This window comes from Bos grunniens, chromosome 24 (assembly GCF_055505025.1).
Source record: "Bos grunniens cultivar Pamir isolate PY7600 chromosome 24, Bosgru_T2T1.0, whole genome shotgun sequence".
NCBI lineage: Eukaryota > Metazoa > Chordata > Mammalia > Artiodactyla > Bovidae > Bos > Bos grunniens.
Genome location: NC_141188.1, coordinates 53,014,125 through 53,086,213, shown reverse-complemented (window position 1 = coordinate 53,086,213; position 72,089 = coordinate 53,014,125). Strand labels below are relative to the sequence as shown.

Below are 72,089 nucleotides of genomic sequence, written 5' to 3'. Positions count from 1 at the left end.
TCATTGTAAACTAGCTTAAACTGATTTAATCCATCTCTGAATGTTCAGACAATACAACTATCTGCAAGAATGGCTGTGTTACAAACAAAAAAATCTTTGCCTTTTGGCATATTTTGGAAGCCTCACCAAATTATAGAAAAATCATTTTTTCCTTCTACTATCTTTGTCTCCAGCGGGGGCAGGGGTGGGGGTCGGGGAATGCCTTCATAATATATTACTGAGTTAGTACCAAAATATTTCTGCTTTCAAAAAGTAAGTCCTGATCCATCAGGGGTTCCAAGTTGGTAAAACGTATTAGATGAGAAAGCTCACTGAGGTTCTTTTAATTCACATGTCTGTAAGTCCAACCAAACTCTTTCTCTCTCTCTCAACAGTGGGCAGACCTCTTTTCCCTTAGAGCACTTTAACAATATCCTCTCAGCCCCTTCCTTTTCTGCTTTCTCTCCAAGGACATCAAAGCATGTCTTTTCAGACACTGAATATGCACCATAATTGCATATAATGATAATTCTTCAGTTTGTGTAATTGATGATTTCACATGTAGTGTCACAGGATCATGTTAAAGAGAACAAGTCATTCACTTTTTACTCATCCTGGATTTTCACTGGTTCATGAAAATCTTATTACAAACCCTCCACACATAAACCCCAACATTTCTGTTTGACTTCCCACCCAGCTGGGGTTATTCACACCTAACAACTTCCCCCCACTCTAGTTAAAAGAAAAAAAAGAAAAGGCTGGTGGTCATGCTTCCCCTTGCTTTTACTGCCTAACCAACCCATGTGGCTCTACATGCCATGATGTGCTACTTCCTCCTGGTAACTGTGAGTAACCAACTCTTCTTTCAAGACATTTGTCTTTGCTTCTGTCATCTCATCATACTCGATTGAAGCAAACCCCAAGTACATTTGAAGACACTGAGACCTCTGCTTCCTTCTGCCCTGGGAGCTCTCTTTTCTATCCATCTCAAATACTGTCCATCACTGTTTTGCTTGTATCTTTAATGACAGGGGAGCTATCTGTTCACATGATGATAAGAGCGTAGCTTTCTCTTGCTATCTGTTGCTCCTCTCTATCACTGCTTTCCCTGGATTTCATGCACTAACACATCGATCCAAGAGTCAAAAAATTCTCTTCCATAAACTCCCACAGAATTTCTTTTCCCTGAATAACAGGATCATTTTAGTATTATCATAGATTTCCCTTCTTCCCTGGGTACAAAACTGCCTCCAAGAGAGATGAGCCAATAACAATTTCTGTTCTGCCTAATTTTAGGACAATTCACTGCTCTGTCCCAACATTCAAGACTAGTTGCTTATTTTGACCCACCACACCCAACAACTTTTTCCATTTTGGTGGCCTTTTCCTATGGAGAGGTTCATTTGTCCTTACTCCTATGCAGTCTAGCTTTTGCAGCTACTACCCACTCATGTCCATCAAATGTTAATGTCAAAGCCCAATTGTCAGTAAGGTTTAAGTTCTCTTTTAAGGAGAATCCTAGAATTTTACAAATAAGTGAACTATATTAGATTTGACTAGGAATTAGATTTGACTAACTTCACATATCAGCATACCCTAGTTTCAGCTTTCACCCACCTGGAACTTAAACATCATATTCATTCACTGTGCACAATACTTTTAATAGACTCATGCTATAATTTTACTAAATTATCATTACAACAGAGATCTGCACCAGTATTAATGACATGAGATCAAATTATTCTATTAAAATGGGGAAAGTGTCTGTCATTTCTGTAGATGGGTAGGCTATAAACAGCAGGGCTTAAGGCTGGAGGTGAGTTTTTCATCTCTTTTTCTAGTTAAAAGTCATGTCTTTAGAATCAACTAGAAGTTTTAAGATGTGAATAGATAGCTATAGAGATGGCATCAAAGAAAAGGGTATGTGAGTTTTTTGCATTTTTTTTTTTCTTTTAGATCATGACTTATGACACCAAAAAGAAAAGCTCCTGGCAAGGAATAGAATTTATCTCATGGGGCCTGAGAAGAATAGGTTTGCTAGGAGTCTTGCCAACATGATAAAGAGAGATTTCAATTGAAACTTGAGAAAATAAGGGGAAAATGCCCAGATTACACTATAAAATCCTGTCCTTAGAGGTTATAAGGTGTGAAGAAGTGGGGGGTGGGGGGGAGAAACAGTGGAGGAGATGCCAAGTAATTCAAAACAGGATATAACAGAGAAGAGGCTCAAACAGTAAATCTGACAACTTCAGAGTACCTGTACCAATGAAAGAAGTGTGGCTAATAAACAAAATGAACTTGAGACACTTAACTCAGAGAAATTCATAGAAGTTCATGAATGTCACTGGGACTTGGCAGAATTATTGGCAAATGACTGTTGAAGGACAACACACCCTACTGGAAGGGGGGAAAAATACCTCATAGAGGGGACAGGGGCAGCTCTGCATTTCAAGACTGCCTAAAACTAAATGGAAGTCCAGGAAGCTGGGTGGAAAGCATACTGTCAAGCATCGAGATGAAGATGCAAGAAAGCCAAATAGATAAGGTACTGAACAGTGCCAGCCAGAGACAGGAGTCAACCGTGGCATGAGGGCATCATGGGGCTCTGGAGACCCAACTCTAAGTAACTAGCTATGTATTCTTTCATGAGGTTCAACAGGTCACAGGAGGTTTCCCAACCAGGATGAAGAAACAGAACCATGAAGAGAGGAACATACGATACACCCAGGATATAAAAGTTTCTAAACTCCCCATTGTGAAAATATGTAAACGATGTTCTCAGGGACTAGTCATAATAGGAAAAAGGAGGGTGTTCACAGACGCTGAAACATGAAGGCACATAGTAGAAAGAAGGTGAAATCAAAAGATTTTGAAATCAACGGATTTTAAGAGGGAAATAAGAGTGCCTTCCCTCCTCCTCGATTTTGCCTGGATTGCCTGGAATGTGTCCTGGATCCCATCCCAAGGCAACCTAACCTGGCTTTGGCCCTCCACTTGGGAGTAAAATTACCAACAGTTCATTACATTCTACTACAAAGAGGAAGAAGAAAGGATCACTTTAAAACACAGTGGTTTCCACTTCTTCCAGCATGTGGGCTGGCTGGCTGCGTGGCAGGTGCTGGGTACAGAGGAAGATGCAGCTGTGGAGGAAAGCGCCAGAGCAGACCCAGGCCACGTGGACCACCGGACGGACTGTTTTCAGACTGAGGCTGACCACTGAGCAAAGCTACAGAGCTGGAGAATAAGCAAGTAGAATGTAAACAGTTTCACAAAATAACAGGAACGGCTTTTCTTCTTGTCAAAAATGGGCTCTTTAGAGACTGTACTGAATTTAGGAAGTAATTTTTTCTGCTCTTCATCATGGATTTAGACTGCACAGTTGGTCAGAATTCTTGTTTGGGTTGTCATGTGTGTGTGTCTGTGTGCATTATTCAAAGACTTCTCTCGAAAGACCGGGACATGGTGAGGTTAGAGGATGGCAGGAAGAAGCAGCCGTATACTGAGTTCACACTGTTGTTGTTCAGTTGTTCAGTCTTATCTGACTTTCTGTGACCCATGGACTTCAGCACATCAGGCTTCCCTGTCCCAGAGCTTGCTCACACTCATGTCCATTGAGTCAGTGATGCCTTCCAACCATCTCATCCTCTGTCATCCCCTTCTCTGCCTGCCTTCAATCTTTCTCAGCATCAGGGTCTTTTCTAAAAATTCAGCTCTTTGCATCAGGTGGCCAAAGCATTGGAGCTTCAGCTTCAGCATCAGTCCTTCTAATGAATGTTCAGGATTGATTTCCTTTAGGATTGACTAGTTGGATCTCCTTGAAATCCAAGGGACTTTCAAGAGTCTTCTCCAACACTACAGTTCAAAAACAACAAGTCTTCAGGTTTCAGCCTTTTTATGGCCCAACTCTCACATCCATACATGACTACTGGAAAAATCATAGCTATGACTAGACGGACCTTTTTAAATATGCTATCTAGGTTTGTTACAGCTTTTTTTCCAAGGAGCTAGTGTCATTCAATTTCATGGCTGCAGTAACCATCTGCAGCAATTTTGGAGCCCAAGAAAATAGTCTGTCACTGTTTTCATTGTTTCCCAATCTATTTTCCATGGTGGGACTGGACAACATGATCTTAGTTTTTTGAATGTTGAGTTTTAAGCCAGCATTTTCACTCTCCTCTTTCACCTTCATCAAGAGGCTTTTTAGTTCCTCTTCACTTTCTGCCGTAAGGATGATATTATCTGCATATCTGAGGTTACTGATATTTCTCCCAACAATCTTGATTCTAGCTTATGCTTCATCCAGCCCAGCATTTTGCATGATGTACACTGCATATAAGTTAAATAAGCAGGGTGACAATATACAACCTTGATGTACTCCTTTCCCAATCTTGAACCAGCCCATTGTTCCGTGTCCAGTTCTAACTGAACTCACACTGGGAGGGGTATTAATATTTCTGCAAAGGAGACTAGACCTCAAACTCCAGGCCTACTAAAGGTGGGGGGGGGGGGCTCCCAACTAGGTGATTATACTAGACTCTAGATATATAGCAGTGAACTGCTATATCCACAGAGCAGTGGGAGGAAGGAATGAACAGAGGACCAAATCTAAAGCACAGAAGGGTGTGATATTAACACTGCTAAGCGTGAAGAAGGGGTTTGTGCTTTGAGGAGCACTGAGATCAGAAACTGAAGCTACCCAGGAAGAATGACTACCAGAGCCAGAAAAAAATAGACAGGATGCCCAATTCATTCTGAATTCCCGATGAATACTGCCTTTTTATGTATACCTGTATTTTGTGAGGTATTAGGTCGGCCAAAAAGTTCTAGGTTTTTATGTGAGATACTATGGAACTTTTTGGCCAACCCAATATTTGGGAGTTACCTATACTAAAAATTGTTATTTATCTGAAATTCAAATTTAACTGGACATTCTGCATTTTATTTGGCAACCCTACCATGAGGAAACTCCTACTTTTTTTTTTTTTTTTTTTCTCTTTGACTCTGAAAATAGCCCTACATAATACCTGTCTGCAGTCTGTTCCGGGTGCCACTTGCTGGGGTCCAGCCCCAGTGGATCCAGGGAAATTGGAAGGAGAGACAGCATCGGCAAATACACTGGCTTTAATTAAATATTAATTAGAGATATAAAGAGTAATAGAATAAGGATAGCTCAGTGAGAAAATTTAGTGGAGGAAAGAGGCTGAGTAGCTTGGTTTATGTGGAAAACCAATAAAACTTCAAGCCAAAAAGTTTGCACCACTTACATAGGCTACAGGCATCCTTCAGTTCTCCAGTGGGAGAGGAGACACTGAGGCCTCCCCGGTCGGATCTTAAAAGCCCAGGCAAAATTAGTAAGCTTGGCAGGCCTCTGTGCTCCAGATGGAAACTCAGCCAGAGGCTGAGAGAAAGAATGACATGAAGAGACCAGTATTTCGAGAAACTGATCCCATTTTTTATTTTTCCAGGGTCTGTTTTTATACACTGAGATGTTGTACAAAAGTCACGCTGGGTCAGCAGTCCTGACTTTTATTAAAGTCAGGTGCTTCATACAAATGTATACAGAGGTCTTAGGGGTGTTACATCATCTTCTGGCCAGGGTTCCTGCTGACAATTTATGACCCTCTCCTTGTGACAGTGGTCAGTCAACCAGAACACTTATTTCTCCAGGGGTGATTATTCTTAAAACAGATGCCACCTTCCAAAGGTACCAGATAAAGTTACATTCCTATAGGGTGAGGGTGTAGTGGGTTTTAATTAAGGAAAGAATTTGCTTAGCCTAAGGTCTAACGTGATTAATATCAAAGGTTAATACTTATTTCTTCTATATATTCATTAATGTGTATAAGGGCAGGGGATGTGGAGACTTAACAGCAAACATTGGCTCAACAAATGAAAAACCCTTCACCAATACAATTTCTAATCAGCCCACTATACTATACTAATAGTTTTCTAACATCTCTAAAGAACCTATTTTTAGAAGGTTTAAAGCATCTCGTGCCTCTCACGGTTGGGAGGCTGTGAGCAATCACATGTGGCCGGACAAGCCTGTCAGGCAGGCTAGAGAACCTTCAGAGGAGTTTGTAGGTTGAAACACTCCTGTCACACGCAGGAATTATTATTAACTGGAGCTCTAAGTTAACTCCTTCTCCGAAAGAGGTGGTGGGGGACAGCCCCCCGTAAAGTCAGAGGTGTAGGTGGGAGCACAAAGTAGTAAAGCAGGCAGGCTCTGGTTATGGGGGTAGATGCTCAAGGATTTCCAGGGGGACTCCTGATGCTTGATCCCGCCTTTGCGTATGCCGAGCCTCCTTCCTCATGACCTTTGCCACGTGCGGAGTGCCTCATGCTGGCTCCCAGCACCACCATTATATTCAGTTTGCTCATGGTTCGCTCACACTGTTGATGAAGTGTAATCCACAGAGCAACTGCCTCCGGTGTCGTTGACGATAAGTGAAGGATTAAAGGATGGGCACAGGAGACCCTTGGGGGTGAGGCAGGGAAGGGAGGGGTGGGGCTGGCTGCACCCACCTCTGCTGAAGCCGTTAACTCTTCGAGGTTGGTAGTAACCACACTCCAGGTAGAAACCCACTGAGAGGCAATCAGAGCTCTAAGTCAGAACTCAAGCCACAACTGGGAATCAGGTGAATCAGGAAAGAAAAAGAGAAACTCAAAAGAGAGCAAGTTCAACCCCTGCTAATATCTGGCAGAACCTACCAGGCTGCAGACGCTCAGCCAAGCTCATCAGTATTATTAACCCCTTAGCTCCTTTCTAATTCCTTAGTCACTTGGTTGAGCCCAACTCTTTGTGATCCTTTGAACTGTAGCCCGCCAGCTTCCTTTGTCCATGGGATTTTTTCAGGCAAGAATACGGGAGTGGGTTGCCATTTCCTCCTCTAGGGGGTCTTTCCTACTCAGAGATCAAACCCACATCTCCTGTGTCTCCTGCATTGCAGGCAGATTCTTTACCCACTCATGAAAAGGTTTTCATCTGATGCATGAGTTGCTAAGAGTCTTCTTTTCATTTAATATAAGTTTTCCTCGCTGAATGCTATAGGCAAGCATTATCTAATACAGCAGCTATAGCCATATGTAATTACCTAAAAAGTAGCTCATCAGCACTGAGATATGCTTTAAAATATACATTGGATTTCTAAGACTTAGTATAATAAAAATAATGTGAAATAGTTCATTTAGATTGACTGTCCAAATGACACCATTTTGATTATATTGACTTAAATTATGTATTATAAAATTATATAAAATTATTAAATTGTGTATTATAAATTATGACTTAAGTTTTGTATTATTAAACTTAACTTTATCTGTTTCTTCTTTTTTTTTTTACAATGCTGCTAAAATATTTTATATCTGTGGCTCAAAAATATCTTTCTACTGGACAATGCTATCATAGACTCTATCCCTAAGTTTTCAGAGCTAGAAGTGGCCTGAAAGATTATCTAGTTTAGGTGTATAATTTAGTTGGTGTGAAAAGCAAGACCCAGAAGGCTGATGTGCCCAGCCAAGGTCACCCAGCTAGTTAATGAGACAGGACCAGAACTTAAGTCAGGACATCTTAGTGGGTTCCAATTTTCCACACTACTTCCTAATGCTTAACACAACTTATTATTAAATTATGGTAATTGTATTATTAAATTATTATGACAATTTTTCAAAACAGTATCTAAAGTTTGGAAGGATCTTTAAAGATCAAGGCAATGGTCCTGTGTCATTTTAGAGGTTTCATCTGATGAGAATTCCACTTTGTCCTGACAAAATGGAAAAAATATCAGGGATGGATAATTTTTATTTCTAAGCCAGTGCTTTAAGATACACTTTTAATAGGCATCATTTTATTGTGAATAAACTGCTTTATAACAAAATACAAAAACACAAAAGCAGCACTTGAATTATGTGATAGAATAGTTTTTATATGTGACCTCAGAGCCAAGGTAAATAGGGCTGACCCCTTACAAAAACACAGAATCCGGTCAAGTCTGACAGCATTTCTCCTTAACTCACATGCCAGCACCTGCAATGATGAGCACACAAAACTGCAAAGCTCTCCTACTCTCTGTGTACCTCTCCCTCACCCTCGGTGCATTAGAAGAACAAGAAAATACCTGATATCAGTCGCTAATAATTGTTGGCTGGTCAATCAAATTAATACAATATGTAATAGCAGCCTCTGTGTGTGTGTGTGTGTGTGTGTGTGTGTGTGTGTATGCGCAAACACGCAGTCACTTTAGTTGTGGCTGATTCTTTGCAACACTATGGACTATGGCCCACCAGGCTCCTCTGTCCATGGGATTCTCCAGGCAAGAATACTAGCATGGGTTGCCAGGGCCTCCTCCAGGGGATCTTCCCAAACCAGGGATTGAACGCACATCTCTTACATCTCCCTGCATTGGCAGGCGGGTTCTTTACCACTAGCACCATCTGGGAAGCCCAAAAGCAGTACCTACACACTACGTATTTTCTACTTGTGGAACTTCATGAAATGATACAGGTAGAAATAAAGCAATCTTGCTCTTTAAGATAGATTCTAAACTATGAAAAAATTGAAGATAATTGTGGAAGTAAAAAAAAAAACAACCACTAATTCACTCAGTCTATACACTTACACGGACACCCTAGTACAGTCTGCTTGTGTTCCCCTAAAATTCCTATGCTGAATTCATAACTTCAGAAATAAATTTTTGCTGTTTACAAGCCAATTCTATTGTATCCATTATAATAGCCTGAAAGGACTAAGACAGGTCCTCTGCTTTCCCTCCCCATGGCCTACTCCTTCAACGGGTCACATGCATGCTGCACTAACATGTATCTCTGAAGACTTAGAGTGCATTGAGTATGACTCCAGGTGCTGGGGATACTAAGGCAAGCAAGACAGGGACAGTCCACCCCTCAGAAGCTGACCTCCCATGGCGTCTTACCTCCCGTAATAACAGTCCTCCAGCGTCTCTCCTCTCTATTTTGGCCTCATGCACCTGATACCCATTTCCTGATCCTACTCTCTAGGTCTTGCATGTATCTGTTCCAAATTCTGATCAGTCTGGGCCATAGACCCTTCACCATCCTGTGACCTCCTGAGAGTCCTTGGCACTCATGAAGTACAGCAGGATGAATATTCCTCCATGGTCCATATTAGAAGACCCCCATTATCTAGGCCTCGCTTGCACCTAGCTGTGAAGTCAGAGGATCTTCTTCCAAGCCTTCCTGCTCAGGTCCCCCAGCAGCCCCTGGCCCCGCCCCCGCCCCCGCCCCAGTATCCCTTTCCTCCTCCCTCTGCCTGAGCACCAGGATGCCTTTATCCTAATGAATCTGTCTTGGAACCACCATTCATACTTCATCTTTACTTCCACGTCTGGCACGATCTCAGGTGGCACTCAACGATTTCTTCACACTGTGGTGCCTTCTTCCTCAGCTGACATCTAACCACAGATCCACATGCCTTCTGAGCCAGGGCATGGGATTTCTGAGAAATACAAATACTATCAGAACGCCACATATCTTTTTAACCTGCATTCTTTCATTTACTCATTCATCCTTTCCTTCCACAAGGATTATTTGAAGGCCTATAATATAGCAGGCATGGTCTGGGCCTTTGGCATTCATAAATGAGTAAAACTTATCACTGTGCACTAACTAAAGCTCAAAATCTAGAGGGCAAAATAAACATTTTTTTTCTTTTTTAATGTATGTGGATATATGTTGCTTTTATTTTGAAATTTAATTTTTGAAAACAGTTTTTATTTTCTAATTTATCTTTTATTTTTTAAATTAATTTTTAGTGGACTACAGTTGATTTATAATGTTGTGTTTCTGCTCTACAGCAAAGTGAACTGGTTATACTGATGCATATTCATATATCCACCCTGTTTTAGCAGCAGCATATAGGTCATTACAGAGCATTGAGTAGAATTCCTGTGCTACACAGCAGGTCCTCATTAGTTCTCTATTATATGCTACTGCTAAGTCATTTCAGTCATGTCTGACTCTGTGCGACACCATAGACAGCAGCCCACCAGACTCCCCTGTCCCTGGGATTCTCCAGGCAAGAACACTGGAGTGGGTTGCCATTTCCTTCTCCAATGCATGAAAGGAAAAGTGAAAGTGAAGTCGCTCAGTCGTGTCGGACTCTTAGCGACCCCATGGACTGCAGCCTACCAGGCTCCTCCGTCCATGGGATTTTCCAGGCGAGAGTACTGGAGTGGGGTGCCATTGCCTTCTCTCTATCTATTATATAGTAGTGTGTATATGTCAATCCCAATCTCCCAATTTTTCCTTCCCCCATTCCCCTTGAAAACCATGCTTGTTTTCTACATCTGTAATTCTATTTTTTTGGAAATATTAATACGTTCATTTGTACCTTTTTTAAGATTCCAAATAAAAGCATTATCATATGGTATTTGTCTTTCTCTGACTAACATCACTCAGTATGACAGTCTCTATTTCCATCCATGTCACTGCAAATGAGAATGCCTCGTATTTGATAACAGAGGTACCATCCAATTACAAAGTCAGGGCTTTTAGGGGCTTAATTTCAAACCAATATCTGCTCCTTAATTAAAACAATCTCATAAGCATTTCTCTTTTAAAAGGGTAACATTAAATATTAATTACTTACATTGGAAGTAAACAACTGAAAGCTAATAAATTTACAAATTCAATTATCACAAAAACTATCAAATGCCCTTTTGTTTAATTGCTATGGATTCCCCTTTAGACATCATAATGGAATTAACAGAACATTCTCATAATCAATGGAAATTGATTGATTGATCAATCAGCAGAACATGGTTAGATTCTTTAACCTCCAGACGTTATTATTTATGCCTAAGCAGTACCAGAGCAAGCACCTAGCAAACAGACATGAGAGCTACAACCAGGATAGAGGGAGGACATCTGGACATTATCCAAAGTTCAGTGTGGGGTGAGGTGGCTTTTGCATATATATGAAGCATGTCACCCTTGAAGGGTAAGCATTATGCTTCTCATTAATATATTATCAAGGTCTCTTCATAAGTGAAGGAAACACAGTCATCCTTCACGGATGAGCTATTTGCATTTATTCCTGAGGATTTATTAAAAATTAACACTCCATCACTTTACACTTTTGGTACCTGCTAGCACCTTTAAAACAGAAGGATAGGTTTTGGCCCAAAACTTTTAAACAAATGTCCTGGTATATAAAGAGCTCTAAAATAAACATGACCCCTGCCTCTACCTTAAAACTACTCCCCCCGCCCCCGCCCCTGGTTTCTGCACTTTATGCTTATCACCAGAACATTTTCTGTATCATATATGGGACTGATGAGCTCTTAGAAAGCAGGATTTATTTTGGAGGCTGTTGCTGCTGCTGCCGTTAAGTCACTTCAGTCATGTCCGACTCTGTATGACCCCATAGACAGCAGCCCATCAGGCTCCGCTGTCCCTGGGATTCTCCAGGCAAGAACACTGGAGTGGGTTGCCATTTCCTTCTCCAATGCATGAAAGTGAAAAGTGAAAGGGAAGTCGCTCAGTTGTGTCCGACTCTTCGCGACCCCATGGACTGCAGCCTACCAGGCTCCTCCGTCCATGGGATTTTCCAGGCAAGAGTACTAGAGTGGGTTGCCATTGCCTTCAGGAAAGTATTAATGTCATCATCGCAAATAGTCTACACTGCTAGTTTACAAAGCAACGGATCTGTTCTGTCCTGGTATGTACTCACATCCTTCCATAGATCAGGGGTATGAGGCTGGAGCTGATGCTGTGAACAAGGCAAGCAGCTCCAGGACAAGGAGCTGGTCGTGGGTCCACAGGTCTCTGTCTGACCCACTGTCCATCTGGCGTAGGACCATGGCTCTGGCAGGAACCCTGAACATCTCTAGTTTAGGGTTTCAAAGAAAAGATGTTTATCTTCCCCACTAGACTGTGAGCTTTAGTTAGTGCACAGCTGATGCTCCCCCTGACAGGCTCCGCTCTCCTCATAATCTACAATGAATCTCATATTCATTAATCATCTAAACCTCTCAGAAGCAATCTTTAGTTTCATCCTGGAACTCTTAGTAAAGCACAATGCACAATCCCTATCATGCTAACAGTATCAGCTACTGTTACTGAACGCACACTAAGCGCCAGCTCTTCAACAGGCCCTTTACGTGCATCATGGGTCCACACTCCTCCGCAGTCACTTAATGCCAGCCAGGCTGACTCTCTGCTTCAGGGGTCCACACTCCTCCATGGTCACTTAATGCCAGCCAGGCTGACTCTCTGCTTCAGGGGTCCACACTCCTCCGTAGTCACTTAATGCCAGCCAGGCTGACTCTCTGCTTCAGGGGTCCACACTCCTCCGTAGTCACTTAATGCCAGCCAGGCTGACTCTCTGCTTCAGGGGTCCACACTCTTCCGTGGTCAGTTAATGCCAGCCAGGCTGACTCTCTGCTTCAGGGGTCCACACTCCTCCGTAGTCACTTAATGCCAGCCAGGCTGACTCTCTGCTTCAGTCTTTAAGGGACTACATGCATCTGCTGTCTCTAACTGGAACACCCTAATGCCCTCAAAGCCAACATTTCCCTCTTATTTAGATCTTAGATGAAATATCACATCTTCGGGGAAGATGTCCCATAAAAATACATTCTGTTACTACCACTTACATTCTTGTATTACTCCTACTTTTTCTTCAAAGTTCTTATTATCGAAAAGAAATAATTTTGGCACTGAAAAAATCTTTGAATATTGTCTCTTTTCTGGGATAAGCTTTATGAGGACAGGGAAATTTCTCATTTGCCTTTGTATCTCCACTGTTGGGTATGTTACTGAGCACACAGGTGCCCAGTCAATACTTTTGATAAGAATATGCTTTTTTTCATCAAATTTGCACAAGAAGGTAGGTAACACAGAATCTCTAATAACCAATCTTGACCTAACCAACTGTATCAGTGATGCTTTCAGCTTCAAATGATAGAAAATAGCAATTCAAAACAGTATAAATAATTCAAAATTACTTTCCCCATGCAGCAAGCAATTCAAAGGTCTGGTCATCTCCAAGGCTGGCTGATTGCAGCACAAGGACATCGTCAAGGACTCTGCTTCAGAGCATCACTCACACTGTTATGCTCTGTATGTCAGCTTTGCCACTGGGCTGGCTCCAATCAGGGTTTCACACTTGCTCCCCCCAGTTCCAGGAGTTACATCCAAACAGGACCATTTTGGAGACAATTGTCCAGATAGACCACCAAAGATAAGCAGAAAGTACTGGGGGCTTCTTTATCAGTAGACAGAAAATTACTGATTATCAAGCCTTTAGCAAATTAATCAGTTCCTGCCCATATCCCAGAGAAGAAGACTGTCTTAAGTCATTTTAGGCCTATTACAAAAATATTATAGACAGGGCAGTTCAACATAAATTTATTTCTTTCATTTCTGTAGGCTGAGAAGTCCAACATCGAGGTACTGGCCCACTTGGTTCCTGGTCTAGTTTCTTGGTTTGCAAGGTGAGGGCTCTCTCCATGGTTTGGTGATGGCTACCCTCTTACTATATCCTCACATGGTAAAGTAAAAGAGCTCTGGTCACTTATCCCCTTTATAAGGGTACTCGATGTCATCATCGGCAAGGGAGTTTGCCCTTTCATGACCTCATTCAAACCCAATCATCTCCCAAAGGTCTTACTTCCAAATGACATCTTACTCTCCAAGTGGTGATTAGGGCTTCACTATGAAGTTTGGAAGATGCAAATATTCAGTCCATAACACAGCCCAACGCAGGTCACCTGCATCATTAGGATTCTCAAGTAAGACTATATCCTTTTTCTTGCCTCTTTTATTAATAACATGGGCATCTCAGGAAGCTCAATGGTAAAGAAAGTACCTGCAATGCAGTAGACATGGGTCTAATCCCTGGGTCAGGAAGATGCCCTGGAGATGAAAATGACAACCCACTGTGGTATTCTTGCCTGGGAAATTCCACAGACAGAGGAGCCTGACAGGCTACAGTCCACGGGGTTGCAAAAGAGTCAGACATGACTTAGCAACTAAAGCACCATCACATTAGTAACATAAGACTACAGAGAACTTAAAAACAGCACTTCTTCAGAAAGGGATGAGATACCCCTGACGTAGGAGGGAAAGGCCAGCTGTGTACCGGGAGACTAGAGCCAGCCTTAGGAGACTACAGCCAGGAAGGACAGTGAAACCTCTAGGGAAAGCAACACTGAGAGCGGGCTGCTGATTAGAACGAACTTGCTTAAACCAGAACTGCAGGGTTGCTGGACGGGGAGGCAGAGCGAGAGGCAGAGGTGAACTGTACACCAAGGACCAGGCTTACCAGAAGTCTATTAAAGCAGCGGCCTCCAACCTTTTTGGCGCCAGGGACTGGTTTTGCGAAAAAAAATTTTTTTTCCCCCACGGACCAGGGTTGGGGGGTGGTGGTAATTGTGGTTTGGTGATGATTCAAGTGTATTACATTTATTGTGCACTTTATTTCTATGGTGATTACATGAGCTCCACCTAAGATCATCAAGCATTAGACCCTCGAGGTTAGGGGTCCCTGCGTCAAAGGCGCTCTGCAGAGGCTCACTTATTAGTGAGCATGTCTTCCCCTCTCTCCTCATGTGTCGGGGGAAGTGAACGCCGGGCGCCGAGGAAAGCAGCTGCTGGATATATTGATTTCTTTGGGAAGAGCCGAGATTATTGGATCTTGCACAGTTGCTTATATTCCCATTAAAACTAGCCAAAGCCAATAAGGTTGGCAGAAGTACAATATTTCATGGAGTCAAAAGTGACAGTTATGCTCTATTTCAAACAACCGTGAAAATGTCGTTGGTCAAAAGGACAGGACCTCTGGCCAAGCTAGAGAAAGCATATTTCTTTTCTGAATGGCAAGAAATGAACATTTTGAGTATCTAGTACTATCTGTACCTATGCCAGGGTTGGGAGATAGACAAGCATTTTCCTTCAGGGAACAAGCAATCTAAGTGCTTACAGGGCACACACTGATGGTTTACACTATAACATGGGCTATGGAAGATGCAAAGAAATATCAGGCTTCCAATTCCAAGGAAAACAAATTTAACTCTTTAAAAACAATTTTTATTTATTTATTAAGGGTTTTTATTGATGTAGATAATTTTTAAAGTCTTTATTGTGTTTTTTACAATATTGCTTCTGTTGCATGTTTTGTTTTTTTGGCTGGAGGCATATGGGATCTTAGCTCTCCAATCAGAGATCAGACCCACACCTTCAGCAGTGGAAGGGGAAGTCTTAACCACTGGACTTCCAGGGAAGTCACCTAAAATCAGTTTTTAAATATCTTACCTTAAAACAGCGTAAGACCATATCAATTGCAGAGTCCTGATCACTAGTACTGCGTAACTCTAATGTAAGCTGGTTGCACCAGAAAAGCTTCATGTAAAAGAAGATGCTTAAAGAGTGACTATGGTTCAAATCAAAGAAGCACCTTATGTTCTGGCCACCTGTCCTCCCCACTACTGTCCTTTCTTCTTATCTAATGGGATACTTATTGAGTTCAGAGTATGTTCATTTAGGAAACAGGAAGTAAATATGTGTCCTTCTCTCCCAATCAGAATGTCTTAACAGCCCTCAAATTAAGTATTCTTTGGATGGGAAAACACAACCAGAAAACTGCTTCAAGTTAATGGAAACAATCTCATCTGCAGCCTAATAACACATGTAAACCAGCCTGCACTAGGCCGGAGAAAGAATGAGACGCTCAAGAGGGCACAAGAGAGGAAACAGCACTCTCCACTTTCTTCAACTGCAAAGAATCAGCAGACCTTGTTGCAAACTATTTGCTGTGTTTAATAAGCATGTCACTGCAAATGTGCTAAACACATAAATACAGCAAACTCAGAATCACTAGATTCAATGTCAAGCACCATTTAAATCCACTGATTAAATCAACTGATGATAGTAAACCTGTTTTATTAGAAGTACTGTCTGAAAGAGAAAGCAAAATTTAGGGGAAACTGTACTTTTACTCTTTCCTTGCAGGAAAGGAAATCTGTTAACTACATGAATTCCATGAACGGCTTAACTACTTTTCTTTGCTAGGGACCTGGTGCAAGCTAACCTCTTCTCATTTAGAGAAAAACAATCTATTTTGTTCTGTAGACTAAGGGTAGTGAGTTTGTCTGTGGATGGAATGCGGTTCCTGTATGAAGTCTGGGTGACAAGCGGAAGGACTTGTTCTTTGACGGTGCAGGAGTCCATGCCAGATACCTTAGCTGTGTTGATGATGGAAGTTCAGAAGCCTGGTGCTACCCAGGAAGTTTCTGATACCATTTTGTCCGATTCTGAGCCAATGTGAGGTTACCTCAATGTTGTCTTATTATAGAACACCAACCCCTCACCTTCAGCAAGACCAAGTTCCCTGCCAACTTAGAAATGAGGCCACCAGGACCCTCACAGAGCAGCAGCTATTATGTGACATCAATCCCGCCCTTCAGGGGCATCAGCAGAATGGGGATGCTGAGAAGGATCCACAAAAAAGCATGACAACATATTCAGCTCAGTTCTTATCATTCGTGGGTTTTCAATACAGTCAGAAGAAAAACCAAAACAAACATTTATCGGGTTGGCTAAAAAGTTCATCTGGTTTTAAGTAAAAATAAAAAGCACATTTTTCATTTCACCAAGAACTTTATAAATCAACATATTCACTAACCAAATGAACTTATGGCCAACCCAATACTTTCCAGAGTACATCATACAACGTCTTATACAACTCATTTCAGTATCAGAATGCAATTTATCAGTATCCACATAAAAAGAAATCCAGCTGAGGTAGAAGTTAGGAGCTCTACAAAGCAAAGGAAATCATCAACAAAATGAAAAGGAATATATTAATAACATACTGAATGGGAGAAAATATTTGCAAATTATATACCTGATAAGGGGTCAATTTCTAAAACATAGAAAGAACATATACAACACAAAGGAAAAAATACTCAGTTAAATAATGGACAAAAGACCTGAAAAAAGTTCTGTCCAACTCTTTGTGACCCCCATGGACAGTAGCCTGCCAGGCTCCTCTGTCCATGGAATTCTCCAGGCAAGAATATTGGAGTGGGTTGCAATTTCCTCCTGCAGGGGATCTTACAGACCCAGGGATTGAACCCAAGTCTTCTGCATTGCAGGCAGAATCTTTACTGACTGAGCCACCGGGGGGTCCCAAAGGAAATCATCAACAAAATGAAAAGATATTAATAACCTACTGAATGGGAGAAAATATTTACAAATTGCATATCTGATAAGGGGTCAATTTCTAAAACATAGAAAGAACACATACATACATACAACACAACAGAAAAAAAACAAAAACAACTTGGTTAAATAGTGGGCAAAAGATCTGAACAGATATTTTTCCCAAGAGAAAAATAGGGATGGTCAACAGGCACACACGACCCACCATCAGGGAAACGTGAGTCAAAACCACAGTGAGACATCACCTCTCGTTGGTCAGAATGGCAGCTGTAGAAAGATGAGTGGTAGCAGGCAGTGGTGAGGATGGGAGAAAAGAGAACTCTCGTGCACACTCAGGGAGAATGTAAACCATCATGTAACGCAGTATCACAGTTTCTAAAAAAAATTAAAAATAAAACTATACTGTGAGAGTTGGACTATAAAGAAAACTGAGCGCCAAAGAATTGATGCTTTTGAACTGTGGTGTTGGAGAAGACTCTTGAGAGTCCCTTGGACTGCAAGGAGATCCAACCAGTCCATCCTAAAGGAGATCAGTCCTGAATATTCATTGGAAGGTCCGATGCTGAAGCTGAAACTCCAATACTTTGGCTACCTGATGTGAAGAGCTGACTCATTGGAAAAGACCCTGATGCTGGGAATGATTGAAGGCAGGAGGAGAAGGGGACCAAAGAGGATGAGATGGTTGGATGGCATCACTGACTCTATGGACAGGGGTCTGAGTAAGCTCCAGGAGTTGGTGATGGACAGGGAACCCTGGCGTGCTGCTGTCCATGGGGTCACAAAGAGTGGAACATGACTGAGTGACTGAACTGATGATTCAGCAATATCATTCCCAGACAGTTATCCAAAGGTAACAGAAACACCACCTTAGAGAGATATATGTGCTCCCGTGTTCACTGCAGGACTGTGCGCGACTGCCAAGGCATGGAGGCACCCTCAGGGCCCACTAACAGAGGAGCGGATAGAGAAAATGTGATGCACACATACACACAGAGAGAACGTGATTTACCCATAAAAGAGAAATATTATTATTTGTGAAAATATGGATGGACCTTGAGGGTGTAAGGAGGCTTCCCTGGTGGCTCAAACAGTAAAGAATCTGCCTGCAGTGTTGAAGACAAGGGTTCGATCACTGGGTAGGGAAGATCTCCTGGAGGAGGGCATGGCAATCCACTGCAGTATTCTTGCCTGGAGAATCCCATGGACAGAGAAGACTGGCAGGCAGCAGCCTGTGGGGGTTGCAAAGAGTTGGACAAGACTGAGTGACTAATACTAATACTGAGGGTATTACTTTCAGTGAAATAATTCAGAAAAAAAAAAAAAAGACAAATGATATATGATCACACTTAAAATGGGAATTCAAAATAAACAAACAAACAAACAAAAAAAGCCATCCAAACTCATGGATTAGGAAACAGACTGGTGGTTGCCAGAGGCAGGGATCAGGAGTGAATAACATGGGTGAGATGGGGGTTAAAAGACACAAACTTTCATCGCAAGATAAATAAGTCCTGGGGATGTAATATGCTTGATGACTACAATTGATAATACTGTATTGTATATTCGAAAGCTGCTAAGAGAGTAGATCTTAAAAGTTCTCAAGAAAGAACAATTGTAATTATCTGAGGTGCTAGATGCTAACTAGGCTTATTGCAGTAATCATTTCACAACATATACAGGTACTGAATCATTATTTTGTGTACCTGAAACTAACGTTCTATGACAATTATATCTCAATTAAAAAAAAATAGGTAATTAGTTCCAGTGTCTGAACTCTTATCATCCAGACTATAACATTCCTACATCTTCAGAGAAAGCCAATCAGTAAAGGTAATTTAAAAAAATAGTGAGGTGGAGAGGTTATGGAAAGCTTTTTAGAGAAGAACATTTTATCTGAACCTTAATGAGTAGGGCTTCCCTAGTGGCTCAGTGGTAAAGAATCCGCCTGCCAATGCAGGAGATGCAGGACGTGCAGGTTCAATCCCTGAGTCAAGAAGAGCCCCTGGAGAAGGAGATGGTAAGCCACTCCAGTATTCTTGCCTGGGAAATCCCATGGACAGAGGAGTCTGATGGGCTATAGTCCATGGGGTTGCAAAGAGTTGGGCACAACTGAGTGACTAAACCAGCAGTCACAAGGAGTAGAATTTTGACAGAGAGAAGAGACTGAACAGAATAGAAAAATCAAAGTAAAAAATGATATGTGTGGTTTTTTTTCTCTGTTATATGGGTACAGGTTATTCAGGCAAGTCCTGTATGCTCTATGTCATAGCTGTGGCCCACTTCCCCCACTGTCAATGGGTCTGTGTTCATATAATCATTTACTGAATGATGTGCTTAAAAGGATTTATTAAAAGCTTGTTAACTGCTAGGCGCTGTGCTAGTCACTATAAGGTTGGCAAAACAAGCAAAATCAGTTCCTATCTGGAGTTTGGAATAGAGTGGATTTTACTCTTAACAAATAAACAAACAAAAAAACTCAGTTCTATACCTGGATGCTTGGTTCTTACCTTACAGTGACCAATTATCCTTGCAATTATTTTTTCTTAACAAGTAACCTTTATTGTATTGTGTATTATTGTAAGAGCAATAGAGTCGTGCCTCAGTGCCACAAGACAGACTGCCCTATTCCCTTGTCACTATTAAAAACATATGGAAATGCAGGATAAAAGATTTAAAAAAAAGAGAGCTTATTAAGGAAGTTACCTTAAAATTCAGGTACTGTTTTGATGTTTCACAATTTTGGAAGAAAATATGATTGAGGTTTGTAATTTTAGGTGTAAAGGAATTATTTAAGTTACATTCATGGAATATTATCACCATTTACACCACTTATGCTTTCTGACTTCATAATTTTAAGCATGTTTCATGATTCATACAAACATAAACTTCACACTATACATGTGGCATGAAATAACAAAACAGAGAGTCTTTGGGCTTCCTAGGTAGCACTGATGATAAAGAGCCTGCATGTCAATGCAGGAGAAGTAAGAGACATGAGTTTGATCCCTAGGTCGGGAAGATCCCCTGGAGGAGTATATGGCAACCCACTCCAGTACTCTTGCCTGGAGAATCCCCATGGACAGAGGAGCCTGGGGGCTACAGTCCACAGTGTCACAGAGAGTCAGACACGACTGAAGCGACTTAGGACATGCACACGCACACACAAGAGAGTCTTTACCTCTTTACGTTGGTTTAAAGGGAAAATCTTTGTACAAGAAATCCGCCAACTGTAACTGTGCAGATCCAAGTTTTCAGCCTTACTTTGTCTCAGTTGGATTACTTATTAGGCATATTCTTTCTTTAGCTCGCCAAGTCATACATATTCTGTAACTTTGGCTTTTCTTACTAACAAAGAGAACAATTTACAGCATAGAGCCTTTAGCCCAAAAAAGCATTTTTAGGTCTGAATGACTTACTTCAGAGTTCACTTTTAATTAAAATTGATTCCCTGCTTAAACAGAGACATATTTTTCTTACTTCACTTAATGCTTGAATAGAATAAGGGCTTATATTATTTTGCTTTCACATCAGTAATTGAAGTTACATGACTTGTAGCAAAAATGTATACTTTTATTCCCAAAGATTAACAAACAACAAAATGTAAATTTGATATGATCGAGTATTGACATGTATGTGCGGGGAAATGAGTATTTTTATGCTCTTAGGTGTAACACTACTATTTCCATATGAAAGTAGCTTTCTTATTTATCAACCCACCTTTATGATCCCAGGTGGGCTTTCCTGGTGGCTCAGCAGTAAAGAGTCCACCTGCAATGCAGGAAATGCAGGAGATGCAACCCAAATGTGGGTTCGATCCGTGGGTTGGAAGATCCCCTGGAGGAGGGCATGGCAACCTACCCCACTACTCTTGCCAAGAACATCCCATGGACAGAGGAGCCTGGCGGGCTACCCTTCATAGTGCTGCAAAGAGTCAGGCACGACTGAAGTGACTGAGCACCTTATGATTCCAGACAACTTGAGGCAAAGAGACTAGAGTAAGAAGAAGCTACTAGATGAGAAAAATGTCAATTCCCATTATAACTCTGAGTTTTGGAATTTCATGATCCTAAGCAAGAAAATAAAACATGTGTCTGAGGTTTCTCACCTCCCAGAGGAATATCTCAAGGGTGTGCTGACTTGTACCGGCTCATGAGAGGCAATGGTTAATATTCAGGGCATTTGAGAGATAGCTGTTAAAATGCTAGAAGTTGGAAGTCGGCCAGGGTGGAAACAATTATACTCCAAATATTAGCAAGTGACACAAATCAGGGTTCACTCGGATTTTCTAGAGAGCAAGGTTAACAACATGCCATTTGAGGATATCACAAGGAATGGTATTCCACACATTGTAAAAATGGCATCAGACTGTCTGAAAAAGTCAAATTCAGAGTTAGTAAGGTAAATTAAAATAATACAAATTATTTTATATTATTTACTGTTTGAATTATTTACATCATTCCTTCTATATTAAAAAGTAATACAAACTGCATTTATGGAGAATTTAACCAAGTAGAGCCATTGTTCTCCAGGTTTTTAATGCCTTTTGAAAAGGTAATTATCCTAAATACATATGAGATAGTTATTATATTATACACGCGATAGCTAAGAATTGAGACTCAAAGAAGGAGAATTGTCACAACCACATGTGAGTAAAGCCAGGACTGAACCTGGGGTCATCCAAGCCCGAGGCCCTGGCTCTTTTAACCAGGTCACTCCGTTTCTGTTACTAAGACAATGGCGCATCAGTCTAACCATCTACCAGAGATTTGGTAAAACTGTGCTGTGCTGCACTTGGTCGCTCAGCCGTGTCTGACTCTTTGTGACCCCATGGACTATAGCCCACCAGGCTCCTCTGTCCCTGGGATTCTCCATGCCAGAATACTGGAGTGGGTTGCCATGCCCTCCTCCAGGGGATCTTTCCAACCCAGGGATGGAACCCAGGTCTCCTGTATCACAGATGGATTCTTTACCATCTGAGCCACGAGGGAAGCTAATGTTTCCTAACAAGGCAAGGATAAACACTGTAATGTCAAAGCCAAGTTCACACCTTTCACTTCTACTTTCTCTTTCCCGTCTAAGTTATCATTAGCAACACCAGCTTGTTGTGATATAAAATAAATGAGGTGGAAAATGCCTCCACTCCCTCCCTCCCTTTCCCAACTTCTGGAAGAGTGGGCTGACTCCAGCTATGGGAAATGAGTTCTCAGTTTCAGACAGGAATGGGTAATTACCCCTTGACCGCCCCACTCTGTAACCACAAAGAAAGCTCCCATCATTTCACTCGTATTTGCAAATGCAATCATCCTCTTTGTACCATACATTCCCATTATCCTTTTTCAGGATCATAGCTTTAGAAGAATGTGTAACGTTTTCCGAAACAAATATTTACATCCAGCAAAACAGCACAACCTTGGCTGCTGCGCTTGAGCCGTGTGGTAACGTTTCAGGGAGGAGTTCTGGGAAGCCAGAGCTCAGACTGATGGGAGGAGACCTTGCATGGCTCTCTTTAGCCCACCTTCCAGAGACCATCTGCAGAACATCACCAGTCACAGTACATGAATGCACATTAGCCAAGGCCTCCTTGTTCTCACGTGAATTTGAAATTCATCCTGACAACTAAGAATGGCCCCTGGTGGGTTGGCCAGGAAACAAGGAAGACTCCCTTGCAGCGGTGAAGTGTCCAGGCAGATATGACGTCCAGTTATCATATCTGGAAAATTCCAACAGGGGCATGAGTTCTTTTTCTTAGGAAATTAATGAGGATTGTGAGCCTGTGTTGATGGATCTATCCAAGATGCCCCCTCTGCTTGGGGCAAAGGACCCTCCTTTTCTAGGAGCTTCTCGGTGTCAACCAAAGCCTTCGGAGGAAGTGACAGGCAGGAGTTCCTGAGGACACCAGTGCTTTTGCCTCTTTAGGATGCAGTGAGTATTTTTATAGCTGTAAATGCTTCCAATAAGTATATCACACTTCAAAAGAGTGAAATTAAGTTCACATAGAAAGGTTGGGTGGAGGGGATAAGGAGTAAGATGTAGTTCTGGCAATGTTCAAATAACACAAAAATAACAATCACGTGACCACAATACACTTGATTCTTCTAACACTTCCAGAAATACCAGATTTAAAGCATCACACTTTAAAATAGTAGGTCCAATTTTTGGACCCACGACGAGCTATTCAAATCATCACCAGAGGAGGCACCGCACTGTTTTCCCTTAGAGGCCAAAGGTGTGTATGTGTGTGCTAAGTCTCGTCAGGCACATCTGACTCTGTGACCCTACAGACTGTAGCCCACCCGGTTCCTCTGTCCACACTGAGGAGAAACTGGAGTGGTTTGCCATGCTCTCTTTCAGGGGATCTTCTCGACCCCAGAACAGAACCCATGTCTCCTACGTCTGCTACATTGCAGGTGGATCCTTTACCAGCTGAGCCGTCAGGGAAGCCTAGGGGTCAGAGGTAGGCAAGCAGTTGACTAAACTACATTTGAACAAAAAGATCGTTTCTTCCCTTTATGCTTAGGCTTGTATATGCCAAAAAGTCGTGTCTTTGAGTGAGTGACTAAAAGTAGCTCAGTCATGTCTGACTCTTTGCCACCCCATGGACTATACAATCCATGGAGTTCTGCAGGCCAGAATACCAGAGTGGGTAGCCTTTCCCTTCTCCAGGGGATCTTCCCAACCCAGGGATCGAACCCAGGTCTCCCACATTGCAGGCAGATTCTTTACCAGCTGAGCCACCAGGGAAGCCCATGATAAAGAAGAAGAGAAGTATTTTTGCCTATGAACATGCACTTTTGGGGCTTCCCTGGTGACTCAGACGGTAAAGAATCTGCCTGCAGTGTGGGAGACCTGGGTTTGATCCCTGGGTCGGGAAGATCCCCTGGAGAAGGAAATGGCAACCCACTCCGGTATTCCTGCCTGGAGAGTCCCATGGACAGAGGAGCCTGGCGGGCTGCAGCCCATGGGATTGCAAAGAGTAGGCTGCGACTAAGCACACACAACACGCACTATTTAAAATGTGCCGCAGCTTTACTTATCTGCTTGGAATAAATCACATGGGCATAAATGGGCGCTCAGGAGAAAAGTCTGGCATCTGTTCTTTCCAATTCCTAACCCTGATCCTAATATCACCCTGAGGCTGGGGATTATTCAAAAAAAGTGATGAGCCCATGATGGACTTTTAATAAATAGCAAGTGAATGATAAAACAAAGGGAATGGCATAATTTCCTGAATAATTGTTTAAATTCAAAAGAAGAGAAATTTTCTTCCAGATACAAATCTATCTTCTCCAGGCATAAGACTAGATGCTATTTATCTTGATAGAAGGGGCAACTGTGCTCATTTTGCTGATACTTGGCAAAATTCTGTTTTCAATTACTGATGTCCATAAGAACAATTAAACATATTTAATTGATACTCAGTAGAAATACAGATGAATAATGTCCTCATAAACCCTTAAGGATACCTACCATACAGCACCCAGAGTCACAGGAATACATGAAATAAGGCATGATTTGTAAATTGGCCATACACATCTTCATTCATTCTTTATTTATTCAACAAGTATCTATTGCGTTTTTTTTTTAAACTTTACATAATTGTATTAGTTTTGCCAAATATCAAAATGAATCCACCACAGGTATACAGGATGGGGAACACATGTATATCTATTGCGTTTTGTTTGCCAGGAAATGTTCCAGGTGTTTGGGGTGCATCAGTGAATAAGAAAGTGGTGGTATCTGCTAGCCTGGAGTTTACATTGTCAGCAAAGAGGAGATAGATAATAAGTGATAAACAAAATAAATAAATTATACTATGTATTGGACAGTGGCATGTGCTATGGAAAAGGACTAAGTACAGCAAGAGGTGGAGTATGTGCTTTGGAGGGGTCATGGTGATGTAAAGAAGAGTGGTCTGGCAGGCTACAGGGAAAGGTGACATTTAAGCATTGACTTAAAGGAAGGGAAAGGCCAAGGAGAAAGGGAAAGATTTACCCAACTTAACGCAGAGTTCCACAGAACAGCAAGGAGAGATAAGAAGGGCTTCTGAAATGAATAGCACAGAGAAGTAGGGAAAACAACAGAGTGGGAAAGACTAGAGATCTCTTCAAGAAAACTGGAGATATCAAGGGAACATTTCATGGAAGGACGGGCACAACAAAGGAGAGAGGCAGCAAGGACATCACAGAAGCAGAAGAGATGAAGAGGTGGCATGAATACACAGATGAACTACACAAAAAAAGGTCTTAATGACCCAGATAACCACGATGGTGTTGATAGGAGGGGAAAGTGGAAGCAATGACATTTTATTTTCTTGGGCTCCAAAATTACTGTGGAGCCATAAAATTAAAAGACGCTTGCCCCTTGGAAGAAAAGCTATGAAAAACCTAGACAACACATTAAAAGCAGAGACATCACTTTGCTGACAAAGGACCATATAGTCAAAGCTACGATTTTTCTGGTAGTCATGTACGGATGTGAGAGTTGGACCATGAGGAAGTATGAGCACCAAAGAATTGTTTATTTTACATTGTGGTGCTGCAGAAGATTTGTGAGAGTTTGTTGGACTGCAAGGAAATCAGTCAGTCCTAAAGGAAATCAACCCTGAATATTCACTGGAAGGACTGATGCTGAAGCAGAAGCTCCGATACTTTGGCTATCTGATGTGAGGAGCCAACTCACTGGAAAAGATCCTGGCGCTGGGAAAGAGTGATGGCAAAAGTAGAAGGGGGAGGCAGAGGATGACATGGTTAGATAGCATCACCGACTCAATGGACATGAATCTGAGCAAACTCTGGGAGACAGTGGAAGACAGAGCGCATCTAATGTGCTGTAGTCTGTGAGGCTGCAAAGAGATAAGATTCAGAGATTGAACAGCAGCTAAGAGACCTGAGCAGTGGATAAAAGTGCAGAAGCCTAGGAAAGAAGTGCTTCTGCCAAGTTCAAGGGACAGTAAGGAGGCTAAAGGTGGCTTTAGCAGAGGAAAACATGGATATCTGAGGTCAGGGGGCTCGTGGGGGGCTTGGAGATTGGGCAGGCAGGTTACAAGGGTTTACTGGTCACTGTAAAGACTTTGGCTTACTGTCTGACTGAAATGTCACTGCAAGCATTTGCATAGAGAATGATATAATTTTAGTTTGTTTTAGACAATTCACACATGTTGAGAACAGACTATCAGCAAGTATAGGAACAGGTAGACCATTTAGGAAGCAAGACCAGATACCCAGGTTAGGTGGGGAGGAGCTGGAACCCGAGTGGTCTCAGGAAAGGTGGTGAAAACAGGTCAGACCGCAGATGTTTTGAACAAAAAGCCAACAGGAATCCCTGACAGACTGGATGCAGGGAGTGAGGGACAGGGAAGAATAAAGGGTGAATCAGGTGTTTTGAAGGATAGGGTTTTACTGACTGAGACAGAGGGTTCCCAAGTGGGGATCAGGAGAGGAGAATGAGGAGTGTCAGAACGGGGATCTCTGGGGAGGAGAAGGCACTCCTCGGATCTCAAAGTACAGGGAGCATAACTGCCCAGAGAACAGGGGCCCAGCTGCCCAAGATGGGCTCCCTCTCAGTGACCGAGGACACCAGAGCCAGCAAGACAGACCCAGATCTGGGAGGACGTGGGGCTCTCCTCACAGGCAGCTCTGCCTCTGAGACCCCCGTCAGGTGTGCTAATGTTTTCTTATGCCTCCACTGCGGTCTAAGACCTGTGCTAGCCTAGCTTCATCTCCTTCCTCCACCGGGGCCCACGCTGCACTCTGAAGATGCTCCCACCATCCCCCAGTTCCCTCTTTCTTCTTTCATTTGCGTTTTCTCAGTAAACCTACTGCCTTTCTACTTCCACCTAACTCTCTGCTTCTCTGAAAACCAGAAGTAACTCGGGTATTACAGTGAGTAGATTGGAAACGTAGAAGGTGGCAATTGGAGAGGACAGAAAGCTCTGAGTTTATGGAGCTGCAAGTCGTGGTCATTACAGTGTCTAGGATGTGTCCACAGAGTGAAAAGCTGAGTGAGGGTGAAGGACAAGATCATTGTTGAAGAATCCAAGATACTAAAGGCCAGTGGATGGGAATAATCATGTTTGTATGTTCCGAGCTTGCAAATAATACAGTGAGCCAGGAGCAATCAAAAATGAGGGGGAAATGATATAAGATCCACAGATGAAACCACAGTGAGGAACAGAGGCTGATGTAATCTAATGACGCGATAGTCCCGGCTAAAACACCTTGGGGCGGGGGGTGGAGGGGGCAAAGGAAGGAGAATGGACTGACGAGACAGGAAGTAGGGAAGAAGCCACCTCAGCTCGAATCACAGGAGAGCCAAGCCAGGGGATGGGTAGGGAAAGACAACAGCTCCACCTTGAGTGTTTCCAAAGAGGTGGTATCTTTGGAAGGGAAGTTCTTTTAGCAAATGGTTCTCAGGGGGGATAATTTTACACTACCCAGCTTCCCTCCCCCAGGGGCGGCTGGCAAGGTCTGGAGGTGGGGAATTTTATCCACCTGCACCCCGTGGATGAAAGCCAGGTATGCTATGAAATATTCCACCACTCACAGGACAGCCTCCCCCTGCAAAGAACTGTCTGGGCCAAATGCCCACAGCATTGAAGTTGGAAAACCCTTTATTGGAAGAAATGAGGTGCGAGGAAGTTCAGAGAAGGGGTTGTGGAGACAGAGGATTTTTGCTAGGCCTGCATCCTGAGTTACTGAGGGCACAGAGGGAGGGGTTTAAGAGTTGGGGAGAATGGAAAAAAAAGAGAGAATAGGCCAGGTGCAGACCCTTATGGAAATCAGAGTTTGGAGACAAGAAGCCCGGGATTCTGCGTGCTGACCGATACCCATGATGATGTGTGTGCTGGTGAGGGCTGCAGAGATGAGTTTCTGTCGCTCTCTCTTCCTCCTTGATGATGATGGTGAGAGGCAAAGATCATGTGGACTGAGGTCTCCCTGGCAGGGCACTGAACTAACCTGAACTCCTGCCTGGAAAGGACAAGCACACACTTAAAATATGTGTGCTTGCAAATAATACAGTGAGTATCCTGGCTCATGCTGACAGTTCATCTCTTCTCTCCTTTCGGGGTCTTCCTTTTTTTTATTATTATAGTCCTCACTAGCAGTCAGCCTCAAGTCCTCATATTTGCTCAGAAGCCCTACCAGAATCTATGATAGTAGCATCCCTGATAAGAACCATTACTTTCCCCCCTAATTTATCCCTACATGCACATGTTCGTGCACACACACAGACACACACACACACAGACACACACACACACACATATGACTACCCAGATATGCCTGCTAGCCATTTCATTACCTCAGGGGTTTGATAAATCAAATTAGTAGCTGCATTAACTACTACTCCTATATTAGTATGTTAAACATACCAGAATGTAATGAATCTGAACAAAGGATTTCAATATTTTAAGGAATCATTACCATTCGGATTTCAGACATGGAAGCAGAACTACTCTTAGAGATATTTTCCAATCAGTCTACCCAGGCGGCCAATTCTGTTCAAAAAGTAAACGTGTTGGTCACTCAGGAGAGTCTGACTCTTTGCAACGCTATGGACTATGGTCCACCAGGCTCCTCTGTCCATGGAATTCTCCAGACAAGAATATTGGAGTGGGTAGCCATTCCCTTCTCCAGGGGATCTTCCTGACCTAGGGATTGAACCTGGGTCTCCTACATTGCAGGCAGATTCTTTAGTGTCCGTGCCACTGGCCTTAAAGAAGGTACAGATCTTTATTAATGTAGTTACTTTCTCATGGCTGAAAGACTGCAAAGATAAATCCAAGAAAACACTCAGATACACACTAAGAGATGCATCTCCTATGCCGCTCTTTGCTTTTGTTCCTATTTAGCTTTCCACATGGATCACAAGCTGTCACTACTGTGACTTGGTCTGTGCACTCTCTCTGCAGTCCTGATTCTCGTGTAGCGCAAGATTCATTTCCTAATCTGACAATACCCACCCTTATCAGTTACCTCACCTCTTTTCCTCCCCTCTTCCCCACTGACTAGTGAGATACGGTTTCTCTGTGCCCCCAAGGCACCCAATCCATTGATCACACTACATTCTTCTTCTTTTAGTCACCATTTCCCCTAAATTTATTGTTGGTTTACTTACTTCTTGCTCCAAATAGACTCTGAGTGCTGTAGAAGCAGGGACCATGGCTTTAGTTTAGTTTAGTCTTAGTCACTCCATCGTGTCTGACTCTTTGCAACCCCATGGACTGTAGCCCACAGGCTCCTCTGTCCATAGGATTCTCCAGGCAAGAATCCTGGAGTGGGTAGCCATTCCCTTCTGCAGGGGATCTTCCCAACCCAGGGATCAAACCTAGGTCTCCTGCTTTGCAGGCAGATTCACTACCATCTGACCTACAGGGAAGCACTTGCTGCTGCTGCTGCTGCTAAGTTGCTTCAGTCGTGTCCAAGTCTGTGCGACCCCATAGACAGCAGCCCACCAGGCTCCCCCATCCCTGGGATTCTCCAGGCAAGAATACTGGAGTGGGTTGCCATTTCCTTCTCCAATGCATGAAAGAGAAAACTGAAAGTGAAGTCACTCAGTTGTGTCCGACTCTTGGGGACCCAGTGGACTGCAGCCTACCAGGCTCCTCTGTCCATGGGATTTTCCAGGCAAGAGTACTAGAGTGGGGTGCCATTACCCATCTTCAACACGAGCAGACTTGCAACAATGTGTGTAACACAGATACTTGCTAAATTAGTGAATAAATGGCAGGACCAATGAGCAGATGACTAACTGTAGCTTTTATGAAAAGTTCACAGGTCTCTAACACTGAGGCCTTTTTGTGAATGACTCTGAAATACTGGAGTTTTGAACTGTCATCTTGTATTACTTTTGTTCTCCATCTTTCACTGTCATGCAGTCAGCTCTTGCCATTGGCTCTCTTGCCTGTTTCTAAATCGGTGCTGCCCACAGTTTCACCATCTTGTTTCTTTCTTTCCGCTGTGAGACTGTGGTCAGTTTATCAAAGTTCCGTGCAAGTAGATAAGACTCTAAGGACTCTGAAAACACTTCATGAAACCAGTACATGATTTGTAAAAGTCAGTCTTGTCTCTCAGAAGCCCTTTTGCTTCTTGTGTGGTGTTATCTGTGCTCCTGATGGCTGAGGTCACGGGATGAAAGACGCATTATCACACTCACAGCCATGTTGGTTAGAGACTGAAATGCTATTGTCCTGGCCTAGGGGTGTCACCTCAAAGGTGAGAATGCTGTTTAAACTTCACTGCATACTCTTCAGTGTCTCATACATTCCTCTCAGGTTTCTTAAGAATTCAATAAAAACCCTTGTTGGCAAGGATTTTAAAACACTGCTTCCACTCAGTCACAACAATTTAATATACAGGGAAAATTCCTTGATGCCTTCTAACCTATTTTCCTTTGCTTTCACTGTAAGGCAACACAAATGCTTAAAACACAACTTTTAAAGGAAAGGCTGTAATTCAACTTCCAACTCTACCACTTAACTAGGTAAACAGATACTGGGGGTAAAATCTTTTCACTTTTGAGACTCAACTTTCTACAGAAATGGGGATAATTGTAAAACTTAATTCCTAGAATTTAGATATGAACCAAGTGTCCTACTCTATTAAGACAACCATGGTTAAGGTCCAGTGGTTAAGACTCTGCACTTTCAACACAGGGGGCACAAATTCAATCCCCAGTGGGAGAACTAAAACCCCATCTACTGCACAGTGCAGCCAAAACAAAACAAAACAGAAAGCCATGGTAAGCTATGAGACACTGCAAGCTAAACACTTCTAAATCAGAAGCGAAGGAGAAGATAAAGAGGCTAGGGAGTTACCTCGGTGCAGAGATTTGGAAAGAGTTGATGTGTGGGGAATATGAGGAAGCAGAAGACATATTTCCTAAACCCAAGGATTATACAATCTATTTGCAGAAACAAGAGTTCTATGTAAGAAACAATTAGTGAACACTACCAGACAATATATACAATCAACCAAGAGACTGAGGCACAGAATATTAACCACTTTAGAACTTTAAAGTGAGTCCTAAAGGGAAGCATGTGTGAGCTGAATAGATTAAGGAAAACATCTTAGAAATATTACACTCTATTTTTAAACCTTATAGGAATCCTAAGCCATCTCTAGTGCCAACTTCGTTTTTTAAGAGATGAAGAACCCAAGAGTTCATCTCACTTCTAGAAGAATCCAATCCTTAAGAGTTATGGGATTTGATCAATAGCCAAAGAAAGGTGCCATGTCCTTCATCATCCAGGCCTCCTACCTCTCCCCACGTGAAGAACAAAAGCAAGGATGGGACTTACAGGAAATAAGACACGGTGATAAGCCAGTGCGTGGACCAGGGGGTGAGCACAGAGGAGCCAGGACGGACAGGGAAGCTGTAGCCAAACTCCATCAGGCCAGCGATTAGCTCTAGAGACCAAGATCGGGAGAAACACTGTATGATTCTCACAAAGCTGTCTGGGGCTATAAAGTGTCACCTCAGCCTTCTCTTGGAAAGAGACCAGCTGTCTTGGTCCTGCTTCCGTGGGGCAGTGACAGAAAGTTTGGGCTCAAAGTCTCTCTCGCAGTGTTCTTTGGGGCCATGACTTTATAACTGTCTCCATCTCTTTCTCCTCTTCCTTCCTTCCTACTCCTCTCCCTTCTTTCTTTCCTTCTTTCTGTGTATCTCTCAGGCCACTGTTTATTCTTCCTATTCAGTATGCCAGACTTGGACTATCACTCACATAACCACACACTTGACATGACCCTCCCCATAGCTCCACACGCCATGTAACTTGAAAGAAAATTATGATGCAGTTTAGGGCAAAACCAATGCCATTGTTTTATCCAATGAGATGTTCCTCAGCACTAAATCCCTCAAGCCTCATGGGGAGGTACTCAGTTTCCTCTCTCTTCCCTAAGAATTCAAACGTATAACACTCTACGTGGAGCACGGCATTTTCCCTGACTTCTTCATGGGAATCACTTTGTGTGCAGAAGCATGAGATTTAATTATCCATATCATTGTCTTGGCCTGCATGGCTACAACTGTTGTTAATGATCATAAAATTACCTACTTCTTTGATATAAATTCAGTCACACTTATGCAGTTCCAATCATGCATCAACCAAGTACACTAAAATATAATTTTTTCTTAACAAAATTCACGTCCTACTTAAGACCAATTAAACACACACACACACACACACTTCTGAAATGTAAATGACTGGACATCCTAGCTATTACCCAAATTAAGAAAATGCTTCAAAGAGGAAATAAGGTGACTAAATAAATGATGTGTTTATTTTCTTTACTGTGTATTTTGATCTAGGTCTCTTGGGTGATATGTGTGCTGTTTTTAAGATACAAACTGAACTAGCCATGGATCTTTCCATTAATAGGTGGGAGCATGGCCTTGAGACAGAGGACACAGGACTCATCACAACCAAGCCGGCACAGCAAGGGCTGAATCTTGCCTACTGGTGTGAGAGTGAAATTGCAGGCTATACCTGAGGAGCCTAAAGTCAAAGTGAGTGAAAGTCAAAGTCGCTCAGTCGTGTCCGAGTCTCTGTGACCCCACAGACTATACAGTCCATGGAACTCTCCAGGCCAGAATATTGGAGTGGGTAACCTTTCCCTTCTCCAGGGCATCATCCCAACCCAGGGATCAAACCCAGATCTCCTGCATTGCGGGTGGATTCTTTACCAGCTGAGCCACAAGGGAAGCCCAAGAACACTGGAGTGGGTAGCCTATCCCTTCTCCAGGGGATCTTCCTGACCCCGGAATCAAACGGGAGTCTCCAGCTTTTCAGGTGATTCTTTACCAACTGAGCTACGAGGAGCCTATGAAGTCCTTAAACCTCAGAAAAGGAAGTTTCCTACCGAAATCTCTTAAAAATCAGTGCCACTTCGCACTCACTCTCCATGATGTTCTGGAATTGCACAGGACAGAGACAGCCCATACATTTTAAATTTTAGAAATCAAACTTTTAAACATGTCACCTTTCAGTATACATGCCTTTAAAGATTTTTTTAATGTGGACCATTTTTAAAGTCTTTATTGAATTTGTTAAAATATTGCTTCTGCTGTTTATGTTCTGGTTTTTTGGCCAGTAGCTTCCCAACTAGGGATCAAGCCTGTACCCCCTGCATTGGAATTTGAAATCTTAACTACTGGACTGCCAGTGAAGTTCTTTCAGTATACATTTCTAAAAGATAAGGATTACCTTCACTTCATTTTTTTTTTAACATGGCTACAATATCGTTGTCATACAGAATAAAAATTTTTTAAATGTGTTAGTATCAAATACCTTGTAAAATATTTAAATTTCTAATTATGCACTAAATATCAATCCCTATTTAATGTTTGTTCCATTGAATTAAGATCCAAATAAGACCTAGTCATTGATTAACATGATTTTTCATTCTTTTAATACTTTAAACCAACTGCACAGAGGTTTAATTTACATACCATAATATTTATCTGCTGCAATTGTATGCTGACGACTTAAGCAACTTTACATTGTCTCTTTTAATCTGCAGATTTCCCCTTTACTTCTGTTTCCTTTACTTTATTGTTGTAGAAACTGGGTCATTTGTTCCACAGTTTACAGATTTTTTTTTTTTAAATCTTAATGAGTTCATCCTTCTGTATAGTTTTTTCTGTTTTTCATTGTTTTTAATTTACCATTTATATTTTTATAAATTTAGTTTTATAAATTATATTAAAACGATTTTTATAGTTTTCAGTAAACTCATTATTTACCATAAATTGATAATTGGAACCACTGGTATGAAGTATCTGTAGTTACAACATTCATAGATGGTGATGCATATTTCATCTGGATGTATCCTCTTGTGATACCAGTGGTGGTTGATGCCTACCTCCATTAATTCATTAGAGGTCGCAAAATGGTCATATCCTAAATGTGTCATTTCTTCTTCACTGATTAGCTGAAAAGACCATCATAAAGAATTATTCCCCTACTCATTATTTATTTATCCATTGGTACAGTTTACATAGGAAAGCCAGGATAAAGTCCTTGATTTATTTTCTTTATTTATCACTTTTTGAAGTAATGCATTAGTTTCCAAGCACTGTCCAATAGTAAACAGTATTTATTTTATTGATGTAGTGTGTAGATTTTAAAATATTTGAAATTTTTAATCCTTTGAGTTTATTGTCATCATTTCTCAAATTGCCCTATTTCTGGCCAGTGGTGTCCTCGTCATACTACTTCCTGAGTCCTTATGACCCAATCTGGAATAAGATATTTCTTATCCAAACCTGGAACTGGCCCTGAGAATCTCAACATTAAATTTCAATTTTCTGTGCATATATATGCATGCTCTCCTTGACTCCTTACACCAGGGTTACTGCTGCCTCTCTCAGCATCAACATGATTCCCATCCTCCCAACACATTTCCTAAGCTTCCCCTTCTGAATAGAATACAACAGGTGTTATCTCTAAACTTAGGCTGAGAGTTCTTCGTTAATTCACTCAAACTGCAGCAGTCAGGGAGAAGGCAATGGCAACCCACTCCAGTACTTTTGCCTGGAAAATCCCATGGACAAAGAGCCTGGTAGACTGCAGTCCCTGAGGTCGCGAAGAGTCAGACATGACTGAGCGACTTCACTTTCACTTTTCACTTTCCTGCATTGGAGAAGGACATGGCAACCCACTCCAGTGCTCATGCCTGGAAAATCCAGGGACAGGGGAGCCTGGTGGGCTGCCGTCTATGGGGTTGCACAGAGTTGGACATGACTGAAGTGACTAAGCAGCAGCAGCAGCCAGAGTTTGATCAGAGACTCAAACCATGAGATTAAAATAAAGAGCTTATAAAAACCTCTACGCTCTGCTGTTATGGGAGTGGGTGGAAATGTCTATGCAAGGCTATCACCTCTGAGTCTGGCTCAGGGTTGAAACCACTCTAGGCTAGCCAGCTTACGACAGCAAACTAGATCCCATGAGGACCACCTGGTATCTGAACTCACATTTCAGAGCCTCCCACATGAGTGATGTGGATGGTATTCAGGAAACCTGACTCCTCCATGACAGAACCACACACACAGCCCAGGGCACTGAGAAGCTGGAGAGACTCATGTAGCAAAGAGACAAGGCGCAGGCTGGCCAATGCCCCGTGCTAACGAAACGTGGGCCCGAAGATCAGTAATGAGTGCACGGCCTTTCATAGTTCCTGGGGTCTCACACCATCCTTCAGAGCACTGAAAAGTGGTTGCTGCTTTACCTCCACTTCCCAAACACTCAACGAATTTTTCCTGTGGCCAACATTAACCAAGTAAAGACAGGGAAGGAAACTGTGGAAAAGATCTTTTCAGCTTAACTCATTTGAACAGTACATGGCCACTAGCATTTATCCCTTATCAACTTGACATCCACACACTCATCTTTTAATCATACCTAATTTCCAAATAAACAAAAGAGAAACACGGTGCTTTAGCTAACTTTTCCCACCTATCCCTCGTAAAACTGCTGCTGCTGCTGCTAAGTCACTTCAGTCATGTCCTAAAAACATGCAATGTCATTCCCCCAAAGAAGATACAAGGCCCTTTATTGAACTTTGAGAATGCTCATTCCCACTCTGGGTATGATCCACCCACTACTCACCTTTGATATGTTGTAACTACATAATGAGATATAAAATTGATACCACTAACATATGTCACTTTAGGTGGTAGAGATGCAAGAGAGGAGAGGAAAAAGAATTGAGCTGGATAATACAGAAAATAAATTCATATCAGAACAAGAAAGATATATTCTTAAATATCAGAGTCCTCATTTCTGTAACCTGTCACATGATTAAATATGGTTTTTGTTTGTTTAGTAAACTTTGTTGAATTTGTTACAATATTGCCTTTGTTTTATGCTGTGGGGTCTTAGTTCCCCAACCAGGGATCAAATGTGCACCCCCTGCATTGGAAGGTGAAGTCTTAACCACTGGACCACCAGGGAAGTCCCAAATATCATTTCTAGAACCACCGTCTTCACCACTCATTCCGTATTTCCTTTGCCCTGAGCAACCAACTCGGACACTTCTGGTTCTGTGCTTGGTAGGGTGATCCAAACCTTCATTCCTGAAGGATTTGGATTTGCCATTAGCAGTCTTGCCTCCATTGGGTTGCTGTCAGTTTTCATTGATTTTTATAAGAGGATACGAAAAAAGGGCACCTAATCATGCTAAGGGCTTAGTGCCAGTGTCACCTGTTGGCAGGTTGAATGCTCAGAAATGCAGCAGTCACTCTGATGAACAAAAGTCCGCATGGCTGAGTTCATGTCCAGCTTTTACCCTTTCCGCCCTGGCCGCTTCATCAGTGAATCCAGTAGGTAAGGGCAAAGAGCTCGGGAGGCCACCTTCTCCACTCAGTCACACCCTTCCCTGCTGAAGCTGTTTTTCCTGATCACTCACATGACACACAAATATCTTCACAAATTCTGCTAATTGGAAAGATGAAGCAACATAAAGTTTACCCAGACTTCCTCGTCACCAATTTCAAATTGTGTTTCTTCTAAACCTCTGATTATCTGACCAAACCACTTGATACTGTACAGGAATCTGTAGATGCATCCCTCTGGCCATTTCTCCTTCCAGGCAAAATCCAGGTGCACTGCTTGAAGTTATGCCCAGTGAAAGAATTTTGTTTCCCCTCTGTCCTTTTTTCTTCTTCAATCAATTGATCATAGGGAAATCTCCTGAAGACTAGAAGTACACATTGAGAGGGAGGAAGAAACAGCAAAAGTATGAGACCTGACCATCTAGGCCACACCTGCGCCTTCAAGATCTGCGTGAGCCCAATATAATATACACCTTTTCCATTTTATGATAAAGTGCTGATGCAAACACCCAAAGTTTACATGGTGTTTCGACAGTACACATTTAATAACAGGCATCTTAGGTCACATGGTAATTAGGTGGTCCATGGCCAAGTATTCAGTCTTTCCTAGGGCTCAAGCGCAAGCCAGAAGTAGTCTTTCAAAACGATTATTACCATCTACAGAGAGTAACATAATGGTGTTCCAAAATCTTGAGGGTCTGCAATGTGATTTGCCTGTGAGAGCCTTCCAAAGGCATCCTTGTGTGAGACTTTATGGGCCATATATCCAGGAGGACAGCACCCAAGTGACCACACACACACACACACACACATGCATCAGGAGGACGGGCAGTTCACATTGCCAGCTGGACCTGTTACAGAGCTTTATTTCTCTTTCTTGTCTTAATCAGTAGCTTTTCAGCTTACTCTATAACTGGTTGTAGTATCACACCTCAATGAGACACATGTTTCTTCCAAAATACAAAGAGGCCAATCAGTTACTATGGATATTTCTTAGTGGTAGGAAGCACCAGAAGCAGCAACTTGTCCTTCACTTTGAAAAGGATGTCCTGACAGCCTCAGATCAAAGAAACTGCACTGAGGTATGTGGTAGACAAAATAATGTCCTCTCAAAGATGCCCATATCCTAATGCTCCAAACCTGTGAATATGTTCACACGTAAAATGACTACAAGTGTGATTAAGAAATTTGGGATAATCATACTGTATTATCCTGGTAGATGCAACATAATCACAAGGATTCTTAGGGAGAGAGAGGGGGTTGAAGTCAGAGTCGGTGATGTAATAACGGAAGCAAAGGTCAGAGAGAGAGAGAGGAAAGAAGTTCAAAGATGCTGTGCTTTTGATGCTGGAGAAAAGGGGCAATAATTGCAGGCAGTTTTCCAAAGCTGGGGCTTCCCTTGTGGTTCCCTGATAGCTCAGTTGGTAAAGAATCCGTCTGCACTGCAGGCGACCTCGGTTCAAGTCCTGGGTCGGGAAGATCTGCTGGAGAAGGGATAGGCTACCCACTCCATTATTCTAGGGCTTCCCTTGTGGCTCAGCTGGTAAAGAATCTGCCTGCAGTGCGGGAGACAGGGGTTCAATCCCAGGGTTGGGAAGATTTCCTGGAGAAGGGAAAGGCCACCCACTCCAGCATTCTGGCCTGGAGAATTACACGGACTGTATAGTCTATGGGGTTGCAAAGAATTGGACACGACTGAGCAACTTTCACTTTTCCAGAGCTGGAAAAGACAAAGAAACAGATGCTCCACTAGAGTATTCGAAAGGAACACAGTCCTCTCAGCACTTTGATTACATGACTTCTGACTTCCAGAGCAGTGAGACAGCAAATTTGTTTTGCTTTTAGTCCCCTAAGTTTGTGGTAATGTGTTACCATGGCAACGAGAAACTAGTACTAGTTGACAAGGAATTTGGGGGATTACCTTCTACTTCCTCAATGTCTAAATCAGAGAAGTATAGATTTTGTTACTCCCTGCTCATCAGATCAATATATTACAATATAATCAATGTAAAAGGAAGTGTGTTGCCCAGTGAACTGGAATTGAGGCAAGTCCTTATTAGCAAGATTATGGCAGGATTTGAGAGTTGACAGAACTCTGAGTTATTATAAAACAATAAAGGTGTATTGCTAATCTTTCCAGTTGAAAGAAAACTACTCCTGATGGTACTTGAGTGAAATAGCATTTGCCAGATAAAGAGCTGCATACCAAATGACATGGGATGGGTCCATTTGCCATAGCAATGAAACCATACCTAGGTACCTAGACCAACCTAGACCAACATGTGCACAGGACTCATCATCTAAGTTTACAATAGTCTCCTGTCGTTCTTCGATATCATCAGTTTTCATCACAGGCCAAAAAGCATTAACTGTGTTATAACAAGGACCTACTATATTGCATGGGGAACTATACTCAATATTTTTTAATAACCTATAAGGGGAAAAAAACTGAAAAAGTATGTGCGTGTGTGTGTGTGTGTGAGTGTGTGAGGGCACATGTGCTTGTAGTTAGCTGCTCAGTCATGTCTGACTTTGTGTGGCCCTTTGGACTGTAGCCCTCCAGGCTTCTTTTTCCGTGGGATTTTTCAGGCAAGAAAACTGGAGTGGGTTGCCACATCCAGGTGGCATCCTCCCCACCCTAGAATCGAACCTGCGTCTCTTGTGTCTCCTGCATTGCAGGTGGAATCTTTACCCGCTGAGCCATCAGGGAAGCCATATATATGGCTTATATGTATTTATTCACTGTGCTGTACATCTGAAATTAACACAACATGGTAAATCAACTATATTTCAATTTATAAAAATGTTGTGTTTGGAATCACCGCTCCTACATCTCTCAATCTCAGATCCTTGATGGTGACAATAATTCTGCAGTTCTCTTACGAATGTGGCATTGCTATTATTAATAAACTATTTCCCTAGGGAGAGCGAGTTTTAGTGCCCTCTGCTTGACCATTGCTACCTGCAGTAGTTTTCCACTACTGCACAACAATGACCACACATTTATTGGCTTAAAACACCACTCACTGAATAGCTCGTATTTCTGAGGTCAGAAGTCTGGCACAAGGTGGGTGGCTTCTCTGCTCAGGCTGGAATCAAGGTGTTGACCATCTACTTTCTCAAGTTGAGTTCAAGATTCTCTTCCAAGTTCCTTCCTGTTTCTGGCAGGAATTCAGAGAAGAGCTATCAAAGAACTCTTAAAAGTATATTCTCCTCACAACTGTTTTTATTACAGCCTTGGTGAAGGAATTGTCTTATGGATCCTCTTGGGAAACACTGTTAAAGGGTAGATGAGCAGATCTTACTGGAGAAATGTACGCCAGTGTTAAGATCTCTCTAAGATTTTGGATTTCTTTCTCTACAATATAACAAGGAAGTTCTGGCAGTTCCACTTGATTTCATTTTCAGTTTGGCATTTCAATCCCACAGGAGATTTGGGGGTACAGTTTAAAACAACCAAGCGGACTTTTAGAGAGATACCCAGTGGCTCAAAGTAACTTACTGAACCCAGAATACTGCTTAGTAAGCCAAATCAAAAAATCCATCCAAACCTAACATCCTGTTCCTTCCACATTCCCCCAACACACCTAGAACGCATTCCTAATTCTCTCTCCCCAGGTTACTTGTCAGTATAAATTGGCCAGACTTTGCAATTCTTCTTTATACTGCATGTCCTCACGGGTCTCATTTTGTACCTCATCCTCTTAGGCATTGTCTGGACTTGCATTTGGCTATAGGTCTAGAAGCAATGAAGGTTTAAGTATTGGGCCTTGTCATGGAACAATAGTCCCCTACAAGGAACATATCTTTGGGGTCCATTTCAGGTACATCAGGTAAGGGGACACTAACTTATTCTGCCAGGAAGAGAAGACAGAAAGGCTGCTTCTAGTGTAAAAGAGGCTCAGGAAAACTTAGGGGTTCAACATCCCCAGATTTATTGGAATCTGCACATGTGAATCCAATTTCCAGGATACCATTCTTCCAAACAAATGCCTTAACCTTAATATAAGAGACTCTGTGATACTGGCAATTCAACTGTGCTATAATTCAGCCCCATGGAGGTTTAGACCTGGGATTAAATACTCAGAAAGCTCAGTCATAAGGCTATAGGAGATAAGGGTTTCCTTCAGGGCCATCTATATTCCTGGTTTCTTCCCAGACATTGAACCGGACATTTAAAAGCCCTGAGCTGATAATATTCTTCCCCTAAGTTCTCTCCCGCACTTAAAAAGCAACTTCTTGTTGTTTAGCTGCTAAGTCTTGTCTGACTCTTTGCAACCTCATGGACTGCAGCATACCAGGCTTCCCTGTCCTTCACTGCCTGCCAGTTTGCTCAAATTCATGTCTGTTGAGTCAGTGATGCTATCTAACCATCTCATCCTCTGTCACCCTCTTCTCCTTTTGCCTTCAATCTTTCCCAGCATCAGAGTCTTTTTCAATTAACCAGCTCTTCGCATCAGGTGAGCCAAGTACTGGAGTTTCAACTTCAGGATCAGCCCTTCCCATGAATATTCAGGGTTGATTTCCTATAGGATTGACTGATTTGATCTCAAGGCTCTCAAAAGTCTTCTAACTATGCCCATTATCATCCTTACTTTCACGTAAGTTAGTTATTCCATGCCAGACTCCTGCTCACTCAAAGGCTTGCTCTACAGGCACCTGATTATTATGCGTTGCTGGAAGAACAAGCTGCATTATCAGAGGAGTGACACATGTCAGCTACCCCAGCTAATTCAACACCGGACTTCCGAGCAGAGACACAGCTGCTGCTTCACTTCTACCTCCCAAATCTCGTGTCTATTTCTCTTTTTCCTAACCTGGAACCACAGAAAGAAGAAAATTGGTGGAAATTCAGTTCCCACTCAGCCAAGATGATGAAACCACTACTTAAAGCCCCTTCCTGTGCCCTCTAGTAAGCTACATCTTCAAGATAAGAAGTTGAAGGACCCCTTAGCACTGGAGAAGACAATTCTGAGTGACATGTGGTTGACAGACATTAAAAATAGAAGATGCACTCTAACACAATGTTTTCTGTGGGAGGACAAAGAAGGAACACCAGCAACTTTCTCCCTTACCCAGTCTAACACAAAGTGAAACAATGAGAGCATTTACTGTTTCACGGAACCCAAAGAACTGTAAGCCACATTGCAGGTTTGGGAAAGTCGTAGTTTTCTGAAAATTCTCCCTTTTTAGTTCTCCTTCCACCTGTTGTCCTTGGGTTCCCATTGCTGTCTCCATAGAATTAACATCTATGAATTAACATTACTTTATTAATGGACAGTTATGTGTCCATCTGACCATTTGCTGTCCTCAGCCTTCCACTGCATTCCATCTGACAGATCTCAGTAGATCTGTTTTACTTTCATCTTGTTGTTTTCCTGCTCAAAATTAATTAGGAATAACCCACTCTCCAGTCCCCATTCCCCAACTACAGGAAAATGTCCTCACTCCATGCAGGAGTCTTTTCCATTTTTGTTCCATAACCACACTATATTAAAAAACAAAAAATCATCACTTTGATTATGCGGCGAAGAGGCGATCTAGCTAGCAGCAGTGAGGACTGCACAAAAGGTAGAATTTCGGCTCTGCAGGAAGGGTCTGCCTAGTTCCGTAAGTCAAACAGTGTGCAGGCCAGTTCTGCAGTTGTTGCTCATACCACAAGTGATCAGTGTATTGTATTAGTTCAAGCAGGTCAGGGTTTGTATCCACAGAAGTTCACTAATGCAGAAAAAGAGTGAAGGGAGAAAAACAGCTCTCAAATGGCAAAGTCCAAAGTTCAGGAGGTCAGCTTGTCAAAGATAATTAAACTGGAGTGCAGACATTGAGCCAAACCCAGAGAATAGAGCCAAGGCTTATTTTTCTCCCTACACTTGGCTCAGGCCAACGGAGGGTAGCCAGCCCTGCGCACACAATTACCAAAGCTGGAACCAAGTTCAGGATATGAGGTCTCTCTGCTAATTGGTCAAGGGGCACAACCAGGTTGACCACGGGTCTCAGTTTGCATGGGGCAGTCACATCCCCATAGGTCAGGCCCACCACTCCCAAAGTGGCCCCATTTGGAAAATAAATTACATTCTCATTTTATACTTAGATAATATCTCAGCTCCCTCAAGACTGAACTAGTTTTGCATATCCTACTTATAAACTTTGACTTACATGAACTTGAACTTCCCTTCCTAATTGTCTTTATCTTCCTGGTGATTAATATCTTACATGTTCCAACTTACATCCAGCCCCTTAATAACATTCTGTAATGTTGCTAATCTGGCTTCTATTCCAGGCTTTGTTGCCAGTTGTGTGACCTTATGTAAGCTACTTAACCTATCTGTGTATCAGTTTTCTGATCTTTCAATTTGACATAACAGGTATCTACAACATGGATTTATTGTAAAAATTAAAATAGGTTAATATATGAAAAGTGTTCAGATTAGCGCTCTGAAACCTAACATATGTTAAATGTTCGTCAACTTTATCAGTAGCAGTAGCATGGATGCTTTCTCCCTTTATCTGAATTCACATAGCATCCTTATTTGGCACTTTAATTTTTAGTTAAATATTTATGGTTATTTTGTTTTCCAACTTAATTCTAATAACAGGGACTATGTCTTATTTGGTATTCTCCGAAAACCCACCACAATACCTTGTAAAGAGTAAGAGCTCAGTAAATAAAGATGGTTTACTTTGAGATAATCTTTCAAAAATAATTTGCCATTGTTAAACAGGGCCCATGAAGAAAGCAGGAACTTTATTTCCTGCATAGGACTGCACCTCAAAGCCTCCATCTTGAGAATAAATTCTGTACAGATTGGAACAAGGGGTGCAGATGTGAAAGAGATTCAAGGGCCTTGAACCAAATCCTAGGAAATCAGAAGAAAGCAGGTGATTTTTGCTTTCTCAATGAAACATTTAAATTAAAGTTGTTTTACTGATCTTTGTCCATTTCTCTTAAATTTGCCTTATCTCTTTGGACAATTAAATGTTTTATCTGGTAGTTTCTAGATAATAAAAATTAGTAACTTCATTCAGTGTATTGGCCTTTGGGACTACTTGGGCTCCCCTGGTGGCTCAGATGGTAAAGAATCCACCTGCAATGCAGGAGACCTGGGTTCGATCCCTGGGTGAGGAAAATCCCCTGGAGAAAGGAATGGCTACACACTCCAGTATTCTTGCCTAGAGAATTCCATGGACAAAAGAGCCTGGTGAGTTATAGTCCACGGGGGTGCAAAGAGTCAGACACAGTTGTACAACTAATGCTTTCACTTTCATTCAATGTGCAGAAACTGGTACCATTCTTAGCACTGTTCTAGGACAGTCAGAAGACAAGGATTAAACAAACAATAATATTTCTATCTTGTGAGACTTACAATCTAAAGGAAGTACTTTAAAAATGCAGCTTACACATCTAAATTTGAATAATAAAACTATAAAAATATGAACACAAAAATAGGAGTCAAAGTAAACACAGTTATTGTTCTAGGGACACAGTGGATAAAAGAGAAAGTTAGTATTCTTATTTTCTGCACTATCCAATTTACTTCTCATTGCATACCAATTCCATAATTATTTTTTTCTATTTTGAATCAAAGTACAAACTTATCAAAAACAAAAACTAGATATTTTCCCTTTCATTTCCAAAGAGAAGAGCAAACCTTGGTCAATCAGCATTAGAAGTTAGTTTAAAAATCACCACACTGAGGATAAAGTCAGGATTCTTCCCAGTGGTTTTACATATTACTGTTAAAAATCAACACTTAGTGCAACTTTCCCTGTGCTTGAAAGAAGGGAGAGCAGCTGTTGTTTCCTCAGATGAAGAGACTCTGATTGTTTTTATATTCCTTGAGTTAATAAGAAGTGAAGCTATCATCACTTGAGTCAACACTACAAGTTGGACGCAAATCCAAATTTGACTTCCTGTAACACATGCATGACAAGTTAACATATTCCTTATAATAAATAGGAAAATAAGCATCATAGTCTCAAAGTTAAAGGTTATATAACCATGTATCACTGTAGTTAAAATAGAATCTAGAGAACTTCCGTGAGGAGGAGGCTGTTTAAATCCACATATGTCACTTTCTTCCTCATGAAACACTGATAAAACTACAGTAAAGAGATAGATGCTTAAGACACAAACTCCTAAAAAAACTAAACTCTAGGCCAGTGATGAAAGAGCCAACCAATAACCAAACTCATTTATTTCCTCCAGAAATAGTGATACCCATCACATCTAAAGGTTAGTGGGGAGTTAACGGGGGTTTACAGAGCAGTTACATCATTAGCTCCCTTCATCAGTGGGGAATTATCTCTCTCAACACCAACAGAACACAAGATGTTTAACTTCTGATGAAGCTAAACAGAGGGGCTCTGGACAGATCATTGCAGACCCCAACTGAGAGACTGTAAAAAAATGGGATATGAGAAGGAAGAAAGATTAAGCAAATTATTCACACCTAAATATCAAAACCTGCATTTAGAATGGGAGTCAAGACTGATTTTGAAAAAAAAGTTATCTACTTCAGAAGTTTCTTCCTAAGATTCTAAAACCAATGCATAAAACTAGCCACCAATATCACTGTAAAAAGGTAGAAGTTAGAAGGTAATTTTATACAAGCTACAAGTTCAGATTATTTGTAACATTAATGGTAGCAAAGGACTCAATGGCAGGTCTTTCCAACTTCCTCCAGTACCTCTTCCAGATGCAACAAACACCCACACACACACTCAGATGCCAAAGGTAAAAAAGCTGAGACGTGGGGAAAAAAGATACTACAATGAAGGAAAAAAATCATTTCCAAAAGTATACATGATATTAACAAAAACAGAAATATTCCTAACTAAAATATAAAGACTGAATGAGGTTAGGAATTTTAAATATATATTTCAAATAATGTAATTATGCTATGCATTCTATGGCCAAAATTGAAAAGAATTAGAAATCAATAATAAAAGGAAATTGGAAAAATTCACAAATATGTGCATAGGAAACAATATACTCCTAAATGGATAAAGATGTAACAAAGCAAATTAGAAAATACTTGGAAATAAATAAAACAAAACTCAACAAACCAAAACATAATGGAATGTAACTAAAGGAATATTGGAGGGAAATGTATAGCTCTAAATGCCTAAATTTATTTATGCTTTAAAATTATTAGTTTCAGGCTAAGAGACAGTGACTCAATATTTTTAGATATTATGAAATTATCACCTCAGTAGGAGCAGTTACCATCCACTGACATTTGGATGTCAGTTGTTATAATGTTACTGTAACATTGTATTCCCAGTGACTTACTTATTGTAACAGCTGGAAGTCTGTACCTCTTAATCTGCTTCACGTATTTTGTCCATCCTTCCACCCCTCTGGAAACCACCAGTTTGTCCTCTGTATCTATGAGTCTGTTTTGTTCCTTCCCTTGTGTTGTTTTGCAGATTTCACATACAAGTAAAATCACACAATATTTGATTTTATCTGACTTATTTCACTTAACATAATACCCTCCAGATCTGTCCATGTTGCTGTAAATGACAAGATGTTGTCCTTTTTATGGCTGGGTAATAAATATTCCACTGTATATATATATGGAATACCGTCTTTATCCATTCATTGACCAACGGACATGCACTCAAACTTTAAACTACCATAAAGCTACAGCAATCAGAACAGTATGACACTGGTACAAAAACAGACACACAGATCAGCAGAACGTAATAGAGAGCCCAAAATATACCCATAGTCACGTGGTTATTTAATCTACAATAAAGGAGGCAAGAGTAGTCAATATGCAAATCACAGTCTCTTAAATGGTTCTGGGAAAACTGGAGAGCTATGTGAAAAAGCATGAAACTGCTACTTTCTTACATCATACACAAAATTAAACTCAAAACAGATTTAAGACACGAATGTAAGATCTGAAACATCAAAAATCTTGGGGAAAAAAAGGCAGTAACTTCTTTGACATCAGCCTTAGCAATAATTTCTTTTTTTTTTTTTTTGATCTGTCACCTCAGAGAAAGCAACAAAAGCAAAAATACAAATAAGACTTACATCAAACTAAAAATCTTTTGCATAGCAAAGGACATTACCAACAAAATAAAAAGGAAACCTACTGAAAGCAATGAAATACTTACAAAAAATATACCTGACAAGAAGAACAGGGGAGCCTGGCGGGCTACAGTCCATGGGGACGCAAAGAGTCAGACACAATTTAGCAACTGAACAATAATACCTGACAAGGGATTGATATCCAAAATATATAACATTTTTCCAAAAAAAAAAAAATGCAGATAGCCAACAGGCACATGAAAAGGTACTCAATATCACAGATTATCAGGGGAATGCAAATCAAAACCAGAATGAGCTATCACTTTACACTTGTCAGAATAGCTATTGTCAGATAAGAACAAGGTTTGGAGAAAATGTAGAAAAAGAAAACCCTTGTACATTGTTGGTAGGTAAATTGGTATAGCTGCTATGGAAAACAGTATGGAGGTTCTGTAAATTTTTTTAAAAAAACTGAAAATAGAACTACCATATGATCCAGCAATTCCAATTCCAATTTATGTGAAGAAAATGAAAACCCTAATTTGAAAAGATATATGCACCCCTATGTTCATTACAGCGCTATTCACAATAGCCAAGATGTGGAGGTTACTGTTTTCTTAACAGCTCATCCTTTGTTGCTTCTCTTTGAAGAATCTAAGCATCACTGTAGAATAATACTTTTATACAATTCTTCAAATTATATTGGCTTAGCCTTGAACTTGCTGGCTCTTTTCCACCAAAAGAACGCTGAGGAAGAGAGGGAGGGGGTGACGATCCCAAGTGGAAAATAACTTCCGGGAGCCCATCTGAAGGGGGGAGTTTGCTCTTTACTCAAGAGTCATGCGGCGACATGGAGAAGAAAGGGAGCTACTGATGTGAGACCTCTTCGTGCTTCCGATGCTTCCTACCCACCGTGTCAGTTTCTTAAAGTGCCACCCTGGACAGAAAAGGGCAGATGTATCGTTCACTTTAATTAGTGGCGCTTTGAAAATAATCCCCTTCCATGGAGCCAGTAGGGTTCAACATTTCTTATACCTGGCTGGACTTACTAATTCAGACTGCAGAACTCAGGAACAACAGTAACATATGGGCTCAGTAAGGAATCTGCTCAAGTTGTATAAGAAGGCAATGTTTTGTATTCTGTATTATTTGGGTCAAGTTGACTCACTGAAGAGATGTTGAAGAGCACAGAACTTTAATATACAGCCAGGGAAATTTACATCTCTCCTAAAAATTGGGGATTATTTCATCTACATATTTATGATTGATTATTTGCAAAAAGATGGAAGAATCTTTTCCCGAGATTCTGCATAGTCTTTGCAAATTAGGTACATGGTGAGTCCCCTGGGAGCTGTAACTCTGCACTACACTTAATATCCAAACAGCTGGAAGGAAACTTAAAGGTCAACTACTCTGATTACTCATATAATATATAATGACTATACAGCATCCCTGACACACAGCCATAACTCTGCTTAAAAACATTCACGAACAAGAAACTTACTACCTCGAAAAGCCATTCAGCATCTTTTCATGTCCGATTGGCCATCTGCATGTCTCAGTGGAATCTAAAATATTGCACGAATGGACCTATCTACAAAACAAACAGACTCCAACTTAGATGCAGACACTGGGGTTGGCAGGTGGGAGGGGCGTGGGAGGGATGGCCTGGGAGTTTGGGGTTGGCAGATGCAAACTACTACACTGAGAATGGATAAACGAGTGCTAATGCATGGCACAGAGAACTATGTTCAGTATTCTGTGATAAACCGCAACGGAAAAGAATATTTAAAAAGAACGTATCTATGTGTATAACTGAGTCATTCTTCTGCAGAGCAGAGATTGCCAAAACACTGTAAATCAACTATACTTCAAAACAATTTTTTTTTCCCTTAAAAAGCCATTCAGTCCATGTTTGGGCATTCCAAAGGTTAGAACAGTCTTTGCAGACTTTCTCGGCTTAATACCCATAATACCAAAGGTGGTACTTCTAAGGAAAAGATAGCTAAATGTGACTACATTTAAAAATAATAATAAACAAAAATATCCCTGAATGTATATGGATAGGTTAGACTATACTACAGTAAAAAAACCAAAAAAACAAATCTTAGCAATTCAGTACAACAAAGGTTTATTTTGTTTACACACTTTGTAAGTAGGAGGCACCACCCATTTTTGTCACTTGGGGACGCAGGTAGACACTGTCCCCATCACATGCTGTCACAATCAGCACAGAAGAGGAAGTTACACACTCGCCGACAGGGAACACAGTCCCTGGCTCGCAGTCAGACACTGCTGAGGGTTTTAGCACGAGCCCACGGGCGTAACCACCACTACTCTCTTTAAAGCAAGTGTGTGTGCGCTCAGTCGCTCAGTCACGTCTGACTCTTTGCAACCCTGTGGACGGTAGCCCATCAGGCTCCTCTATCCGTGGGATTTTCCAGACAAGCATAATGCAGTGGGTTGCCATTTCCTCCTCCAGAGGATCTTTCTGACCCAGAGATCGGACCCATGTCTCCAGTCTCCCGCACTGGCAGTCAGGTTCTTTACCACTAGCACCACCAGGAAAGCTCCAAAATAAGTCATATAACAGAGCTTAATTTCAAAGAGGGCAGGAAAGAGGGCTCAAAAGTTAGGGGAGCAAAACTTGACCGTTACTTTTCTGGGTTAAAAAGCAAAATATTACAGATAGCATTAAGTGATACGGGACAAATTAGGTAAAGTCACTCAAAATACACACATCAAAAAGATACACTATTGTTTATGTATGGTAAACTCTTAGAACTCAGTAAAAAAGAAAAAGAGCATTAATTACCTCCAGTATACATATTAATAGAAGGCCTGAAAAGAGAGGACTGTAAAGGATAGAGATAATATTTTAACAGATATGGCCAAATACTTAATCTCATTGGTAACGAAACACTGATAACTCATGGAATAATTATACTGTGTCAGGCACTGTACTTAAAATTTATACACATTATCTGAATGTTTCCCCAATTTCGCTACAAGATGAGTATCTTTTATTCATCTACCTTAGAGATGAGGCTGAATACATTAAATAAACTTCTCAGGGTCATTCAGCTTGCAATCATGGAGCTGGGTTTCAAATCCAGTGTCTGCACTTTTCTAAGCCATATTTAAATATGAGTAAAAATTATAATATAAATGAAAATCATAATTATCACTCATTTTTCTAGAGTTACAATGCCAGCATTGAAAAAGGAGTGAAATCTGATGGATGGTGCAGGTACAGATTCTTAAAATCTTCCTAGAGAGGATTTAAATGGTATCTAAAAAAAATTTCCCTGTACACTGTCCGATCCATCAATTCTACTTGTAATAATCAAATAGAATACTTAGAATGAAAGGAAATAATCAAAGTTCGGAACAAAGACACCCTGTTTGAGGGCCAATTCTGTAAGCAAGAGCACAGAACGTGCCTGTCTTCAGGCACGTTCAATCCTGCGGTAATCATGAAAATCGGAAAGTCACTCTCTTGTCATTGAGGAAAAGCTCAGCATGTGAAGTACCCACTATACCACATCTGTTGCCGTCTATTGAGTCCACACTAGATTCCCTGTACAAAACATCTAAGACGCCCAAGTGGTTTTCTTGTGTGTTGTGTTCTCTTTTGTCAGTTCTACTATGTAAAGGTTTCATCACTGCCCAGATACTCCCAACATTTACCGAGCACACTGCGTAAAGTACTAGGGAAAACTAGATAAACAGATGACCCATAGCTCCTCTTTTTGAAGTGGTTACCTAGTGGAGATAATCTCCACACAATTTGGTAAAACGCTTTGATATTATATGTTAGGCAGGACACACAGAGACAGGGAAGGCAGCTACCCCATCATCAAGGAGGCAAGGAAGACTTCCTGGAGGAAGTGAAAGTCGCTCAGTTGTGTCCGACTCTTTGCAACCCCATGGACTATACAGTCCTTGGAACTCTCCAGGCCAGAATACTGGAGTGGGTAGCCTTTCTCTTCCCCGGGGGATCTTCCCAATCCAGACATTGAACCCAGGTCTCCCCCGTTGCAGGTGGATTCTCTACCAGCTGAGCCACCCAAGAACACTGGAGTGGGTAGCCTATCCCTTCTCCAGGGGATCTTCCAGACTCAGGAATCGAACCGGGGTCTCCTGCATTACAAGTGGATTCTTTAGAGGGTAACAATTACTTTGAGGTAATTTAATCGCGATACGTTTGACTTAGCCAGGTGAGAAAAGTCAACAGTCATCCAGGCCAGGGAAGCAGGATAAACAAAGCCATATAGGCATGAAATAGCATCACAGGGGTTCACTGTGTCAAACTTTTGTGGTCTCATCTGTGGGACTGACTTTGCAACTTCTGGTGCAAACTTTGGAGGAGAAAGAAAATAGGAAAACTTGTACCTTGTTATCTGTAGCCTGTAAGACTGTCATTCACTGAAAGATAATAAAATTCTGTCTCATGACTATTTTTTTTCCCTTTTCACCACTTGCCTTAAATTCAATACAACACCACGCATATTGATTTGGGATTTGAACGTGCTATATATTTAAAGGAAAGGGCAGGCCGAAAATGTGAGGTGATAAATCAAAAGCTACCAGAACCTTGTGTGGTATGCACTAAATGGGCAAAAACAGGAGTTCCCTTTCAAATGTGAATGTTGTTTACTGATATGATGAATGGGCTTTAAGTTCCATTCCTCTGAGCATTCTTTTTATTATTACAATTAAATGATGGTTTCAAATAAGCTGCATTGCTTCCCTCCGAGACTCATTCCAGGGATGTAGAGGTGAAAGGCTACCCAGCCTGGGAGAATTTGCTGGCTTTTTCTGTTAATACGTGGTGTCCCGTGAAAGCACCATTAATTCATCAAGAGTTTATCCTTTGTAAGAAAGATCACACCCACCTTAAGGAACCAGAAGAAATATGCACTTTAAAATTGTACCCAAGGCAATTACAAACTGGGATCAGAAAGAAACTTGTGCAGCTGGGATTAATACAACACAGTGAAAACCATTATCCAATTTCACAGGTATATTTGTACAATCATATATCAGTTTATGTAAATATTATAGGAGAATACAGCCAGATATTTATAGATACTTAAAATTTTAATTTTGAGACAAGTGAATATTCCTATGCAATTGGAAAAAGTGAAAGCAACTCTTTTACCCCTTTCCCCTTTGCCCTTTTCATTCCTTCCTAAACTTGGAAAAACCTAATTATAGGAATGAGATCATTAAGCAATTGGAACTAACTCCAGACTTATGCTCACCTGATGTACACCATGCCTTGTCTAATCTGTTGATTCCTTCTCTAAATAAAAAGAAGTAAGATTGAAGAATTCAGCAGTTAAAAGATGACTAGCTCTGTTCGCCCAACAGCCCCCTCAGCAATTCTGTAGGCAGATCGCACACACACATCTGAAGGAAGTCCTCCAGTCTGCACTCAATGGTCAGTGATGCAGAACCCAACTTCATGCCTCGAAGATCCACTGAGATTCCTCCCCTCCATGTTCACTTTATTTATTTTTTTTTTTTTAATTTTATTTTTTAAAAAAAAATCACATGCTCCCCATCCTGAACCCTCCTCCCTCCCAACCTCCCCATACCATCCCCCTGGGCCTTCCCAGCGCACCAGCCCCAAGCATCCAGCATCGTGCACTGAACCTGGACTGGCATCTCGTTTCATACATGACATTTCACATGTTTCAATGACATTCTCCCAAATCTTCCCACCCTCTCCCACAGAGTCCATAAGACTGTTCTATACATCAGTGTCTCTTTTGCTGTCTCGTACACAGGGTTATCGTTACCATCTTTCTAAATTCCATATACATGCGTTAGTATACTGTATTTATGTTTTTCCTTCTGGCTTACTTCACTCTGTATAATAGTCTCCAGTTTCATCCACCTCATTAGAACTGATTCAAATGTATTCTTTTTAATGGCTGAGTAATACTCCATTGTGTATATGTACCACAGCTTTCTTATCCATTCATCTGCTGATGGACATCTAGGTTGCTTCCATGTCCTGGCTATTATAAACAGTGCTGCGATGAACATTGGGGTACACGTGTCTCTTTCCCTTCTGGTTTCCTCAGTGTGTATGCCCAGCAGTGGGATTGCTGGATCATAAGGCAGTTCTATTTCCAGTTTTTTAAGGAATCTCCACACTGTTCTCCATAGTGGCTGTACTAATTTGCATTCCCACCAACAGTGTAAGAGGGTTTGTATGGAAATACAAAAAACCTCGAATAGCCAAAGCGATCTTGAGAAAGAAAAATGGAACTGGAGGAATCAACCTACCTGACTTCAGGCTCTACTACAAAGCCACAGTTATCAAGACAGTATGGTACTGGCACAAAGACAGAAATATAGATCAATGGAACAAAATAGAAAGCCCAGAGATAAATCCACGCACATATGGACACCTTATCTTCGACAAAGGAGGCAAGAATATACAGTGGATTAAAGACAATCTCTTTAACAAGTGGTGCTGGGAAATCTGGTCAACCACTTGTAAAAGAATGAAACTAGAACACTTTCTAACACCATATACAAAAATAAACTCAAAATGGATTAAAGATCTCAACATAAGACCATGTTCACTTTAAAACACAGCTCAGCAAAATCTCTGGAGTTGGTCTCTGGACACGAACCCACCAACTCCCCAGATTGCTGGTTTTTCTAATTAAAACACCTTTCCTTTCTACTGACACCTCTCTCTCGAATTACTGGCTTATGAGCGGCGAGCAGTCAAACCTGAGTTCAGTTACAAGAGTAGTATAGAGACATCATGCCAGCTTAACCGTGATGTTCCCAAGGATAACATCCTCTGAACCTCTAGTCCAACATCACGATCAGCATATTGAGGTTAATGCAAAGATACAGAACATTTTCATTACAAGATTCCTCATTTTGCCCTTTTAAGCCACACCCAGTTCCCTTACGTTCCCCTCTACGCTGTACTCTCTTCCCTCCCACTCCCCTCTTTCATCTTTATTTAATCCCTGGTAATCACTGCCGTCTATGGGGTCCACAGAGTTGGACACGACTGAAGTGACTTAGCAGCAGCAGCAGCAGCAACCACTGATCTGACCTTCATTTCAATAATTTCATCATTTCAAGAGCTATATAAAGGGGATCATACCTGGTACAATCTTTTGGGACTGAGTTTTGGCCCAAGCATGATTCTCTCGAGATCCATCCATCCATGATTCTCCATGTGTATCAATAGTATGTTGCTTTTTACCACAGAGAAGTATTTCATGGTATTGCTAGACCACAGCTAAATTGTTCATCAACTGAAAGACAGGGGTAGCTTCTAGTTTCTGACTATTACTAAAAAAAGCTATAAATATTATTATCAGATTTTTGTGTACACATAAGTTTTCCACTTCTCTTGAGTAAAGATTGTTACTGTTGTTGAGTTGCTAAGTCATGTCCAACTCTTTGTGACCCCATGGACTGTGGCATGCCAGGCTCCTCTGTCCTCCACTATCTCAAGTTTGCTCAAATTCATGTCCATTGAGTTGGTGATGCTATCTAACCATATCATCCTCTGCCAACCCCTTCTTTTGCCTTTAATCTTTCTAGCATCAGGGTCTTTTCCAGTGAGTTGGCTCTTCGTATCAGGTGGCCAGAGTACTGAAGTTTCAGATTCAGAAACAGTTTTTCCAATAAATATTGAGGGCTGATTTCCTTTAGGACTGACTGGTATGATCTCCTGGCAGTCCAAGGGATTCTCAAGAGTCTTCTCCAGCACCATGATTTGAAAGCATCAATTTTTTGGCACTCAGCCGTCTTGATGGACCAATTCTCACATCTGTAGATGACTATTGGAAGAACCATAGCTCTGACTATAGGGACCTTTGTTGGCAAAGTGATGTCTCTGCTTATTAAAACACCATCTAGATTTGTCACAGCTTTCCTTCCAAGGAGCGAGCATCTTTTAATTCCATGGCTGCAGTTATCATCTTCAGTGATTTTGGAGCCCAAGAATATAAAATTTGTCCTTGCTTCCACTTTTCCCTCTTTTGTTTGCCATGAAGTGATGGGACCATACGTCATGATCTTAGTTTTTTTAATGCTGAGTTTCAAGCCAGTTTTTTCGCTCTCCTCTGTCACCCTTATCAAGAGGCTCTTAGTTTCCCTTTACCTTTTGCCATTAGAGTGGGATCATCTGCATATCTAGGCTTGTTGCTATTTGTCCCAGCATTCTTGATTCCAGCTTGTGATTCTTCCAGCCTGGCATTTTCCATGATGTACTCTGCATATAATTTAAATAACTAGGGTGATGATATTTAGCTTTGTTTGCTTCTTTCCCAAATTTGAACCAGACTATTGTTCCATGTCCAGTTCTAATGGTTGCTTCTTAACTCACATTCAGGTTTCTCAGGAGAAATGTAAGGTGGCCTGCTATTCCCATCTCTTTAAAAATTTCCACAGTTTGTTATGATCCACACAGTCCAAGGCTTTAGTATAATCCCAATGAGGCAGAAGTAGATGTTTTCTTGAATTCACTCGTTTTCACCATGATCCAACAAATGTTGGCAATTTGATCTATGGTTCTTCTGTCTTTTGAAACCCAGCTTGTACATCTGGAAGTTCTCTGTTCATGTACAGCTAAAGCCAAGCTTGAAGGATTTTGACCATAACCTTGCTAGCATGTGAAATAAGTGCAACTGTATAGTAGTTTGAATATTCTTTGGAATTGTCCCTCTTTAGGATTGGAATGGCAATTGACCTTTTTCAGTCCTGTGGCCTTTGCAGAGTTTTCCAAATTTCCTGAGATATTGACTGCAACAGTTTAACAGCATCATCTTCTATGATTTTTAATAGCTCAGCTGGAATTCTGTCACCTCTACTAGCTTTCTTCATAGTAATGTTTCCTAAGGCCCACCTGACCTCACACTCCAGGATGTCTGGCTCTAGGTGAATGACTACATCATCATGGTTATCCAGGTCATTAAGACCTTTCTTGTACAGTTATGAGTATCCTTGCAACTTCTTAATCTCTTCTGCGTCTCCTTGATTTTTAACGAAATTTTCTGATTGGCCCTCAGGGTGGCTATACTGTTTTACATTCCCCTCAGTAATGAATAACATGGTTTCTCTATATTCTTGTAAGCATTTGATGTTATCACTCATTTTTATTATAAAAATTCTAATAGTAAATAGTTATGTCTTATTATGGCTTTAAGTTGCATTTACCTAATGGATAATAATATTAAATATATTTTCTTGTGCTTTTATGTCATGCTTATATCCTGTTTAGAAAAATGTCTCTTCAAGTCTATTGCCCATTGTTTGTTTTTACTACTGAGGTTTGAGAGTCCTTTATATATTCTATACTCATCTTGGATAGTGGTTAGCAAATATTTTTGCTTCTTTTCAGCCTTTTAATAATGTAGAGCAAATTTGTTCATTTGATCAAGTCCAATATACCAACTTATTTTTTTAATGGCTAGTTCCACTGGTGTCAAGAACTCTTACAGTTTTACATTATATATGATTCATTTATGATACACTTTGAATTCAATTTTTTAAAGTATGATGTTTAGGCTTTCCTTTTTTTTTGCTCTTGCTTATTAATGTCCAATTGCTGTAGTACCATTTGTTGAAAAGGCTATCCTTCCCCCATTGAACTGCTTTTGCAACTCTGTCAAGATCAGTTGGTCCTGTCTGTCTTCATCTATTTTTGAATGCTTCGGTTTCACCGCTTTACATGTTTATTCCTTCTCTAAGTTGCCTTGATCACTAAACTATCATTGAGTAGACATTCTTTTACCTTTATTCTTCTTTTTCAAATCATGTTTTAGCCATTCTTGTTCCTAAGCTTTCCATTTAAATTTCATATTTTTTCTATATATCCCCCAAAATCTTGCTGGGATTTTAAAATATAGTATATTAAATCTTTACATCAGTTTGGAAGGACTAGTATCTTTACTCTGTTGAGTTTTCCAATCTACAAACATGGTATATCTCTCCATTTAATTAGCTCTTGATTTCTTTCATCATCCTAAGGCCCTCTTGTTTCTGATGCTGAGGCAGATAATACTGTATCTTAATTTCAGGACTTACAGGGATTTAGTTGTATTTCATATGAGGATAGGGAAGAAAATCTACTTCATGTTCCCAGAAGTGGAAGCAGTCTTTATAACATAACCATACAATTAAAGAAGTTTTAACCTCTGCACAAGTATGCCTCCCTGCTTTCTCCCTCTAAACAAATGCTATTCTTATTCATATTTACCAAACATTTAATACCTGTTTATAGTATAATTCACTCCTTTGCACCAGTGTAAGTCGCCACCAATATTTTTCCATTTCTCCCCCAAACCATTGGAAACTTTATTATTACAGAGAAGTAGAAAGCTTGCCTCCCTTTTGCAATCTGTCCACTGTAGCACTACAGATACTTGGGAGCAAGAAGCTGATTAAAGATCAACATTAAATTAAGTTAAACAAGTTTGGAAACTCAAAAGGAAAAGAACATTTAATTTACCAATCAACCAACAAGAAAATCTACTTAACAATTTTATGGAACCCTTCATTTTTTCAAAAAGTGAGGTCTTATTAATAATGGCCCATGAGATTAAAGACTAATAGTTAAATAGCATGAAGAAAATATAGTAAACATAAAGGTAACATTTTTGGTTTAAGAGACACCAAAATTATTTTTAGGTGACATTTCAGTTAATTTAAGCTGAATCTGCTAGAAGATGCAGATTTTTTCATATTTATTTCCCTATTTACTGACTTAGTAAGATTGGTATTAATAAGGAAACAACTTTATTTTAACATGCAAAGTAACATATTCTCCTTCCAGTGGATGATGATGACATAAAACCCCAAAGAATAAAAAGTTCACAGCTAAACTTCACTAATAAGAACATTGCATGCTAAGTTGCTTCAGTCATATCCAGCTCTTTGTGACCCTATGGACAGTAGCCCCGCCAGGCTCCTCTGTCCATGGGATTCTCCAGGCAAGAAGACTAGAGTGGGTAGCCATGCCCTTCTCCAGGGGATCTTCCTGACCCAGGGATCAAACCTGCATCTTTTAAGTCTCCTGTATTGGAAGGCAGGTTCTTTAACATTATATTCCTGGAGATTATAAAACTTGAATCTATAAATAATTAGTAGCCAAACTTAATACTTATAATTTCATAAATGTTAAACTGCTCCTAGAGAAAAATATGGGAGCAAAAAACATAAGGGAGAGAAAGAGAGGAAGAACAAAGGGAAGATACTGGGCGTAGGAGTTACCCACAGGAGTCTACAGGCAGATTTAAAGGCAACTGTTTCGAGTCCCAGAAACCAAGCACTATCCTGGAAGGAAGTGTGTGCTCAACATATGTTTTCTGACTTCAGACAGGTTGAAAAAAAAGGAGCTTGGGCTCCTCCTCCTCTCTGAATTGTTTTTCTTCTGAGGTCTGATGAATTTCAGAGAAAATAACACTGCCACCTTTAAGGTATTTTGAGATTTCCTCCAATTCTTGATTCCATTATTTTTCCTTTTCTTTCTTTGTCTTTTAATAATCTCAAAGTTTTCCTTACCTGGTTCAGTATGAGAATACATATCTTATCTTATCTTCTGCTAAAAGAATACATTTCTTTAATGTCAAAGAGGGTCTCTAAACTTAAAAAGCAAAGGGACCAATGTTTTAAATCATAATTTTCTGTAAATAAAGATGCTCATGAATGAACTATGAGCTTGGGAGAAGCAGGAGCAGGTTGCTGAGGTCTGGTAAGGGAAGCCCAGATCACATTCTGCTCCCAGTGATGTCTTGTGTACAACATCCCATGAAAAGAAAAGATGGACAGGGGAGGGATTCTACAGTGCTTCTCTACACGAGTTCAAAAAAGTCCACGAGCAAAGTTCTCCTGGTTTAGAATATGCTGGTGGACGAAGTAACTTTTCCTTTACAAATCTGTTCTATGGGAAGAATGAAAGGGCTGCAAACTCCACCGAGGAGGAACAGAAAATCAGCCAGAAGGCCAGCTGAAATAACAAGAATGCTACATTTAAGTGAGGTATCCTAATAAAACCAAGGAAACCCAGAGACAATTCTAAATGACCCATTAAAATTTTTTCCCTACCACACAGCACGTTTCTCCTGTGCTTTAAACATATTTGAATATTAACAACGGCAGCTGCATCTTAAATTTAGGGGCATCATTTAATTTTAGGTGTGGGCATTAGCAGAGGATTCAAGCTACCCTGTCTCAAGTGAATAACCAAAAAAAGGAAAAAAAAAAAAAAAAGGAGAAAGAGGGCTCCTGCCTGGGCTTTGTGTTCACAGCAATTAGTTTTAACAGTCTGGAAGCTGACTTTAAATAATTTTATAGCCTGGGCTAGATCTCTGCCATTTACCATGTGTGCCCTTCCTATTTTTATGGAAACCAGGACCTCCTTCTGAATCTCCTGCCTGTCAGAGCTGCAGGTGAAGGCCAGCTGGGGCCAGCGGCACTGCGTGTGAACATTAGCATCTGAAGAGGGTTTCAGGAGGCCTTGCGTCTTTGGGGACTTAAAACGCTTTAGTCAGATGGAATAGCCTTGCCTCTAAGGTACCTTGCCAGCAAACACAAGTCTTTAGGAAAAGAGCAGTCTGAGTCTGGAAGCCGCAGTCAGAAAAGGGTCTGGTTGAGGTTTTAGGGTAAGAGGGAATGAGAGGGAAAATGGGGGGCAAGGCAGGATGTCAGAGGCTGCGTGCTTCTGGCAGAGTGACTGAAGTTCATTAACAATTATTTCCAGCTCCCGGTGGCTGTGTGTGCAAGATTTCATATACGACACATGCTGCCCTTGATTAATGGATGTAACAGTATCTCTGGGATGGGCAACGCTGACTTGTAAAGAAAATCACAGCAAAACAGTCTGCCAAAAAGATACTTGTGAAAATCTTTCCTGTGTCAATTATTAATGCCGACTACACACACAGAAATTGAAGACTAATTAATTCCTGCACTGAAGAAAAGAGAATGAAACCACTTTCCAGTATCCTGAAGCCTGTAAGCCTTACAAAGGCAAATCTTCCAGGAAGAACATCCAAAATTACACATGTGAAAATCTTTAGTTCCAGAGGAAGTTTGTTTTAGGAAGAAAAAATTTAGCAGGCTTGTATCTCCACCCACCACTAAAACAAAGAGGTGTTTCTTAATCTTTATTCCTACTGCCTACTTGAAAATCAGACCCAATCTATTTAAGAGTCTACCTGGTTGAAGTCTTAGGATCACAAATAAGCATTAGCACATACCGATTAACTGAAACCAAGGCGCTTTTATTTGGCAGGTTCAAATAGAGTTATAAAATAAAAATATTTTCTTTCTATAGGGAACTTCAGTGGACATAAAAAGTTTCTCCTGGTTGAGCAGAATAAAAGTGAGGGTTGAAGTGTGGAGCCAATTTTACAATGCCCAGATTGGCTGGGGATGGAACACCCAATGATACTTGAATAGAAAAGGGAAGGTGACAGAGGACGTTTTGAGTGCTATCTGAGTTTAGCAGCTTTGCCTTCTTAATTAATATTTTTAAAAATCAAAAATATATACATATACATAGTTTAAACAATTAGAAAGTCCATGAGTGGCTTTGGAAGCTCTCACTATGACACCCCCTAACGATACTCTTCTCTTATTTGGTCTTGTAGAAGGGGCCAAGGAACTATTCTGATTTTGTTTTCATCATTCCTCTGTTTTTATTTGTAGTTTTACAACTAACACAGTCTCCAATTAGCATGGAAGATTTCATACCGTATTCATCAACAACTCGCTTTTTTCACTGTTTTTGAGACACCATATTCGTGTTATTCATGTGGCTGCATGAATTTTCACTGCTGTGAATAACATTTCACAATTGTTCATACAAGGATTCAAGTATATAACAAGTGTATACAATACAAGTGTATAACAATGCCGTACTTTGATCCATCCTCCTACTGTGGATAAGTGAAACTTAGCTATTTGGGGAGACAGCTAGGATGACCTGGGTCAACATAATGTAGCTGTTTGCACAAGAAGAGCCTCATGCAGAAAGATAGGACTATAACCTGATAAATAGCATCACTATTATCTTCAGGATCATCCCAGGTGGTGCACTGGTAAAGAATCTGTCTGCCGACGCAGGAGACACAGGATTGAACAACATGCGGATTCAATCCCTGGGTCAGGAAGATGCCCTGGAGTAGGAAACAGCAACCCACTCCAGTATTCTTGCCTGGAAATTTCCATGGACAGAGGAGCCTAGCCAGCCATAATCCATCGGGGTAGCAAAGAGTCGGACACAACTAAGTGACTGAGTACACATTATTTTCAGGCAATTCCTGCAAATCGCTTTAAACACACAAATAATTTGTACATTTGGAAAAAGATAGTTCTTTTAAAAGTACAAGAGTCTGATCATCTGGATGCAGGGTGAGTGTATCAAAGCAAAGGCATTTAAAAAACTATTCTGATAATTGCAAAGAAGGCAAGGAAACAGGGAAAGGGGATCCAGCGAAGATGGGGCAAACAGGAGCTAGCAAGATGGGGGATTTAAATCCAACCCCATCAATAATAACATTACATGTAAGCTGTCTAAACATAAAAAACACATACCAACTCTGGATGTAAAGAATAAACAAGTTAACAGTATAAGAATGGGAAAAGATACAGAGTGAGAACACCAGGCGAAAGAGAGCTGGCTAATTTAACACAAAACACCATCTCCGGTTCCTTTGTGGTTTAAGGATACATCTGAAGAAGCCAGGAAGGAAAAAGGAGTGGTTTACGAGGAAGACGCAGCTCCAAGGAGCCGGCCACACTCACCAGAGGGAGGAGAAAGACACGTGGGCCTCAGGCTATGGGGCCCATAACATTCAACTGGGCCCGGATATGGTCTGGGATTGCGACTGCAGCTGCCACTCTCAGCAGCCCTCCCAGACCTCAACATCACGGCTCCCGGATGAGAGAAGCAATCCTAGAGGCCATTTTGCACCAGAAGAAGGAGCTCGCCCAGCAGATGAAGGCCGACCAGAAGCAGGAGTGTCAGGAGCAGAAATAGCAGCAGCAGTCAGAGTGCAAGACCAGGGCTGGGGCTTCCTGGAGGAGATGGCCATGGCGAGCTGACCCCTCGTCCCCTTCTCGCCCACAGCTGCCTTGGGAAATCACCAGAATGATGCCTGACCCGAGCGGGAGCAGCCCTGCAAGCAAGGACAAGGGCAAAGTGTTCCCACCTTGTGGATCACGTCACGGATCCTCAGAGGTCACGGCCACCACGCTGGAGAAGCTGTCGCTTACAGTGACCTGCCCCCCATGATCGAAGCCCACACGCAGTTCAGAACTGAAGCCCTGGCCCTTCATTTGGGCTGGGAGAAGGCATGGCCCACGTGGGGCTCACCTTGCTCCCTGACCAGGACAACTGAGCAACGCCACGGCCCGCACAGTCCCTCCACCCTCCAGGGCTGTGAGCACGTTTGAACACAGTGGAGAGGCAGATTCGAGGAATGTGATGGACTGTGTGACCAGAGGAAACTCACTATCCAGATATCCTGGCTGCAGAGGGTCAGTAGCGGCTTTGCAAGCCGATGATGCAGGCCTGAGTATGCTGGAGATCAAATAAACGGGCTTAGACAATGGGAAAAAAGTTCTGGAACCAGACTGCCTCGGTACAAACCCTAGTTCATGCTTAGTAGCTTGAGTAATGGAGAAAGGGATGGCACCCAACTCCAGTACTCTTGCCTGGAAAATCCCATGGACAGAGGAGCCTGGTAGGCTCCAGTCCATGGGGTCGCTAAGAGTCGGGCATGACTGAGCGACTTCCCTTTCACTTTTCACTTTCATGCATTGGAGAAGGAAATGGCAACCCACTCCAGTATTCTTGCCTGGAGAATCCCAGGGACGGGGGAACCTGGTGGGCTGCCGTCTACGGGTTCTCACAGAATCAGATACGACTGAAGCCACTTAGCAGCAGCAGCAGCAGCTTGAGTAAATCACCTTGATCCTGGCCACCAATTGGAAGGGGAGGTGGGGGGGGGATGGCTTTGATTGGTTACAGGACCTCCACACCAAAATCCACCTGAGGATGCTTGAATATCTTATTCAGAGTAGGAAAGAATTTGCATATAACCTACACACATCCTCCCATATAATTTAAATCATTTCTAAATTACTTATAATGGGTAATACAATGTAAATGCTATGTAAATAGTTGTAAATACAATGTAAATAGTGGATTGTGCTCCTCAAATTCAAGTTTTGCTTTTTGGAACTTTCTGGATTTTGAGGGGGAGGGAGAATGTTTTATATTTGAAGCAGGGTGAATCTGTAGATACAGAACCTGCTGACTGTAGTCTCTTTCTCAAAGGATTGATGTGAAGATTAAATGAGTAATTAAATGATTAGTATAGTTCATCCTGTCCATTCCTGTTCAGTCACCTAGTCATGTCTGACTCTTTGCAGCCCCATGGACAGTAGCCCGCCAGGCTCCTGTTGATGGGATTTCCCAGACAAGAATGCTGAAGTGGGTTGCTATTTCCTTCTACAGGTGATCTTCTTGACCCAGGGATTTTAACTGCATCTCTTTATCACTAGTGCCACCTGAGAAGCCCAGTATAGTGCATGGCTCATAGTAAATACTCAATAAATATTATTATTAGTTGAGGTGACAGTGGACATGACACAGGATGCTTGTTTACCATAAAACTATTCATCAATTAAGAATATTTGCAGCTTATAGAATTCTTCAGTTCAGTTCACTCAGTTGTGTCTGACTCTTTGCGACCCCATGGACTGCAGCACACCAGGCTTCCCTGTCCATCACCAACTCCTAGACCTTGCTCAGACTCATGTCCATCGCGTCACAGATGCCATCCAACCATCTCATCCTCTGTCATCCCCTTCTCCTCCTGCCTTCAATCTTTCCCAGCATCAGGGTCTTTTCAAATGAGTCAGTTCTTCACATCAGGTGGCCAAAGTATTGGAGTTCCAGCTTAAGCATCAGTCCTTCCAATGAGTATTCTGGACTGATTTCCTATAGTATGGACTGGTTGGATCTCCTTGCAGTCCAAGGGACTCTCAAAAGTCTTTTCAAACACCAAAGTTCAAAGACATCAATCCTTTGGTGCTCAGCTTTCTTTATAGGCTAACTCTCATATCCATATATGACTACAGGAAAAACCAAAGCCTTGACTAGATGGACCTTTGTTGGCAAAGTAATGTTTCTGCTTTTTAATATGCTGTCTATGTTGGTCATAACTTTTCTTCCAAAGGAGTAAGTGTCTTTTTATTTCATGGCTGAAGTCACCATCTGCAGTGATTTTGGAGCCCCCCAAAATAAAATCTCTTACTGTTTCCATTGCTTCTCCATATGTTTGCCATGAAGTGATGGGACTGGATGCCATGATCTTAGTTTTCCGAATGTTGAGTTTTCAGCCAACTTTTTCACTCTTCTCTTTCACTTTCATTAAGAAGCTCTTTAGTTCTTTGCTTTCTGCCATGAGGGTGGTGGCATCTGTGTATCTGAAGTTATTGATATTTCTCCCGGAAATCTTGATTCCAGCTTGTGCTTCATTAAGTCCAGCATTTTGCATGATGTACTCTGCATATAAGTTAAATAAACAGAGTGACAATATACAGCCTTGATGTAATCCTTTTCCTATTTGGAACCAGTCTGTTGTTAAATGTCCAGTTGTAACTGTTGCTTCCTGACCTGCATACAGATTTCTCAGGAGGCAGGTCAGATAGTCTGGCATTCCCATCTCTTGAAGAATTTTCCACAGTTTGTTGTGATCCACACAGTCAAAGGCTTTGGCACAGTCAATAAAGCAGAAGTAGATGTTTTTCTGGAACTCTCTCGCTTTTTTGATGATCCAGCGGATGTTGGCAATTTGATCTCTGATTCCTCTGCTTTTCTTAATCCAGCTTGAACATCTGGCAGTTCATGGTTCACATACTGTTAAAGCCTGGCTTGGAGGATTTTGAGCATTACTTTGATAGTGTGTGAAATGAGTGCAATTGTGCAGTTTGAACATTCCTTGCCATTGCCTTTCTTAGGGATTGGAATGGAAACTGACCTTCTCCAGTCCTGTGGCCACTGCTGAGTTTTCCAAATTTGCTGACATAATGAGTGCAGCACTTTCACAGCATCATCTTTTAGGATTTTAAATAGCTCAACTGGAATTCCATCACCTTCACTAGCTTTATTCATAGTGATGCTTCCGAAGGCCCACTTGACTGCATTCCAGGATGTCTGGCTCTAGGTGGGTGATCACACCATTGTGGTTATCTGGGTCATGAAGATCTTATTTGTATAGTTCTTCTGTGTATTCTTGCCACCTCTTCTTAATATCTTCTGCTTTGACTAGGTCCATAATATTTCTGTCCTTTATTGTGCCCAAAGAATTCTTAACATAGTGGTTTAAGCAAACAGTTTATTTGCTACTACCCACAACAGGGACTTTATTTTGGGGGGCTCCAAAATCACTGCAGATGGTGACTGCAGCCGTGAAATTAAAAGACACTTGCTCCTTGGAAGAAAAGCAATGACCAACCTGGATGGCATATTGAAAAGCAGACATTACTTTGTCAACAAAGGTCCATCTAGTCAAGGCTTTGGTTTTTCCAGTGGTCATGTATGGATGTGAGCGTTGGAATATAAAGAAAGCTGAGTGCTGAAGAATTGATGCTTTTAAACTGTGGTGTTGGAGAAGACTCTTGAGAGTCCCTTGGACAGCATGGAGATCCAACCAGTCCATCCTAAAGGAGATCAGTCCTGTGTTCATTGGTAGGACTGATGTTGAAGCTGAAACTCCAATACTTTGGCCACCTGATGCGAAGAGCTGACTCATTTGAAAAGACCCTGATTCTGGGAAAGATTGAGGGCAGGAGGAGAAGGGGATGACAGAGGATGAGATGGTTGGAAGCATCACTGACTCAATGGACATGAGTCTGGGTAAATTCTGGGAGTTGGTGATAGACAGGGAGACCTGGTGTGCTGCAGTCCATGGGGTCACAAAGAGTTGGATACGACTCTCAGCAACTGAACTGAACAACAGGGTCAGGGACTTGTTACCTCGATAAACTGGCACTTGCCTTTAGACCAATCCCTGATAGCATCTCTGGCCCACTTTGGCCAATTGCTTGCCTTCTCAGCAAATAAGTGTTGATGGTAACAATTCAAGAAGTAGAAAAACTGGTTCTCAATATGAGATGTAAAACCTTAACCTCTGAGACTGACTTCTGAACTGCTTTCTTCCTCAATTTCTTCATTTCATAGTTTATTGGAAACTGAAAAGTGGGGAGAGTTTTATGTTTATTTGGTTCACATAATAATCAGTGAGCTAGATAATGCTTTGAGGGCCAAAGGACACCTCACTTGAAGATGTCATGAATTGAACACATGAAAATTCAAAATGGAGAAGACCCACGTAGGGTTTCAGTCTCTCAAGGTCGAACAAATGCCATCTAAGGGGAAGACCATTGTGTTCACATCTTGATATTTGTAATATTATTAAGAAGGATCTATGAAACATAGGCAAAAAGAGGGAGAACAGGAAAAGAGGTTTCAGATTGGGGATAGAATCTGATTCAATTTGGGCAGCCTTGATGAATGGCTTAGAAGTGAACTGCAAACTGATCAAACTCTTTCTTTTTGTGTTTCCTTTGTGTTGCTCAAATCCTCACTCTTTCAAATGTTCAGTCCCTACTCTGTTGGATGATCCCACAAGGATCATCCAACAACAGAAAGAACAGAAATACCTAATATTTACAAAAGCAGAAATGGCCACTAACAGAAATATGATATGTGATCACAGCACCTCAATCAATGGCATGGATCTAGATTAACCATATCCCAAGAAGGTAGTGATCTATCTACCAGCTTAGATTGGAGAATGACCACAATGAAAATGAAACAGAGACTTCTCAATATAAAACTGTTGAGATGGTCAAAAGGTAACACAATTTAAAATATGGGGTGGCCTGTGTCAGCAAAATTGTGATGTTAGCTTGCAGAGCTTCTTGCATACCAAGTTATCTGAACAGTTCATCTGGAAAAACAACTCTCTTATCAGGACAATGGTTTACTCAAAAGACTTGTCTTCAGACCCTGGCCCTCTGTCTAGTAGTTCTAAATTACTGTGGATCAAACCTAGCCTAATACCAATCACTCATCCTCTTGATGAAAGTGAAAGAGTAGAGTGAAAAAGTTGGCTGAAAACTCAACATTCAGAAAACTAAGATCATGGCATCTGGTCCCATCACTTCATGGGAAATAGATGGGGAAACAGTAGAAATAGTGACAGACTTTATTTCTTGGGATCCAAAATCACTGCAGATGGTGACTGCAGCCATGAAATTAAAAGACACTTGTTCCTTAGAAGAAAAGCAATGAACAACCTAGACAGCATATTAAAAAGCTTTGCCAACATTACTTTACCCACAAATGTCTGTCTAGTCAAGGCTATGGTTTTTCCAGTAGTCATGTATGGATGTGAGAATTGGACTGTGAAGAAAGCTGAGCACCGAAGAATTGATGCTTTTGAACTGTGATGTTGGAGAAGACTCTTGAGCATCACTTGGACTGCAAGGAGATCCAACCAGTTCATCCTAAAGGAGATCAGTCCTGGGTGTTCATTGGTGGGACTGGTGTTGAAGCTGAAACCAATATTTTGGCCACCTGATGTGAAGAGCTGACTCATTTGAGAGGACCCTGATTCTGGGAAAGATTGAGGGCAGGAGGAGAAGGGGACAACAGAGGATGAGATGGTTGGATGGCATCACCGACTCAATGGACATAGTTTTGGGTAAACTCCAGGAGTTGGTGATGGACAGGGAGGCCTGGCATGCTGCGGTTCATGGGGTCGCAAAGAATCGGACATGACTGAGCAACTGAACTGAACTGAACTGATCATCTCTTCTTAAAATTGTTTTTTTTAATTGAGTTGATGAAGAGATAAATCATTTATTGCTATCTAAATTGTTATTTCTTCTTCTCAATACTTGGGTTAAGATCTCTAGCATGTTTTGTGTTAATAATGATAGTGAACATTCTTATCATTTTGCTGTTTGAATAGAATTATTCTAATGTTTCACCATTAAGCACAATGCCTACTGTTTTACTGGTACTTATACTTTAACAGACTGAGGAACTTTCCTTCTATCCTTAATTTATTCAGTTATTTTTAAAATCTATATAATTGTCACAATTTGGAGTATCTTATCAAAATTTACCATTTAACGTGTTTGTGAACACTCTAATTTTTTGTGTGTGAACTATTTGATATACTGTCTGTATTTATACCTAAGCCTTAACTGATTATAATGCAATTCTCTTTGATACAATCCTAGCTTTGATTTACTGATGTTCTAATTTGGATTATTTATTTTTTGTATATAAGTTAGATTTGGCTCTAAGTTTGTTTTCTTTCTGTGGGTACATACTCTCCTTATCTTGCTTGGGGAGAATTAGGAAACTTTAAGTCATTTTCCTGTGCTCTGGAATAGTACATAGACATTTTTCTGTTTATGGTTATTTGGTAATACTAATCCACAAAATTATTTAAAATTAGTGCCTTTTTAAGGTAAAGATTTAAAATACCTTTTCATTTTTTCTCATAGTTTCATATTTTCTCTTTTCAAGAGTTAATTTAAGTAACATTTTTTAAAGGCAAAGATTTGTACACATTATTCTCTAAGAGTTTAAAATTTTCTCTGCATTAATGTCTACATATGTGCTTATTCTCATAGTTAATGTTATGTATTGTGTATTCTTTCCCTTTTTTATTTGATAACATTTACCAGTGACTTTTATTGATGTGTTAAATGAACTAGATTTCTTAACAGATCAAATTTACTGGGTAATATTTTCAATTTTATTATTACTATTCTAAACATATTTTAATTGCTTTCCTTCAGACATTGTTTTATAATTTTCTTTCTCATTTCCTTAGTTGAAGGTTTAAATTATTTAATTTTAAACTTTCTTGTTTCCAATATAGGTATTTATGATAAAGAATTTTCCTAAGAACTTTTCTCCCTGTTTTATGTGCAGTATTTTTTTTTTTCCTGTATTTCTGTCATCCTGGGTGATGAAGAAAGGATAGATAATGCCTGTCTGTTATCTTGATGTAATTTCTTTTCCTGCTTTCTTTCGATGAATTTTCATTTTAATTAGGAACTAGTTAAGTACCTAGGGCTTCCCTGGTGGCTCAGTGGTAAAGAATCCGCCTGCCAATGCAGGAGACACAGGTTCGATCCCCGGGTGGGAAGATCCCCAGGAGAAGAAAATGACAAACCACTCCAGTATTCCTGTGTGGGAAATCCCATGGACAGAGGAGCCTGGCAGGCTACAGTCCATGAGGTCACAAAAGAGTTGAACACAACTTAGCAACTAAACAACAACTAATAAGTACGTAGCTCTTGAGCTGATCTAGACAATCGAGCACTGGCTTGCAACAAGTGAATTAGAGGGTGCTGAAACAGGAGTTATTTGTGATCTCTAAATACTTCTCTTCTGTTGCTTTCTGAACACTGCCCTTTGAATTTAAGCTTGGCCTCGTGATTTGTTGGGCTAATATAAAGTAAGCAGAAATATCTTGTTCACTAGGACATGAAACTTAAGAGCTCGTTATGATTCACTTCCTTTTTCTTTAAATTTTCTTTATTTTTTTATTTATATTTATTTGACTTTGCCAGGTCTTAGTTAGGGCATGGGAGATCTTTAGCGGTGCATGTGGGATCTAGTTCCCTGACCAGGGATTGAATGTGGGCCCCCTGCGCTGGGAGCATGGAGTCTTAGCCACTGGACCACCAGGGCAGTTCCTATGATTCACTTTCCTACTACTATGGTGATTACAGAAGCAGGAATCATGACACAGCATCCATCAGTCTGGGCCCCTAATGACTGAAATGAGCACAATCACCTGCTTGCTTTATATGAGTATGTATGCGGACAGGAATAAACTCAAGTATTTTGCCTATTAGAGTTCAGAAGTTTGCTACTCCTACTTGATACACGTGCTCATATAACTCCTTTTTCATAGTCAGAGATCTTGAATCACCCTTCACCAGCAATGTCACTCTCACAAAAAATAAGTAGGCTGTTTTTCCCTCCCTAGGGAATTGGTGATGGACAGGGAGGCCTGGCGTGCTGTGATTCATGGGGTCGCAAAGAGTCGGACACAACTGAGTGACTGAACTGAACTGAACTGAAGGGTCACAAAATGTTGTGATACAGTTTTGTTCCCCCAAAGTGACTAGTTATATCTCTGTATTATGAGAGACAAGAGCAGAAAAATACATTTTATTAGATAAAAATAAGAACAACTGTTTCTGGTAGCCACCTGTGTCTAACTCTTGAAGAGTTGCAAGTGTGGTAGGTATTTGGAAGATGACTATTAAATTTTAACTGAGTGATAATTCATATGGCCATTGCATGTTCAAGGTGGCCACTGCCAAGGTTTCCCTCTAATCGCCTCTGAGAGTACTCTTCCTTGTTTGCAATACTTACTGATCGGGATAGGCAGGTAATGTATTTGTTTTCTCCTTGTATGTAGAAAGTCATGTGCCTTTGCATAAGCTTATAAAAAATATTTACTCATTGTCTTAAAAGCTACATAATTTTTTGCAGAAACTCCAACTCCCACATTCCTCCTGTGCAGGCAGGAAGAATACCCTGAGTGGATTCAGGGATAAAAGTTGGTGCTGTTAGTCTTCCAAAGGCATATCTATACTCTTGGTAGGCTCCATTATATGGTTCTGCACAGAGACATAACTACAAGATCATCTGTCTCTCTTAATAGTTCATGCTATGCCTCCAGGAAGCGGGTAAGCACATCTTCAACTAGTTGTGATAACAAAGGCTATTTCTCTAAGAAATATGTTTCCACACTTTATGAATTTACAAGCATTTGTGAGAATGTGGAGTGAAAAAAATGTGAAGCAAAACATGTGCTTGCTATTCCAGCACTGTTATGTAGTAGGGCTAATCATATCATTTTTTAAAATGCATATGGGTTGTATTACCAATAGTAAACTCAAATAGATAAACCAATTTCTCAAGTAGTGCCAGGGTAATGGATTGACTACACCATTACTTGTATAAGTGTTGTTTTGTATCTGTTGAATGTAAACTTCCTTATAGCCTATGCACATCAAAGAAGTATACTTTTCATTATTTTAAAAAGCAAAGATAGGGAAATTCAAGTCTGCTTTGCTAGGAGAAAATTTCTCATATTTAGTCCAATATGATGAATCCATATAATATTTCCCACCAAAGATACATGTTGACAACTGATGATATTCAAATGTTACGTGTGTACCAGGTTGCTTCAGTCATGTCCAACTCTGCGTGACCCTAGGCTCCTCTGTCCATGAGATTCTCCAGGCAAGAATACTGGAGTATATGGTTGCCATGCCCTTCTCCAACTCAAATGTTAGATGAGTCAAATCCAATAAATGAGGGAAAATTTTAAATATATTTTGAATCAACTTGTGACTATATTATGAGCAGAAAAATTATCAGTGTCACAGGTAACAAAATGGAAATAGAGAATTAACTCTCTGAATAAGTAAATAGCTAAAATACAATATTTATGATAAAGTTCTAGTCTTCAGGTCTGTAAAATTAAAGTACATTCACTAAAAGCAGCATTAACTGTAAACAGTCATAAAATGGCAATAATACATCAAATTATTGTGTGACTATCAAGTAAGTTATTATTAGAAAACAGATCTCCATGGCTGGACTAAGTCAAAGGGAAACACCAAATATGATTACCTGTAATGACAAACTCACAGCAACGTTCAAAACTCTCCTGAACAGAAGGCCTACAGTGGCCTCTTTTATTATTTAAATGAAAGACACTATAAACAGTTCTCTGAAAGTCCCATGCTGGGCTGTTGTTCTGGCCCAATCAGACTTGATTAGGAGTGCACGTTCGGTCTTTTATGAACACCTGTGTCTAAAGCCCACAAATAATTAGCTTAGCCATACCATTTCACTCTAATAATGGTGTAATTTGCCACGCCTTTCAGGCTCAGGACAGCTGGTGCTATTGAAAAGCACCTCAGGATTAGGGCCTGACTCCCAGGCCTGAGTCTTTGATGGAGGGGGTGGCGGGCGGTGGGGTGGGGGGTGGGGGTTCTTAGGTATCCATGGCAACACACTTAGACTGCAAATTATCACCTCTAATAATAACTGGGACAGTCTATCTTTATTTTATTTGCATTATCCACAGAAAAATGATAATGCATATCAAATCACAGGAAAGCTCTAAAATTAATATACATATATTTTATTACCTTGTCAACAGACATATAAGATTGAGAAGGACAAGGAATTTTTGTTTTAAATCACACCTGTTCAAAGTTCATTTGGTTATTTAATAAAGATCTGTCAAAAGATAATTGAGGGAAAATGAGGTCCACCTCTGAATTTGTCAGTGCTAATTGATGCTGTTACCTACAGCTGCATAGAAATCCAAAGGTGAATTATTATCTTGAAAAGCTCTTCAGCTGAAAGCAACTTTGTGACTGTTGTACTTTTATCTGAGTCCCTGGAAGGTTA

General features: G+C 41.0%; 2 long non-coding RNA genes across 2 annotated transcripts; both read right to left on the bottom strand.

Moving 5' to 3' along the window:
* Window positions 1-47,271: 47,271 nt before the first annotated feature.
* Window positions 47,272-48,148, bottom strand: LOC147346295 (uncharacterized). Its single transcript, XR_015153356.1, has 2 exons — window positions 48,060-48,148; window positions 47,272-47,489 (listed from the first exon to the last, which is right to left on the bottom strand). It is a non-coding gene; the product is annotated as an uncharacterized LOC147346295 (long non-coding RNA).
* Window positions 48,149-61,155: 13,007 nt separating this feature from the next.
* On the bottom strand, window positions 61,156-63,196 carry LOC147346294 (uncharacterized). The gene is made up of 2 exons (XR_015153355.1): window positions 62,062-63,196; window positions 61,156-61,725 (listed from the first exon to the last, which is right to left on the bottom strand). It is a non-coding gene; the product is annotated as an uncharacterized LOC147346294 (long non-coding RNA).
* Window positions 63,197-72,089: the final 8,893 nt, after the last annotated feature.